Source organism: Barbus barbus (genome assembly GCF_936440315.1).
Source record: "Barbus barbus genome assembly, chromosome: 47".
In the NCBI taxonomy this organism is placed as follows: domain Eukaryota; kingdom Metazoa; phylum Chordata; class Actinopteri; order Cypriniformes; family Cyprinidae; genus Barbus; species Barbus barbus.
This window is the reverse complement of record NC_136725.1, coordinates 20,023,832-20,076,430: the sequence shown is the minus strand read 5'-3', so window position 1 is coordinate 20,076,430 and position 52,599 is coordinate 20,023,832. Positions and strand designations below refer to the sequence as shown.

Sequence of the window (52,599 nt, the reverse complement as noted above, 5' to 3'; positions counted from 1 at the left end):
ATCTCGAAAAAATTCCGCGCAAAATCCAGTTCAGTGTCGAACTGCGCGTACCCGTGAGAGCTAAAATAAGTGTCAGGCTTCGATTCAACTTTGCAAATGAGTATTCATTTGATAGATTATATGCACTGAACATTCGCAGTCCTGATCATCAAGCAGCTCTGTATTACGCGGAGTCGTGCGTAAAAGCGCATCTGTATCTCACTGCGCGGTCTGACAGAGCACTGATAATCTGACGGAGAAGGTGCTGATGGAGTTACTGGGTTATTAAGGGGTGTGAAAGTGACCAAATTACTCTGAACTGCCCAACTCCACTTATAAGAGCTTGCCTGAGCTTTCCACACGGGGGAGAGACAGCACCTTTACCTCCTCTAGAAAAAAGCCTGCACCATTGATTCGATTTAGCTATTGCCATATGCGAGATTACAAATCAAAATTAAGGTATAAGGCTGAAATTCATACCTTGCTGTTGAAAAGTTTAAGGTGGGTAAGATTTTTTTAATGTGTTCATCAATGCAGCTTTTGATGGATCAAAAACAGATGAATATTTAGAAATTTTACTACAACTTAAAATAATGTTTTCTATTTGAATATATTTTAAAATGAAATTGATTCCAGTATTTTCAGCATCATTACTCCAGTCTTCAGCATCACACGATCCTTCAGAAATCATTCTAATATACTGATTTGCAATATTGAATTCTCTGATGAACAAAGTTCACAAGAACACATTTATTTGAAATACAAATCTTTTGTAACATCATAAACATCTTTTCTCTGACTTTTGATCAATTCAAATTCTTCCTAAATTCAATCCTTGCTGAATAAAAGCATTTATTTCAAAACAATATATTATATTATACAATAATGTAATATTACCTAGAAAACTGTTTGTTTGTTTTCCACCATGTGTGTGGTTACGTTTAACATTGAATGTTGTTAATCAAATTTGGGATTTTTCTATTACAGTTTCCTATGACAAATACATTTTTTAGTACAAATATATTGTTTCTCAATAATATGAGCTCATAAAGATTCCACATATAGTAATAGTTTTTGAGAGAGAGTTCAAAGAGTTCACTCACCTCAGTCTCTATGATATTCTCAAAACCCATCATAGACTGGTTTGCTGGTCTTAGATGGTCTAGCCCAGAGGTCTTCAACCCTGCTCCTGGGGACCCACTGTCCTGGAAAGATTATTTCCAACCGGCTTCAGCACACCTGCCTGCAATTTTCAAGCAGTCTTGAGGATCTTGATTGGCCGCTTCAGGTGTGTTTGATTAGGGTTGTAGCTAAACTCTTCAGGATAGTGAGTCCCCAGGAACAGGGTTGAAGACCTCTGGTCTAGCCAGCTGGAAAAAGCCCAGTCCTCACTAAAACCAGCAGGCCAGCCTGAGGAGTCTGTGAGACCAGCTAAGACCAAAAGATCAGATGCGTTTTTCTTTCTTTCTTTTCTCCCAGCAAAGATATCCATAACAAAAAAAAAAAAAAAAAATTGGGATTAAAATCCATTTTGAAATATCACTACTTAGGGAATGAGAAAATCACATCTTTATTCACATTTATTATATTTATTCACACACACCTTACAGAGTTCAAATGGAATAATTCATAATTTTGCTCCACTTGCCATTAAAAAGTAGTTCATTTTAAAACTTTTATTGTTTAGCCAGTTCATCTTTACTTTAAAAATACTTTTAAAACATACAATTTTATTACTCCTCCAGTTTAAAAACAGTACAAAAGTCATGCTTATCACAAACAGTGCTCATTAGGTCCCAAAGAGGGTCATATATCATCGAACAGGTCGTCCGGATCAAGGTTCGCAGCAGCGCTTGCAGGTTTTGGTTTGACGTTTGACGTTTTGCTCGTCTCTGCTTTGGCCTCTTCGGTCGGCTTCTCTCTAAAATTACAAAGTGAAGGAACAACCGTCAGCAGAAGGTGAAGATTAAATACACAGCAGGAGCTAGTATAAGTCATGACACTGGAGTAAAGTCTGACTGCTGCCTGATTACAGTGACCCAGTCAAAGCCCATCCCACCACAGGCTCCTTGAAACGGGGTCAAGACTAAACGCTGCACAGTTCACCTGCTTCTGTCAAAAAAAGATCCTTTATAATCAGGCACATGCCATATGTTTTCAACATCTCACATTTATTGCATGCTAATAAAAGGTCACTTTCAAGGTGAATCTGACTCTGATGTACATCCTGCTGGAAATATGTGACATAAATGCCCTGAAGTCAGAACTAAGTTAGGCTGATGATATGAAGACAAAATGACTTTGGTTACTACAGTGTGACAAAGTTAGTATGTCAGCATTAAAACAAGAAAAGAAAGGTTAAACTGCAGTAATTCCCACAGGATCCTGTCTATAAAGCCTACAGAGAGCGTTTCAAAGCACTAGAAGAAAGCAGGTCACAGGGAAAATAAATGAGATTTATGGCTCCGTAAGCCTGTTAATTTCAGGATGTGCTGGGGATCATGTAGCCTTTTAAGAAAAGCTTGTCCGGTGGTGTACCAGAAAACACATGGACAACACGGCTGGAATGAAATACACACATTAGATAAAGTTATTTTATATTCAAAATAAAGTTTCTTTAAGCAAAGATCCATATTTTGATGCAAGTGGTTCTTGAGTTGAGCTCAATGACTCTCTGGTGATCCTTTTCACATTACAGGTTTGTCAGATCAACACTGTACAACCTGTAAAACATTCAGAAAGAACCAACAATCCAGGTCAGTTTCAGAGGAAAGGCTTGAACTGGTTTGTGGTGATAAATGATTTCATGAGGAAACATAGCTCACATGGAAAAGTTGGACTAATGCAGGTCTGGATGGTGACTGGCATCTGAGCTGAGAGCGTCACACCCAAAATACAACACCTTAATTATATATATTTATATTTTCTGTTATACACATCTTCATTCTGTTCAAATGTTTTCACGGCTCTTAATGCATGGTTTTTCCTTCTGGAGCATCAGTGAGTGTTTGAATCTTCTGTAATAGTTACATATGAGCCCCTCACTTGTCCTCAGTGTGAAAAGATGCATCTCAAAATCATACAGTCAATGTTGGAAAGGGTTCAAATACACAAAAATGCTGGAAAACCAAAGAATTTGTGGGACCTGAAGGATTTTTCTGAAGAACAGCAGGCAGTTTAACTGTTCAGGACAAACAAGGGTCTCATGAATAACGATCACTAAAAAAAACACAGCTGTGGATCATTCAGGTAACAACACAGTATTAAGAATCAAGTGTATGTAAACTTTTGAACGGGGTCATTTTTATAAATTCAACTATTATTTTCTCTTGTGGACTATATGTAAACATCTTATATGTATATATAAGACACACACACACACTTCTCTATAAATAATTAAATACATTTATTTAAAGGATAAATTCTAAGAAAAAGAATGAGTAAAAAGAATAAGAACCGAAAGCATTAAATAATGCACCAGAAATCATATTCAGAGTTTTTCGATTTTGTCTCAAGTAGACTAATATTTGTGGGCTTTAATAAGCCTCACTGTGGGGGAAATGGAGTTTCATTAAAAGTTAACAGCGTCCACGTAAAGCATTCACACTCTTAAAGAGCCTGTCTCTGGAAACAAGCTCTTCCTTATTAGAAACAGGTTTGCATCCAGCAGTGTCCCCTCATAATGCAGCTACAGGACTCAGGTGAATAAGACACGGTTTTAGCGGATCATGCTGAGGAGATTCCAGAAACCCTTTAAGATCTTGGTGAATAAGTAAGAGCTGCTCCATAAAATACCACCATAATAACAATCAGGAAAAATAAAAATGAAATATTCAACTGAACTATTCATCTGCCTTATTTGCTCAACGGGAAATTTTAAGGGGGAAACAAAGATTCATAACAATGAAATGTTACTGCCACATACAGAGGAGTCAAAAAGTCTAAAACACATGGAAAATATAAGATTTTCTTTGTGTAAATGTACAAAAAATTACAATACATTTACATTTATCAGACGCTTTTATCCAAAGCGACTTACATTGCATTCAAGTTACAGTTTTTACATTTTTATCAGCTCTTGCTTTCCCTGGGAATCGAACCCATGACCTTGGCGTTGCTAGCGCCATGCTCTACTATTTGAGCTACAGGAAAGCCTATAAGCCTATATTTATCAATAATATGATAAAACACTGAAGAAACATTTCAGATTGTGATCTATTTCAATATTACTAATCATAAATGAAATACAGAAGCAGATTGTGTTTCCAGGTTTATGATCCCAGCAGAATCGCATCTGAGGGCTCAACCTGCCACAAGTGCAGTTCAGGATTCAAATACCTGCTTCTGAGACGTGCAATTAAAAAAAGCTGTTTGGCAAAAAGGAAGAAAGTGTTAGGCGAGGTACACTGGGACTCTTTAAAAACACAGATGCCACATTCTGTTGCTTCAACTAAATCCATTTATTAGCATAATCATTGGTGTCTATGAAAAAGCATGCTTTACCGAGAATGAATCGCAGGCTGTTGATGTTCGAGTTTTGTTCCTTTTGTTCGTGTGAATGATTAAGAAATCATCCCTAGTTAGCTAGTTAAAGGAATAGTTCGCCCAAAAATGAAAATTTGTTGAAAATATACTCATCCTCAGGCTGTACAAGATGAGTTTGTTTCTTCATCATAACAGATTTACAGAAGTTTATCATTACATCAGTGTCTCAGCAATGGATGCTCTGCAGTGAATGGGTGCCGTCAGAATGAGAGTCCAAACAGCTGATAAAAACATCACAATAATCCACACCACTCCAGTCCAGTCCATCAATTATTGTCTTGTAAGGTGAAAATCTGTGTGTTTGTAAAAAACAAATCCATCATTAAGATGTTTTTAACTTCAAACCATTGCTTCCGGACAAAATATGAGTCCATGATCCATAATAACACTTCCTCAAGTGAAAAAGTCCATGCCCTGTTGTCCTCTCACATCAAAACATATTCGTTTAGAACTGTTTTTGCGGTTTTAAATGTTGACTGATTTGTGCATATTTCTCTCCTGATTCAGACGAGCTAACTTTTTCACAGGCCAAAGCAATATTATGAGTAGAAGACTCATATTTTATGTTTTGAAGTTAAAAATATTGTAAAGATGGATTTGTTTCTTACAAATTTGTTTCTTCAGAGGACGTTAATTGATTGACTGGAGTGGTGTGAATTACTGTAATGTTTTTATCAGATGTTTGGACTCTGACGGCACCCATTCGGATCCAATGGTGAGCAAGTGATGTAAAATTTCTCCAAATCTGTTCTGAAGAAGAAACAAACTCATTTACATCTTGGATGGCCTGAGGGTGAGTACACTTTCAGCAAATTTTCATTTCTGTATGAACTATTCCTTTAAAGTATGAAACTGCTCCTGTTTGCAAACAGATCACGATTCTTCTGTAGAAATACAAAGAACCAAGAAAAGTTTGTATTTGCAGTAACAGAGACCAAAGAGCTTTTATATGGTGTGTTGGTACCAAATAAACCCTGAGAGGCCTTAAGATTTTGATCTTTTTTTAATGTGTAAACACTAACATGGACTCAGCCGATTCACTCATTCTCATTTGACTCTCAAAAACCACATTTATTGAACCAAGTAACTCGAGCATCAGAAATGCGTCTTTGGTGCTTTCAGCAAGCCTTTAAAACACAAACACAAAGTGAAACAATGCTTAGTCAGCACAATTGGAGTGTAAACAGTGTATCTGCATTTCTGCACGTGTAAATATCGCGATCAAGGGGTTTCCCTGTGCGGATGCATCTGGAAGTCATTTTGACGCAACTAAACTCTACTGTAAGGGACAGCCTTGAGACAGAAAGAGTGTCTTTCCTACTGCACTCTGAGAGGAAATCCATAGGTATCTGCAGGGATAACAGATGAGCTGCCGCCTTATAAGCCGCTATATTTGCTGTCGTGATTCACTGGGAACAGGGCGGGAATTGTCTGCGGGTTGGGAAAAAAGGTATTACGTTTCTTTTAAATTATTACGGACATGACGAGAAGTTCTGGAAGTGGTTAAGAAAATGCAAAGGAGCCCAAAAAGGGAGATGTTACGTTACGGTACAGTACGGAGCCAAATATCAGACTACAGCCATATTGTGACATAAGAAGCTGATGTAGGTAAATGTATGCTCACATATTATAAAGTAAACCAATGGATGATTGTATTAGAACGATGCAAACAGATTGTAACACACTAAACAAGTCAAACTCGACTCAAACTCAACTTGCATCAAGCTGCCATATTTCGATCAATAAATCAGAACACATCCTGCATAACAAAAAAATTAATGAATTTGAAAAAATAAATAAAATAAACAACCAACAATGAAAAGTTGTCATTAGATTACTTTACCAAGGCTAACTATTTCTTAACAGAAGCATAACTCATAAAAACTGACAGAGCAATAAAAAAAATAATTATAAGAAATTATATTTTGCAAAAATAAAATGACTATTCTTTAGACCACTAAAGATTTTGCATTGTGACATTATTTTTTAAGAACTATGAATTGTATTATTTTATTACAGTATGTAAATTAAATTATTTAATTACTCACATGCACATGCATATTAATGAAAAACAGCCGTTTATGCAATTACAATGTTTTATATATTATAATAAATAAATTATATAAAGTACTGTACTAATTCTACACACACAAACAAAACAATTACATTATGATCTAAATTTCTCTTGTCCACAGCGTAATGTAAACGCACATAAATGAATTTAACAAAAACATTTGTTTAAAATACCAACATTTAAATATCTTTAAAACATGTTTAAAATTATAAAAAAGACAAAAATATATTATGCATAATAAATAATATATTGTATATGATATCAAATTATATTTTAATGAAAAAATATTCTTTAAATTGAAAGTATGCACCATTGCATTGCAGTACTTTTTTGTATTGAAAACATATTTTTCAGTTATTGCAAGTTTTTACAGTTATTTTTCAGTTATTTCAAGTATTTTCAGTTTTTTTTGTTTGTTTTTTTTTGGTGGGTTTGGGGCGAAATGTACTTATGGAAATGATGTCAATGCAAAAAAAAAAAAAAACATTAATATGCAAATTTAGATTTTTTCTTTTCCCCTTTTGATGAGAGGTAAATCTCGAGCAGGATATTTCTTTGGGAGACTCACGAAGACAGCAAACACACATGCTGAGGTCTGGATTAATGCAGTGTAACTGGCCTGATTGTTGTCTGTTGTGGTGCTCTGCCAGATCCATCTCTAGGCAGGTGCTGGGAGACTGTAGAACAGCACAGTTTCAGCCAGGGGCCAAATTAATCCACGTCTTTCTCTCGCTCTCGCTCTCTCTCTCTTCCTTCATCTCTCTCTTTCTGTCTTTCTTCTTCTTCTTCAAAAAAAAAAACTAACTTCTGATGCACCTCTGAATCCTCTAATAGAGTTTCGACTTCCTTCTCCTTGACCTGGAAGGAGACACTTCACAGTTAATTTACTTTGCAGTCTCAATGATTTACAAATTTCTTTTTTTTGTTTGTTTATCTATGCAATCTATAATCACAAGAATCTAACTTTCTCTTTCTCAGAAATGACTTTTCACAACATCACAAAACCTTCTCGCTTTCCAAGCCCTCCCTTCAATCATCTGCCTCCATGCTCCAATCAATTTACAACAGTCCCGCCCCACATTGACTTAAAAAAATGCATTGCACAAAGATTTTCAGATTCATCTGAATAAAAAAAGCACTCCAAATGAACTAAAGACGTGATTACGCTCCCCTGATCCGAACATGTGTCGAGAGTTGAGGACGTGCACCACAAGCGGTCCTGTAGCTGAATAAACAAATGATGTCTGCTGGGTGATTCTTTTCAGCCTTTAGAGGAGAAATGCTCTTAAAAATGGGCTTTATTAGAGCAGATGTCATGGCACAGAGTCTCACCATCTGTAGACAGCAGTGATTGTGCGGTTGTTTGTGAGAAAAAGAAAAAACGGTGGCACTGATACTTGTCTCTATCCAATGACTGTATTTTGGCTGCTGGGAAGCTGCTACTGGCAAATTTCTTGATACCCATACAGGGCCTTTAAACGGATAATAAAAAGCCATTTGCTTTTTGATTACTCTAGAGATGTTGGCAGAGCGATAGAGACATTGGCATGGAAGGTGCTAGAGGTCTGAACAATGACTGTTTTCATAATGTTCACTCGTTAGTGAATTTACTTTGATGTTTATTTGAAGTTTGGGGTCAGTAAGATTTATTTTTGTTAAAGAAATTAATACTTTTATTCAGTAAGGATTGTTCAAAAGTGACAGTAAAGACATTTATAATACTACAAATCTATTTCAAATAAATGCTGGTCTTTCAGAAAAAAAATCCTGAAAAAATCCTGAAAAAATAACAAATCACTGTTTTCATAAAAATATGAAGCATGACACTGAAGACTGGAGTAATTATGCTGAAAATTCAGCTTTGCATCGCAGAAATAAATTACATTTTAAAATATACTGAAATAGAAAACAGTCAAAAATATTAAACAATATTAGTTTTTGATTAAATAAATGCAGCCTTGGGGACTATGACATTAGCATTAACTTAAACCTGTATGAAAGTAGATAGTCTAGCTCAAAAAAGGGGAAAAAAGCACCATAAAAATAATGTGTAGTCGCATAAAGTAATATTTTGTGTTGTAAGTTTTGTGAAGCAATGCAAAAATTTATTAAATTAAACAAAAAGTATTGTTTTTCATTTTCCATTTATTTATTTGCCATTTTTGGAGCTTGACAGTCTCATTCCCTATCCTTTTAATTTTTTGGAAACCAGCATTAAGATTCTTCAAAACATCTGTTTTTGCATGAAGAGAGAAAGTCATACAGCTTTGGAATCACATGACAGCGAGTACAGGATGACTGAATTTGCGGGTGAACTGTTCCTTTAACTCCGTCTGCCACATAAAACAAAACTCATTCACAATACACCGCCACTAATTTGTGTCACGTTTTACAAGAGCGTTCCATCTCTCTCTGAGGCACAAAATTGTGCGTAATTAGCCGAGGCATTCAAAGCCACGCAGCTGTTAAAAACCTCATTCCAGGAACAGAATGAGAATCCTCCAGCTGGATTTCTCCACTCGTGTGATACGAAGTGGTGTATGTGATATTATTCTCTAAAGAAGTTACAGCCAGATCTCTATGCCATGGCAGTCTATTAAAGTTTGGAAAGTCTTACCACGGTGACAGACCCTGTAGAACGAGAGAAGAAGTCCAATACAAACTCTCAGTCTCCCTCAACACCTGACACGCAAACACACGCACAAACCATCTGGCGTAGAGGCACCATTCTGTCATAGACCACCGCGGCCTCGGCCCACCGGGGTCTGCGAACGTCACCGCTTTGAGTGTCTGCTGACACGGGACGCAGCCGCTGACACTGGGAGGCTAGAAACACTTTTAAACAGAATAAGTTTAAACATTTACTCTGCCTACAGAGTCACACAAACACTCTTGTTTTTACCAAGTTTTAAAAGACCCTCATTAAACGTTAATCTCTGCATAGCCCAGCATAACGTCAATACAATATGAAGCCAAAGCGTCTCTTTCTTAAATGTCTGCCAACTCGAGAAACTTTCATATAGTATATGTCTGCCAACCTAAAAAACACGGGCTCTGTTCCAATTGCTAGTGAGCTGCCTTTCTACCTACTGTCTACTTTGGCAGCTGCCTTCTAAGACAACATCCAAACTGAACTGATTTAAAAGGTGTAACGAGTTGGTTAACCAATCAATCGAGTCACACATACCACACTCCTCTTGTAAAGTGTGTAAGACATTCATCTAGTGCACAGTAGCCTAGACATCGGCATATTGTTAAGCAAACAACTCAGTACTGAAATAAGCACAAAAAATCCATTACATACACAAATATTGGGTGAAATTATTTTTCATCAGGCATTTATTTTATCAATATTTTACAGTAAAATATCTAATTATACTGATACATATTTATCACTGTTTTAATATATTTTCATAAAATACAGCTATATAAAAGTGATGCAGGAAACATTTTCTGATCAGTTAAACTGCATGAATTTTCCATGATTTTCCCAATCAATTTTAGATTTTGCCATCACAATCATTATTAGCAAAAGAAATACTCGACATAAAGCTTGACTATAGAAATAGTACGGATAGACAAACAGATAGACAGACAGACAGATAGATACGGACAGAAAGAAAGACGGACGGACGGACAGATAGATATAGAATGACAGAACGATGAAAAGAACAGAACAATAATCCGAATGACAGTGACAGACAGATACAGAAAGAAATATAGACAGACAGATAGACAGACAGACAGATGGATAGACAGATCGATAGATAGACAGACAGACAGACTAAAGAACTGTGGGAAACCCTGAAAGAATCACCTAGGAATAATAACAAATAATAACTTAAAAATAATAACTAAACGCCAAATAATCTCCAAAACAGTATGACTATTTTAAGATAAACACAACACGTTTTCTCAGGATCGGTGTCCCTCAGGTGCCATCAAGTCTGAAGTTGCTCAACGCAAATCTAAACCATTCATGGGATTTTTATTGTACAATTACAGAGGCAACTAACGTACCGAGAAGCACCCAGGGGGGCCTCCACTGGAAAAATACAAGGTGCTGGCAAACGACCAATGGATTCTGTACAACGGAAGAGGGTTCTGGGAAACCCGCTTCTGTCTGCTTGACTGGCTGCAGGCAAAAGCAGCATCCAAGGTTGCATGAAAAGGACACCAGAGAATAAGACAACTGGAATTATCACTGACATTTGTATGGCTGCAGTCGCAGGGGTTTATGGGTATCATATGCAATATTACTTAACAGGCCTCCAGGAGTTTGAGTTCGTGTTTGTGTAATTAGACAGAGGATTTGAGTAAATCTGAGGAAGTGAGTGGTGATACCTGGATCTCTGTCGCTGGTCCAGCGCTGCTCGTTTGGCTTGACTCTCCAGCTCTTGGAGATGTCGGTGGCGGCGTTTTCGACAGGGCGCCACATCTGTGATGTCATTTAAACTGTCGTCCATCGGGTTGCTTTCTGGCATCTCTGTTAGACAAAACATGGAAAAATTCAATTTCATCAACTGTTCGTATTTGTACTTATTTAGCTGAAGTTTTTGCCTTTTAGAGAAAATGTTCTTAACATTTAAGTGTTTAAATGTTCTTAACAGTATTTCACTATGCCATATTCATGAATTTTACTTATTTTTTCATCAGAAATGGTATAATTTATTGTAAATGTAAATATTTTTAATTAATTCAGCAGAACATGTTATAAAATATATAATTTCAATCCATAAACATAATATTTTAACATTATAATGTGCAGAAATAATGTGAATCAAACAGACCAAATATTAAACAAATGTTTTTTTGGGGGGAAAAGATTAAACATTTTAATTTACATCATCTCAGGCAGACCAATCCTGAATATAATATGACTGAATATTATTTATATATTAATATAAATATAATATTAAATGTATACAAATATTAATATTTCATTATCAATAATATTATTAATAATTTTAAAAAATCATAAGTATTACAATTTTTATTTAATACATGTACTTAAATAATAATAAATATTATTATTTAAATAAATTCCTTATTACTATTCTCCTTGTTAGCGCAATCTTAATTTTTTATTTTATTAACAGCATGTGCATTAAAAAACTTTGACTAAAAAACAAAACAATAATCATTAACTAAATTATTCTGCCAATAATTTAGATGAGATTAACACATTTAATTTAAGATGACACATTCAGCCAACCTGATCAGTTATTGCCATTTCTAAATATGAGCTCTATAGCCATCAGTTGCTAATTTCATGATTTCAGTCAAGATGAGTTATTATCTGTGAATGTTATTATTTGTGATTGTTTGCATATATAATGGTTCTGAACAGGATTAATGGAGGTTCTCACAGCCAGCGTTCAGGCAGCCGGCCAAGATGTGTCTCCGCTAACACAATCAACATCACAAACACATTAAAAGCATGTTGAGCATCAACATTAAATGATGTACATGCAGCACGACTGCAATAAAACCCAGCAGAAGTGCATCTGTCTCATGTGATATGCCATTGTAGCACAGTGGGACTGTTCAAGAACGCAAAGAATCCAATAGTACTTGTTCTTTAAAGTACTATTGCATTGCCAGACATGTTTCCATGATTGTTTCTGGCAGTTGTTCACGGTTTAATTTACATAGGACAGATATAGCTATGAAACTGGGTGGGTTTGACTCACGTTTGTTGATGCAACAAACATCCTAACCACATTCAAGGCTCTTTCAATTATGCTTCATGTACTGCACCCTTATGGTAAACTTTATAGTTAAGATTAAAAAGACTAAAGCTACAACTCCTACTCTTTAAATACAAAAACATAACCATGCACACACTCTGAAACATAAACCACTGAATCACAGTTTAAGGAAGGAAAGAAAAAGACAATAATTGAAGCCCTGAGGAACTATGCCAAAGTGACACACACCTAGCAACCATACATTACAAATCATACTGTTTACAGGGTCCCGTTACCTTGGAAGGGGGTTTCTAGCAATAGTGTTTTTCACTTTTACTCCACAGGGTTTACACAGGGGGAAAAACAGAGAAATTGAGCAACCCGCAGACTAAATCATGTGTGACTCCACCTCATTTCCCTTTCTGTGCCTCAAAACTCTGACTCAACAGCCTGACGGAGCCCCAAAATACGGCCTTTGAGTAGCCCGATGTCGAAATCGACCAAAAGCAGAAGGTGTTGCCAAGGAACAATTATTCTAGAAGATGACGTCATTAACAATAACGGACGACGCAGGGAAAATGTGAGGGTAAGAACTACCTGTAGGCCGTCTCAGTTCTGGCTCAAAGGTTTAATGTGCTGGACAACGCAGCGGTTCTCCGTAGGGGAAAAGACATTAGCGTGGTCATGCTTTGGACAAGAGAGCAAATACCTACAGGGATGTCAGCGCTCTCATTGACGCAATGAAATTACAAGTCTTCGCAGTTCTGTGCAGTTTATTTGTGATCTAATGGTAGAAATACTACAATATTTATTTATTTATTTATTTATTTAGTCATTTAGCAGACGCTTTTATCCAAAGCGACTTACAAATGAGGACATAAGAAGCAATCAAAACCAACAAAAGAGCAACAACGTGCAAGTGCTATTACAAGTCTTGGTTAGCCTAACGCAGTACAGATAATTATTATTATTATTGTTGTTATTTTTTAATAAAAAGACATAGATAAAATACAATTAGAATAGATAGTGCTAGAGTTAGAGGGTCAAGTAAAGATGTAATATAAGTATACAATATAAGTAATGTTATGTAATGCAGCATTGCTATTTTTACCAAACAGTTAATTAACCATGCAGTATTGCCTATTATGGATAATCCAGTGAATTAGGTTCTTTACAAATGAAAAATAAGTCATCTGATGGATGCAAACCAGGGTTGGAAATTAAAGGGGATTTGGGGACCCTCAAATTTAAGATAAAAATGCCCCTTCACAATTAAACTAAATAAATGCAAGTATCTGACATAAAGGACAACACAGAGAAGAACCCACGGTGATGCGGATGTCACAAACACTGGTGATTAGCTGGAAAGGTCTTTTTAAAGCATTATCCCAAACTTTCAACTCAGGAAGTCCCTAAGTGATACATAATGAACACCCAGGTTCAGTCATGTGACAATGTGTGCATGTTGTGTTGCCATGGCAACATTTCCAATACGGTGTTCTGTCTGGTTAGCACATTAATTTGGTTTTGTCTATGTATGTTTTTTTTTCTCTCTCAAAGCCGCGAGTCCAATTGACTGCAATGATATGACTGACAGACTGCAACGGTTTGAGTTAAAAACCTTCGTTTGTGTTCTACTGAAGAAACAAAGTCACCTCTTGGATGTCCTTGCGGTAAGCAGATAAACATCACATTTTCATTTTTGGGTGAACTATCCCTTTAAGAAAAATGGTAATGAGCTGTTCAATTATTTTAGTGTTATATATTTTCTGCTGCCCATTTCAAAGCATATTTTACCAAATCTACGTACACGTATAACATGTTGACCTCCAATGTGAGGTAGTTGTTTATTTTTATTCAGTTTGCACATTTTCGAGTTGTGAGAAAAAAAAAAAAAAAAAAAAAAAAAATTCTGGTTAAACCATATACCTGAAAAGGTAGAATTTTGATATGTTATAAAGAGTTGTTGTAAAACTTAATGGTCACAATTATGTGGTTTTGAAATATGTTGTGACAAAGCAAATAAAATACGAAAACTGTATTTCTTCTGAAACACGTTTTGGTTTTATCTTCCCAGAAAAGTAATCATTTGGATATATGTTGTGGAAAAGCAAATAAACTGAAAAAAATGCTATTTAGCAAAACAAAATATATATATATTATATATAGTGTGTCATATATGTAACATTACAGATCTTTCACAAGGAGGGGTTGTATTTCAAAAACAACTGCAGAAACATGTTATATGTGGTCCATTTGGTTTGTTGTATATGCCCCATAATTTTCCTATAAGGAGAAATTGGTCCGGGTTCTTATGGGTTAAATGAGGTAAAAAAATGCCCCTTGAAATCAGTTCTGGGAGCAAATATTGCCCCTTAATAGAAAACGTAATTCCTGATGCTCATGCAAACCAAAGATAAGGTCATTTATAAATGAATAAAACTGATAACAGCACTTCACATTGTATAACACAAGATAAACACAACAGACTTTCAATATTATGCTAACAACATCATAAAAGCCCATACAAATCGTAAATTGTGAAATATTTGATACACACAACTCTAAAAGTTGGATTCCACATTAATGCACCAATCAGAGATGTAGACCTATCGAATTATTCCATGTTTCTTTGTCGATTTCTATCATCGCATTGATACTGTCATTCTGTCTGGCCCTACGCCAAGATCTTGAGCTTTCACGCGCTTGCCAGAGTCACTGTAGATCAAATCAGCATCGTGCTGTCATTCATCAACCTGAACTTTCTGGGAAGAAATTCCACTAAATTCACTACACATTGCTAAACTATATTAAAATGTGAGTTTCGTTTGATGTTCCAGGCACAAATTCAGTTGCAGACTCATCTATTTTGCCTTCAAACTTTGTTAACTTTGCAAACATGTAACTGTGTCCAAAGAACACAATATTATGGAGCCCTGAGAAGAAATCAACTCAGCGAGCTGAAGAATGAGAATTTCCACCAATCCACACAAACTAAATCACAGACTTTGTTAAAAGTAGGCTGAGAAAGTTTCAGCAGTAATTTGCATTTAAAAAAAAAAAAGGTTTGAGGTACTTGCATCTGAAATTGTGGCTCTCTGGAAACTTTAAAGGAGAAAAATGACAACCTGAAAAAGACAATCCTAAATACAGCTTTATTTTATTTTTTTAGCAGATGCATTGGGAAAAAATTTGGAAGGACATAATGACAGAATTTTAATTTCTGGGTGAAGTTAGAAGAATAACCTTGTGTAAGAGGCTTTGGGTCAGTCTGTTTGGGTTCAGCCTCCCGTTCATCTTCTGTACTGCCTCCGTAATCACTCTCTTCTCCAGGACTCTTATCTGCCACAGTCTCCATCGCTCTGTGCTCTTCACTGTCTGCCCTTTTCCTTCCAAGAGAATACAGTAGGTACATGTTAATGAGGCATATGAGAAAACATACTGCAGACTCATTTCTAGAAACGACTGATTCACATGTAAGATGTGAAAAATGTAAGAGAATGCACAAACATTTGAAAGTTTCTATTTCATTTAAAAACAGTTTTCTGTCCTTTCATCCTCAGGTTGATGTTTTTTAATGTTTTGGGCCAGATTTTTTTTTTTAAATAAATCAGTATTTTTATTTCACCATGATGCATTAAATTGATTGAAAGTGACAGTAAAGGCAATTATAATGTTACAGAAGATCCATTTCAAATAATCATATTTCAATAAATGATTATTTTCAACATTGCTAATAACAAATATTTCATGAACAGTAAATCAGTATATTAGAATGATTTCTGAAGATCATGTGACACTGAAGACTGGAGTAATGATGATGAAAATACAGCTTTGATCACAGGAATAAATTACAGTTATTTTAAATTGCAATAATATTTCATAAAATACATGTTTTTACTGTATTTTTGATCAAATAATGCTGCCTCGGTGAGACTTTTTTCAAAAAATATTAAAATATGTTACAGATCATCAACTTTTAAATGATATTGTACATATAGATACACAGATATATTTGTTGGACTGTTTGAAATCAATCATTATTTTTGCAACTCATTCGGGTGTCATAAGTGGCACAGAAATAAGACTCTGTCTTAATCAAGGGCACAACATTGGTGGACTGAACTTTCTTGGGTTTGTACCTAAACAATTTAAGTTTTCCATCACGCCACAGTTGTCCACTAGAACGGAGCTTGTTGCTGTCCTTTTAAGCTTTGTTTTCCCACAAAAAAAGAAGTGCAGACAGGAAAATGTGCTCAACACAAAACTAAAAGTTATAATCATGAACATAACGTCATCATGGGATTACCTAACAGGAGAAGGGAAATGTTGAACTGAAAAATGCTTATGATCATGTGCGGTTGTATCATGATGAAATGTCGCACATATCTTTACCTCGGTCGATTCTTTTCAATAGATTCCTCCAGCTCTTTGACACTTTTCTGCAGGGCTCTGAGTTTGGCTTTCTTCTCGTTTAGGACAAGCACAAACCGACTGTACAGGTCTCTCTCCAACGTCTCCTTCCCCTGGATGTACCTCTCCATCCTGTGGAGAGGGTGAAGACCAATGAGACCCACCCAAACACTCACCCAGTCTCCCTGGACATCCGATTGGGTTGACAAAAAAAGATTTAGTTATGAGAGTGTTTGTATTACTTAGAAGCTTTTTTGGTATTATAAGTGGATAAACACTCAAGTGGAAAACCTTAAGAGCGTACTGAACTGAACACCTGTGGTAGTTGTTTGCATAATACACGCACACAAGCTAATAAAGAGCCGTCAGTGTTGAGTAGCATTACAAATTCCCCATAATTCTGGTTTTGGAAGATGTTAGAAAGTGTGGCGGCACAGTCTGACCGATGATGTCACTGCTGCTGTTTCTCAGAGAGGAAAGATTGAAGCATGTGGAGAACAAGAAAAGAAAGTAAAGAGGAGCTTCTTGTCAAGTTGGCTGGGATTCCTTTGTCATTCTCCTCCTGAATGCGTCATGTGCTCTAAATCAGCCATATACACAGCAAAAAAAAAAAAAAGAACTGCGTATGCATATCTTCAGTTCCCCCTTGAGTATCACAGCAAACACAAACTAAAAACATCTTGTGTATCTGGAGTTCCTTAGTAACCACTTAAAAAAACCCAGCCAAGATGCTCTTTCATTCTGAATCATGGGAGATGATGAGGAGGAGAGAGGCTAATCCAAGAGGAAGTTGTAATCTTAAACAGGTGAAAGGCTTGCGTAATCACGCTATTTTGTTTGAAATCAGTTTTGGCATTACACAAAAAAACCTTGTGCATGTTCCCAGGAACAAAGCAACAAATGAAAAGCATATTCCCCACATTTGTAGACTTTTGTTTTTTACGTTGTAGTTCACTTATAAGCATTTTCAAGCATCAAAATATGGTTTAGTTTGAAATATAATCCTATTGGCCAATACAGATAAAAATACAACATAATAATAATAACAATAATAATAATAATATTATTATATATACATATACATACACAGTTGGGCAAAAAAGTATTTAGTCAGCCATCAATTGTGCAAGTTCTCCCACTTAAAAAGATGAGAGCGGCCTGTAATTTTCATCATAGGTACACTTCAACTATGAGAGACAGAATGGGGGGAAAGAATCCAGGAAATCACATTGTAGGATTTTTCATGAATTAATTGGTAAATTCCTCGGTAAAATAAGTATTTGGTCACCTACAAACAAGCAAGATTTCTGGCTCTCACAGACCTGTAACTTCTTCTTTAAGAGGCTCCTCTGTCCTCCACTCGTACCTGTATTAATGGCACCTGTTTGAACTCGTTATCAGTATAAAAGACACCTGTCCACAACCTCAAACAGTCACATTTTTCTTTTATGCCAAAAATAATTAGGACATTAAGTAAAGATCATGTTCCATGAATATATTTGGTCAATTTCCTACCGTAAACATTAGTAATATGCCTTGCTAAAAACTTAATTTGGATAATTTTAAAGGTGATTTTCTCAATATTTAGATTTTTTTGCACCCTCAGATTCCAGATTTTCAAATAGTTGTATCTCAGCCAAATATTGTCCGATCCTAACAAACCATACATCAATGGGAAGATTATTTATTCAGCTTTTCAGATGATGTAGAAATCTCAATTTGGAAAAATTTACCCTTATGACTGGTTTTGTGGTCCATGGTCACAAATGAACATACTTTTAAACATAACTTTACATAACTTGAACTTTTCTGTTTTGCAAATCCTTTTTTGAATGATCTTAGGAAAATTCTACTATTTTGAGATACTGGTTTTTTACTTTTATATCATCATGATCATATATAATCATCAAAATTAAAACAAAAAAACTTTTGAAATGTTTTACTTCACATGTAATGAATCTAGAATATACGAAAGTTTACCTTTTTTTTTTTTTTCCACGATATTCAAATATTTTGGGATGCACCTGTGTATGTATATATATATATATATATATAACGCAGGCGATTCCTTTTTTTTGTTTCACGGGTTGGCCACCCCACTCATAACTGCTAATTCTGTCTCTTTTTTCTTGAAAAGAAGTGCATTTATTCAGTTGCAGAACGTCTGTCACGGTACGCCCCCAGGAATGGCGTGGAAAGACGAGGTCAGGGTCCAAATGCAGGTAAGGCTTTTAATAATATAAACAAACAAAGGCCAACACGGCACAACAAACACTTAAGCACGACAGATCACAAAATGGCAAGACAAGTAATGAACCCACACCAGAGTGGTGGGAGAGGGGAGACTAAATAGTCAGTGGCTAATGGGGAACAGCCGTGGGTGTACTGAGTGTGATGATGCGGCAGGTGTGTGTTATATGGGAGAGGAGTCCGGGAGAACGGGAGATGGCGGCCTCCTGTGGCGCCAGGGAGAAGTGCAGGACCCGGACTCGTGACACTACCCCTCCCTAAAGGAACGGCTTCCAGACGTTCCACCAAGCGCAAAAGTCTGGAGGGAGGTGGAACCAGGGGATGGTGAAACAGGGGGAGGGATGGCGGGCCAGGTCCATGTGAAGGCAGAGGGCCTGGAGACAGAGACCAAGCAGGAGACCGGGGCGGATTCGGAGGGTTGGACCAGGGAGACTCCAGCCGAACAGGAACCCCAGCGAACGGCCAGGGTGGGACCGGAGGGACAAACCAGGCGGGCACCGCCGCCTCGGGAGTGCTGTGAGCGGGTACCGCCGCTTCGGAAGCCTTGAGAGCGGGCATTGCCACCTCGGGAGCTTCGTGAGCGAACGCCGCGCTCTCAGGAGGAACGTGAGTGATCACAGCTGTCTCGGGAGCTTCGTGAGCGAACGCCGCGCTCTCAGGAGGAACGTGAGTGACCACAGCTGTCTCGGGAGCTTCGTGAGCGAACGCCGCGCTCTCAGGAGGAACGTGAGTGATCACAGCTGTCTCGGGAGCTTCGTGAGTGACCACAGCGGTCTCGGGAGCTTCGTGAGTGACCACAGCTGTCTCGGGAGCTTCGTGAGCGAACGCCGCGCTCTCAGGAGGAACGTGAGTGAGCACAGCTGTCTCGGGAGCTTCGTGAGTGAGCACAGCTGTCTCGGGAGCTTCGTGAGCGAACGCCGCGCTCTCAGGAGGAACGTGAGTGATCACAGCTGTCTCGGGAGCTTCGTGAGTGACCACAGCGGTCTCGGGAGCTTCGTGAGTGACCACAGCTGTCTCGGGAGCTTCGTGAGTGACCACAGCTGTCTCGGGAGCTTCGTGAGCGAACGCCGCGCTCTCAGGAGGAACGTGAGTGAGCACAGCTGTCTCGGGAGCTTCGTGAGTGAGCACAGCTGTCTCGGGAGCTTCGTGAGCGAACGCCGCGCTCTCAGGAGGAACGTAAGTGATCACAGCTGTCTCGGGAGGAACGTGAGTGAGCACAGCTGTCTCGGGAGGAACGTGAGTGATCACAGCTGTCTCGGGAGGAACGTGAGTGATCACAGCTGTCTCGGAAGCCTTGTGAGCGGGCACCGCCGCTAACTCCACCCTGAAGGTTGAGCCGCTCATCCATAGAACCAGGTTGATGTACTCCTCCAGCGACTCCTCAGGGTCCCAGAATGGCGTCAGGGACTTGAAGGGCTCGGCTAGGCCACCCCTGAAAAAGACCATAAGACAGGTCTTCTCCCTCTCCGATCGCCGAGCCAAATCGAAAAACTCCCTGGCGTACTCCTCCGTGCTCCGGACTCCCTGGCGAATGTTGAGGAGCCTCCCTGCTGGACCCATGTGTGGTGGGTTCATTCTGTCACGGTACGCCCCCAGGAATGGCGTGGAAAGACGAGGTCAGGGTCCAAATGCAGGTAAGGCTTTTAATAATATAAACAAACAAAGGCCAACACGGCACAACAAACACTTAAGCACGACAGATCACAAAATGGCAAGACAAGTAATGAACCCACACCAGAGTGGTGGGAGAGGGGAGACTAAATAGTCAGTGGCTAATGGGGAACAGCCGTGGGTGTACTGAGTGTGATGATGCGGCAGGTGTGTGTTATATGGGAGAGGAGTCCGGGAGAACGGGAGATGGCGGCCTCCTGTGGCGCCAGGGAGAAGTGCAGGACCCGGACTCGTGACAACGTCTTTATGAGCACATCAAACAGGAGACGTTTCAGACGTGGGCTTCAACTTCACTTCAGGCACGAGTCAAACGAGCATGGAAACTGTACTGTGCTCATAACGCCTGCTCTTCAATACACGCACAAAGGTGGCGGCGCCCACATAGCCTGTATCATTTCATATCAAATCGCGAAAGAAACTACGAGCATGCAATATCGTGATCAGTTAAGTCATGAAGTTACCAAAAAGTATGCCATAAAACTGTGCATGCATGTAATATGTTATATATGAATTACATGAAGATGTCTCTGAAATGGTTTTCAAAACTGTCCAGGAGCATCTCCTTCATCTAACACACTCGATTCAACTCGTCATCTCATTAGTAGAGACTGAAATGGTCTGACCTGAAATGGGTCAGAAAAGGTAGAGTTGAGAGAAAATACGATGCGTGTCAGATCCGTGTCACGTTTAGCAGCAGCAGCTCTTAAAGAAATAGCAGCCAAAATAACCTAATAACCAGCTGCTGTGATGTCTGGTCATCAAGAACAAAAGAAAAAAAGAGGAAATCAATAACTTTTATAGTTTTAAGGATTCATCTGTATTTAGTTGAGAATTTGGTGTTTGATAACTTTATTCAATTCCTGTATATTTCTGAGGGGCACAGGTAGATAAATATGACATTTATTATAATGGGTTTATGTGAAGATTGTTTTAAGTTCACTTAAATTAGTTAATAATAGTTCACTTAAGTTATTTTTAAAGTCTAATAAATGTTCAAATTATAGCTCTTAATTATAATGTAAAGTTGAATGACTACAGTCAATGTTTAAATATTAGCGTAAAACATTTTTATAGGGAAATCAGTATTAACTGGTATCAGTGATACCGGCCTTCAGTCAGAAAAATAAAGATGCCATTAAACAAATATTAAAAATATACTGTCTATGTTGTTTGTACATTAATTTGAAGATTGAATGTGAAATTATTGCAATACAAAAGTATATTTAAAAACTTTAATGTTAGGTGGGATAAATCGTAATTAATTTCAGAAAAATGTGTGATTAATTAGTAATTTTTTTTAAATCGATTGACAGCACTTACATATAGTTAGTTAGTTAGTCAGTTACATATGTATAGTTTTGGCCAAAATTCAGCAGAGAATTTAAAAAAGAACAGGCATGTTTTAAAGAAATGTATAATGAATGTTTTTTATTATGGATTTTAATTTTAAATTAAATTTTTAAAGCACGCAGCAGTTTCAAAATTTACATTGGAGGGATGACTGAGTAATGTAATGTTTTTACAACAAAACGTCTCTTAGTAATGATAACCACAAAGCTTAACTTGCTCATAAATCATAAACCGCGATTCTAAAAAAACCCATTAGAGGTTCCTGAAGGGACCCATGTTGAATTATCCTTCCAGGTTAGCTTACAAATTGATGTCTGCAAATTATTTTATTTATTCCAAACATCCGCTTCTACAGTTCTGTGGGAGTTGGGAAGTATTGATCTGGTGTGGACCTACTCTTTAGTGATGTGTTCCTGTTCTCTCCTCAGCTTCTGGTTCTCCTCAAGCAGGTGCTGGTTTTTGGCCTGTAGACATGCACTCTGCTCCAGACCATGAATAATGAGCTCCCTTATGACTTCAGTGGGCTCAGGCACCGCCTGCAGATCCACCACGCCGAGTCTGAACTGCCAAATAAAGAGAGAACAAGATTAATAATAGAAGACCTCACGCAACCTGGCACCTGAAGGAGACACCTGCCCATCAGCTATTAGCATTAGCATCCTGGCTGGAGACACAAGGGACATTGTCTGAGAATGAACTTCGCCCACAGACGGTGAGATTTATTTGTTGGTTTCTGAGTTTGCGGTTGTGGAGGAGGGATGTGGTGTAATGTATTGGAGCTCTATCACATCACTCCACCTCTGAGATTAAGATGTTCTCACTATTTTTGACCAAAGATACTTTTCCATCAAAAAATTATGTCAATCATTATTGAACAAAACTATTTAAAATCGTTTAGATTTAGAGGAATTTGGTAATGACTCATTCAGAGCGATGTGTGAAACTGTTTGACTGATTCACTGAATTCTTTTTTTTACTTTTGGCACATTCTCTAGAAAATACACGCGCACATGCACACACACACACACACACACACAAGTAATAATATAATATAATGTAATATAATATAATATATATACACACACACACGATATAATTACCAGTATATAATATATGCACTTTTATTTTCTGTAATTTAAAACAAAAATAAGTACAAACAGAAATTAATGTATTGTAAAAATAACGTATTATATAAATAGTATAAATAGATCAATTATTTTATATATACACATAATAATTATAAATTCATAAATTATATTTAATTATATACTAAACACATGAATTAATAAGTAAATAATAAAAAGATAAATAAGTTAGTAAATAAATAATACATAATTAAAAAATGAAATTACGAAAATAAAAAAATAAAACAACAAGACTTAATGAATAAAAATTATATTTTAAAAATAGATAAAAAATTATGTATATATTATGAAATATTATAAATACAGATCTATAATAATTAGCCATAATAAGCCTAATTTACAGAGACTGGAAACACATTCACAGCACAAAAAGACAATGGCTGAATTTAAAAGCACATAGCACAGTCCTAATCCAGCACAGACAGAACCTGGTTAAAGTAAAACGAGGGCAGTGCATGAATAGAATGCTTTTTTTATTTGCAAAAAAAACTTAAAACTGTTTTAAAAGTGAATACACACTTCAGGGTTTCACTGCCCAACTCCGTCTAGCACCTGGACAAACACACCAACATTTAGCCTGGACTCTTGTACTGATAAGACGAGCCAACCGCTGTGATGAGAGCCAACGGGCGACAGCGAGTCTCTGATCCTCAAATAGATGAACTCTGCCAGGACACACAAGGGACGGACGCCCGGCCTGTAGAGTGTGTGCCAGTCTGTGAATGATAAGGACGACTGCACTGAAGAGCGCTGAAGATAACAGACCTCACAGAGACCTGAGAACACAATGAAGTTCCTGCCGTCAGCCTACCGAGACTGTGTTAACTGAACACTTTTGTCCTATAAATGCTTCTTGACAGCTGTAAGCAAAAGACAGTGAGTGGAAACAAGCAAGCGAATCCTTATGACTTTGTTGTGAACGACTCTGGTAATTGCTTACATTAATGTATGCAGTAATGTAGCACTAAAAGAGAAGTTTAGCATGCTCTTTAGGGAACGGAGATGAAGCTGTCAAGCTCAAAAAAAAAGGAGGCTAAATAAGAAGCATAAAAGCATCGGAAAAGTAGTCCATTCCACCTGCGCACTATTTTCCAAGTCTCCTGAGATCAAACAATGCTGTGTGTGAAGAAACTAAAAATTACACTTCTATGTTGTAGCTACAACTCTCCTTTAATGTTTTGCTTTGTTTTATACTTAAATCTATCAATACTGCTTGAAGTCTTTTAGAATACAACACAGAATTAGTTCAAGTGAATAGTTTGGTGTTTTGAATCATTGAATCATGAAAATGAATCATTCAGTCATTGAAAAGAATCAACTCAACAAACAAATTCACTGAGAAATCAGACCTGATTTCAATCCCAAGAAACATTTCAGAACCGATAAAACAGACATTTACACGGTACTGGGAATAATAAAAAAAAGGTAAAATATAAATAACGAACAATGAAAGAGCCAGCTCTGATGCAACCATCACATTTACAAATCCTTAAACCAGAGATTCAACAAGGAACCTTTTCCAGCCAGAATGTGACGTACCATCGAGCAACACTCACTCGCACCGAGTCCTTTACATGATGAGCTCAGAGCTTCCATGTCCCAGAGTGCTTATTTAGACAGGTCTGTGTAGTGAACCTGGATGGAGCCCATTCATCCCACAGTGGGAAGCCAAATTACGGAGACAGACACAGATTGAATTGCTATTAAAACTCTTATGACGAAGACTAGTGGCTTTATGCTTAAAAAAACAAACAGTGGTTCACGAAATCATCATTTGAACTTGTCTAACTCGATGACACATGAGAAGGCAAGCCAAACATTAGAGCTGAAGTCAAGAGAGATACTTTTTTGGCCTAAATACAATCACATCTTTTAATAAAGATATTTTGATATATATATTACTGATTATTAAAAGATTATTTTTCCATTTCTTCAAAAGAAGCTTATTTCCTTGAGCCTTAAAGGTTCATCCAAGTTCACCCAAAACTGAAAATTTGCTTAATATTTACTCACCTCGGGCCACCCAAGATGTAGATGAGTTTGTTTCTTCATCAGAACAGATTTGGAGAATAAAAACATCACAATAATCCACAAATAATCCACACTACTTTAGTCGCTCAATTAACATCTGTGCAGATTTCTATTATGATTCAGACAAGACAAATTTTTCACTAGGAAAAGCAACACTGTGGATACATGACTTGTATTTTACCTGGAAGAAACGGTTTGATGTTAAATACATCTTAACAATGGATTTGTTTCTCAGAAACACGCAGCTTTTCTCTTCACAAGATGTTAACTGATGGACTGGATTGCTGTGAATTACTTGTGGATTATTGTGATGTTTTTATCAGCTGTTTGGACTCTCATTTTGACGGCACCCATTCACTGCAGAGGATACATTGGTGATCAAGTGATGCAATGCTGAAATTCTCCAAATCTGTTCTAATAAAGACACAAACGCATCTAGGTCTTGGATGGCCTGAGGACGAGTACTGCAAAAGTAAATTATGACAGTTTTTGAAACATTGACTAATGGACTTTGGGGGAGAAAAAGCTGAAAAAAGAAGATGCAAAGCAGAACACAGCCTCTTTAAATGAGGAATACTGATGGATTGGATGACGGACATGAGGTGAACACACCAAACACGACCATAATCCAGCGGAGTTAAGGAAACGAAACGTTCCCCCAAAAGAGTGACTAAGAATGACCTCTCGACAGAGCCAGCATTGTTTCTGTGCATGGCTGGCTCGTCTGGAAAGTATTAGACAGTTTCATCTCTGCAATCAGTCAAGTGGCCAGCAGAACCCAGAGCAGATGCCATCATATCCCCGCGAGGATGCTGGGAACCGATCTCCGTTTGTCCCTGTGGGAACGGTCGTTTTCTAGGTGCCACAAATGCACTGAACCACACACACAGAGTGCCAGACCTCCCAAAGTTTCCTAGGACTTCTTCATAAAAGTCACGTGACTATGAAAACGTGCTTCACACCTAAACTACTATTATGAGCAAAAACAGCTTTGCAAAAACAGAAGAACAAAACAGATTTCTGAAAGACGAAATAGCAGGTAATTTCATATTAGATATCTATTTAATGCACAATAGCATATATATATATATATATATATATATAAATCATATATAAATTCAATTTAATATTGTCTTTTATGTCTGTCATCTGTTGCAAATGTAATATGTATGTGTGTGTATATACACACACACACACAGTGGTGTGAGAAAGTGTTGGCCCCCTTCCTGTTTTTTTTTTTTTGCATGTTTGTCATACTTTAATGTTTCAGATCTTCAAACTAATTTAAATATTAATCAAAGATAACACAACATGCAGTTTTTGAATGAAGTTTTTTTTATTATGAAGGGAAAACAAAATCCAAACCCACACGGCCCTGTGTGAAAAAGTGTTTGCCCCCTAAACCTAATAACTGGTTGGGCCACTCTTAGCAGCAACAACTGCAATCAAGCGTTTGTGATAACATGTAATGAGTCTGTTACAGCGCTGTGGAGGAATTTTGGCCCACTCTTCTTGGCAGAATTGTTGTAATTCAGTCACATTGGAGGGTTTTTGAGCATGAACCGCCTTTTTAAGGTCATGCCACAGCATCTCAATAGGATTCAGGTCAGGACTTTGACTAGGCCACTCCAAAGTCTTAATTTTGTTTTTCTTCAGCCAGTCAGAGGTGGATTTGCTGGTGTGTTTTGGATCATTGTCCTGCTGCAGAACCCAAGTTCGCTTCAGCTTGAGGTCACGAACAGATGGCTGGACATTGTCCTTCAGGATTTTTTGGTAGACAGCTGAATTCATGGTTCCATTTATCACAGCAAGTCTTCCAGGTCCTGAAGCAGCAAAACAGCCCCAGACCATCACACTACCACCACCATATTTTACTGTTGGTATGATGTTCTTTTTCTGAAATGCGGTGTTACTTTTACGCCAGATGTAATGGGACACACACCTTTCAAAAAGTTCAACTTTTGTCTCGTCAGTCCACAGAGTATTTTCCCAAAAGTCTTGGGGATCATCAAGATGTTTTCTGGCAAAACTGAGACGAGCCTTTATGTTCTTTTTGCTCAGCAGCGGTTTTTGTCTTGGATCTCTGCCATGCAGGCCATTTTTGCCCAGTCTCTTTCTTATGGTGGAGTCATGAACACTGACCTTAACTGAGGCAAGTGAGGCCTGCAGTTCTTTAGATGTTGTTGTGGGGTCTTTTGTGACCTCTTGGACGAGTCGTCGCTGTGCTCTTGGGGTAATTTTGGTTGGCCGGCCACTCCTGGGAAGGTTCATCACTGTTCCATGTTTTCTCCATTTGTGGATAATGGCTCTCACTGTGGTTCGCTGGAGTCCCAAAGCTTTACAAATGGCTTTATAACCTTTTCCAGACTGATAGATCTCAATTACTTTCTCATTTGTTCCTGAATTTCTTTGGATCTCAACATGATGTGTAGCTTTTGAGGATCTTTTGGTCTACTTCACTTTGTTAGGCAGGTCCTATTTACGTGATTTCTTGATTGCGAACAGGTGTAGCAGTAATCAGGCCTGGGTGTGGCTAGAGAAACTGAACTCAGGTGTGATAAACCACAGTTATGTTTTAACAGGGGGGGGGACATACACTTTTTCACACAGGGCCATGTTGGTTTGGATTTTGTTTCCCTTCATAAAAAAAAACCCTTCATTTAAAAACTGCATGTTGTGTTTACTTGTGTTATCTTTGATTAATATTTAAATTTGTTTAATGATCTGAAACATTAAAGTGTGACAAACATAAAATAAAAAAATCAGGAAGGGGGCCAACACTTTCACACCACTGTATGTGTGTGTGTGTGTGTGTATATATGTGTACATATATATATGTATATATGCGCAGACTCGGGCTCCAAACGAAGCTCTACTGCGCAGACTCGGGCTCCAAATGACGTAATTTACTCACATTGGCAGCGGCCATACTGAGATGTATTCGCTTCACTTTTCCATAATGGAATGAAGTGGAGACACGTCGTCCATCTTTTTTTACAGTCTATGATTAATATGGAGCGGTGATTAAACTGACCTGGAGCTACCTGTGCAGTTAAACGAATTTAATCAACACCTGCCAGCCAATCAGAATAGAGTATTCAGACAGCCCATGGAATAAATATATATACAGTGAGGTCAATAAGTATTTGATCACCCTGTGATTTTGCAAGTTCTCTTACTTAGAAATCATGGAGGGGTCTACAATTTTCAGCATAGGTGCATTTCCACTGTGAGAGACAGAATCTAAAAATAAAAATCCGGAAATCACATTGTATGATGTTTTTAACAATTTATTTGTGAATTACTGTGTCAAATAAGTATTTGATCACTTGAGTCAAAAAAATTTAATATTTGGTACAGAAGCCTTTGTTAACAATTACAGAGGTCAAACGGTTCCTGTAGTTCTTCACCAGGTTTGCACACACTGCAGGAGGGATTTTGGCCCACTCCTCCATACAGATCTTCTCTAGATCTGTCAGGTTTCGGGGCTGTCGCATCTGACCACAGGACTTTCTCCCATGACTCCTCTGGATCATCCAGATGGTTCCTGGCAAACTTCAGACGGGCCTGGACATGGGCTGACTTAAGCAGGGGAACTTTCCGTGCGATGCAAGATTTTAAACCATGACGTCTTAGTGTATTACTGATAGTAGCCTTGGAAACGATGGTCCCAGCTCTCTTCACGGCATTGACCAGCTCGTCCCGTGTAGTTCTGGGCTGATTCTTCACCATTCTTAGCATCATTGATACCCCACGAGGAGAGATCTTCCGTGGGGCCCCAGTCCGAGGGACATTGACAGTCATCATTAGCCTCTTCCATTTTCTGACAATTGCTCCAACAGTTGTTCTTTTTTCACCAAGCTGCTTGGCAATTGCCCCGTAGCCCTTTCCAGCTTTGTGAAGGTCTACAATTTTGTCTCTTGTGTCTTTTGACAGTTCTTTGGTTTTGCTCATGTTGCTACTTAGGCCCCGTCCACACGAAGACGGGTTTCTCTGTATACGCATACATTTTTTACCGTATAGGCGTTTCGTCCACACGAAACCGGCGTTTTCGAATAGTGAAACCGATCATTTTTGAAACCGGGTCCCAGGGTGGATAAATTTGAAAACGCCGGTTTCATGTTTTCGTGTGGACGGCGAATCCGTATATTTTCTGAAACGATGACGTCATCAGCCCACGTCTCGCCCCTAATCAGACACCGCTACGTCACATAACAGCGACAACAACAACAACAATGTCAGACTACGTGCCTGTGTTCGTGCTGCAGAACCTACTGAGCTCATTAGTTTTATTAAAGCAAAATCTTCTGCTTTGTGTGTTAGTTTATATTCAGCGCGCAAGGTTTACGCACATGGTCCAAGTCTTCTTCTCTGTTTTTGTGTGTATCTCTGTGGCAGAATTACAGCGCCACATATTGGTCTGGCATGTGTACTACATCGTTTTTAGTCGGTTTCAGTGATTCCGTGTGGACGCAGATATTTCCTGAGACGACTCCGTGTTTACGGAATTTGAGGCAAAAAAAAAAGATCGGATACGGAGAAACCCGTCTTCGTGTGGACGTAGCCTTAGACTTTGGCTGATTTTTGGGGTGCACAGGTGTCTTTATGACAGCTAACGACCTCAAACAGTTGCTACTAATTTAGAATCATGAGCAGAGTGTAGCTGGACTATTTAAAAGCAAAATAACAGGTCTTTGAGGGTCAGAAATCTGGCGGATAAGCAAGTGATCAAATACTTATTTGACAGTAATTCACAAATAAATTGTTAAAAACATCATTTTTATTTTTAGATTCTGTCTCTCACAGTGGAAATGCACCTATGCTGAAAATTGTAGACCCCTCCATGATTTCTAAGTAAGAGAACTTTACTTATTGACCTCACTGTATATACGTGTAATATATATATATATATATATATATATATATATATATATATATATATATATATATATATATATATATATATATATATACACACACACATATACGCACACATTTATAAACATAACTAACTTATAAAACATAACATGTATACAACAATGTTTCTAAGTCTCAGCAGTGTCACCCTGAAGGGAACGGTTTACTTGTTGATGGCTCAGTTTAAGCACATCCACATGTGTTGGATAGGAGTTTGTGTAGCCCAGCTCTGGGATGCAGAGCATCAGTGTCAAGCTAGTTTACAGCTGTGATCTTCCACACGCTGCCAGAAACGCTTCCACATGTGTCACAAAAAGACTCTCTTCAGCGCCAACACATGAGAAGTGCTAAACAATTAACAGCAAAAGGAACAAGAGAAAGAAAAGCAAGGTTTTTTTCTCAAGATCCCCCTGAACGTGGGTCTGATAGTAATTACAGGATTTACAAATACATGGGGGCACTGAGACCCATACCATGGCAACGTTTTAAATCCCTCCCTGCTGTTTGTTTGCTGGATTATTTGAGTAAACCAGATCATATCATTTTGGATTTGGCACTTGCGTCTGCATGAGAAAGCACGAGAAACTACGAAAATCAAATACTTGGAGGTACAGATGGTAAGCATTTAAGCGCGGGCTGTTTAATTTAAACCAATCAGATCCTTATTTCCTCACCAACCTCACCTCATGCCACCTCCGTGTGCCCTATCACGCCACAACGTGAGCTACAGACCAATAACGTTGTCCAACAAATGTGGTCCTGGCAGTGGGCATGGGAACTAATGTCCTTTTATCTAAGCATCTGAATCACTGCACATCTGTTTTTCACCAAAAAAGGCAATAACTTTCTTCAACACTAATAAAGTGAAGTGACATACTGCCAAGTATGGTGACCCATACTCGGAATTCGTGCTCTGCATTTAACCCATCCATCGTGCACACACACAGCAGTGAACACACACACACCGTGAACACACACCCGGAGCAGTGGGCAGCATTTATGCTGCGGCGCCCGGGGAGCAGTTGGGGGTTCAGTGTCTTGCTCAAGGGTCTCACCTCAGTCGTGGTATTGAGGGTGGAGAGAGCGCTGGACATTCACTCCCCCCACCTACAATCCCTGCCGGCCCGAGACTCGAACCCCCAACCTTTGGATTACGAGTCCGACTCGCGTAGTAAACAGAAATAAACAGAATTCTTTATAAATTATAAAAAAAAAATAAAAAAATCAACAAACTCACATATACATACATATATATATATATACACACACACACACACACACACACATACATACTCCTTACAAAGGCTAAATATATTATATAGTACTAGTTATATAGCTATAATGTATATAATGTTTATATAAAATAATTTATATAGCTATATGTATATAATAAATGATGTAACTATATGTATATTTATATATACTTTTATACATATTTAATCGACAAATGCACTGTTTAGTAATAACATTCTTTATCACTAATAAACAATGTTTCATAAATTATTCAAAATATATATAGCTAAATATATTACATATTAGTAATTCTATCACCATAATATTAATTAATATAATTTAGTTTGTATTCATTTTTATAATTTTAAATAAATGTTTATTATACACACACACACACAGAGGCTAATTTAAAATTATTTAAAAATGTAAATATAAATTATTTAAAATTCTGTATAAAAATAAAATGTCGTATTTACGTAATTTCAAAAAATTTTATATACAATTTTAGATATTTATATAATATATACACTCAACATTTATACATTTTTAATATTTTTTTATAATGTAAATATGAGTGGTCATACAGTATGTTAACGAACTTATGATCGTCACCACAACAAACCAAACAATTTTTGCAGCTTTTTTTTATTTTTCTAAAAGGTCTGAGCGTAGCTTTGCATTATGATTGTTAAAGTCAATATATTATACTGAACTATTTAAAAGGAGTCACAGAAATCCTACTTTTCATGACTTTGACCTTTTAATGACTCAGTATTGACATTTACCATTGTGTTTCTCCAAAATTACTAATGAAATTTGTAATATCCTTTTGAGATTGCAGGAATACCACTGTGTCATCACATGCAACCTCAGCTGTTCAAGAAAATGCATGTTTGTGCTTTGACATTGACAGCCCACCTGTAAGGAACATGAGTGAGGAATAATACAAGCTTTAGGAAACAGAAGTCAGGGTGTCCCTAAGTATTTAGAGGGATATTGTAATAAAAGTGCCGTCTTCAAACGCTTGTGCCAGAGCTGTCCTGGCAGGCCAAACACCTGCTTTCCCAAACCTCAACCTGACCATTTGCGCATGAGTCTTTAAGGGTCTTCTGTCAGCTGTTGAACTGAAGAACGCAGCAGCTGTGTCTTACCAGCACCACTGGAAGCTTGAAGAAAACCACAAACAAATAACAGTCTGTCATTACTTAGAAAGTAACTTCCCTTCAGGAGGTATAGCTTTTAAAAAGTAGAAAATAACCACAATGAATCTGTGGTTATGGAGGAGTGAATCGTGTCTAAAGTACGAAAGAGGTTTAAAGGAATGTACTCATCCTCACTTCCTCAGACAATCCAAGATGAGTTTGTTTCTTCATCACTGAAACAGATTTGGGGAAATTTAGCATTGCATCACTTGCTCACCAATGGATGCTCTGCAGTGAATGGGTGCCGTCAGAATGAGAGTCCAAACAGCTGATAAAAACATCACAATAATCCACACCACTCCAGTCCATCAGTTAATGTCTTGCGAAGCCAAAAGCTGTGTGTTTGTAAGAAACAAATCCATCATTAAGGCATTTTAAATGATACCAACACATAATACGAGTCCTCTATCAATAATACTGGTTTCTCCAGTGAAAAAGCAAAGTCCCTTTCAAGGAAAGTCCGTTTACTCGGCCACCATATTTGCAACGCCTCCGGACAACTCAAACAAGACCAAGTCCTATCTAAATGAATGGGGGAACCCTGAAATCTCAAAAACGGCTCGCTGAACTCGCGATTAAATTACATATTTCAAATCAGCAACAAAATCTGAAATGAACTGCCCCATGAATGTTGTTTCTTATGCTCAAATAGCGTCTAAAAAGCTTATTTTTCAGTCTAGACCAGCCAATGCACGTGCAGCTCCAACGCGCTTGCTATGTATCTGCCATATTGCGCGTTGCACTTTCTCCCATTCATAAGTATAGGAGTGAACAGTCTTTGTATTTCTATAGTCTTTGGAAAAAGTCATCATGTCTGAATCAGAAGGGAAATATGTACAGGTCAAGCACCATTTACAAGCAAAAATAGTCCAATACTGTTCTAAACAAATATGTGGGTGGATTTTGATGTAAGAGGACAACAGGGGATGGACTTTTTCCACTGGAGAAAGCAATTATTATGGATCATAGACTTGCATTTTGAAACAAAGGTTTAAAATTTAAAACACCTTAATGATCCTTCCTTACAAACCTGTAGCTTTTCACAAGACATTAATTGATGGACTGGAGTGGTGTGGATTTCTTGTGGATTATTATGGTGTTTTTATCAGCTGTTTGGACTCTCATTCTGACGGCACCCATTCACTGCAGAGCATCCATTTATGAGTATATGCTGTAATGCTATATTTCTCCAAATCTTTTTCTGATGAAGAAACAAACCTATCTACATCTTGGAGTAAATTTTCAGTAAAATGTACTTTTTGGGTGAACTATTCCTTTAATATTTAGCATTAGGGGCTTGTTCGGTTTAGAAAGTGTGACTAAAAATAAAATTTGGTTAATGACTTTTAAATGTGTCATTGTAGGTCTTATGTAATATTGAACAAAATACTCATCTCTCAGCAGTCCATTAATTACCTCATATATTTACTAAATCCTAGCACCGGCACAATAACACACAAGCGCTGGTCCAGATTTTAAAGCATATGGAGCCAAGGAGGCAAGTGTAGAAACGTTAAATGTCCAAAACAGCTTTACTCAAGAGCATAATAATGGATAAACTACAGCGTGGGAGCTCAGACATGTCTGTGGGACGCTACAGGAGCCCTAAACACACTCAAAAGTCAAGAAAAGGACAATAGGATTCAGAAAAAAAAAGCTTTCTGTAAGCCTAGAAGTCATAGCGGTAGTTCAATGCACTTAAACCCAGAAAACACTACTGTCCAAAAGTTTGGTGTCTGGTGTCTAAATATATTTTAGAATAGTACTTATTCCTGTGATGCAAAGCTGAATTTTCAGCATCATTACTCCAGTCTTCAGTGTCACATGATCCTTCAGAAATCATTCAAATATGCCAAACATTTGAACGGTACTATACATTATACTTTTTTGAGCTTCTTGTAACCATAATAATATCATCATGATTGCGGGTTATATTGTGCAATATTCATTCCCCTTACACACAAGACCAGTGTAACAGTAAGCCACAAAATGTCAGCAAGCAACCTAATAAACATAATGAAGAATCATTTATGCAAAATTACGCATTTGGCCAAATGGTGGAGGTGGTGTCATGGCATGGGCATGCATGGCTGTCTCTGGAACAGGCCCTCTCAACTTTACTGATGACTTAATGTATGATGACAGTAGCAGAATGAATTTGGAAGGGTACAAAACCATCTTGCCTACCAATATTCAAGAAAATGCCACCAGATTCTTTGGGAAGTGCTTCATATTGCATCAGGACAATGACCCAAAACACCCTGCCAGTTCAGTCAAGGAATTTATAAGAGCAAAGAAATGGAAAGTCTTATATTTCCCAAGTCAATCTCCAGATTTAAATCTGATTGAACATGAATTTCTCCAGCTGAAGAGGAGAGTAAAGGCAGAAACAAGCAACAATTGGGATTGGCTGCATTAAAGGCTGGGAAAAGTATTTCAAAGGATGAGAGCAAGAGTCTGGTGATGTCTATGGGTCACAGACTCACTGCTGTGATTGTGTGCAAGTGATCTGCAACTAAATAATAGCTTTTAATCTTCTATATCTGCCTTACGTTCAACTGTCCCAATACTTATATGCTCACATCAATGAGTGGGATGAACTCTAAAAGTGCTGTTCTTTTTATTTGGTAAAACATGTATGTGTTGAAACAGCAAATAATAAAATGTGACATTCTGTAGTTTTGTCTCATATTCATCTTTTAATCATATTTGCAAATGACTCCACAGCCAACAGAGCAATTTTGTCTTTACTGTTCCAATACTTATGGAGGGTACTGTATATCAGATTCATGAATGAATGAAAAAATGGGCCACAAGTTTGTTCTGAGAGGGACCACAGAGAACATTTCCAAAACCATTTCAAGATGAAACCTTCAAAATCCAGGAAACATTTGCAATTTAAACTGTATTTGTATTTTTTCAATACAGTCAATTTCATTATAATTTGAATCAATATAATAATTTATTAAATGTATTAAAATGTTTATTAAATATTTAATTTTAAAACTTTTACATCCACATTTGCCAGCGGTTTTTATCCAGCTGCTAAATTGGCATCAATTTAACACGGGTCTGAAATGGAGAAGAGACGTTCAGAGGGAAGGAATCCTCTCTTGAGACCCGTTTTAGACAAAGCAAATCTTATGTCAGCTTCATCTTTCTCTAGGCTTCAGTAATTATGCCACATTATTTCACTACAAACAGACCATTTCCGCAACATTCACACCACGCAGATGGAAACGATGGATGAATTTAACATTAACACATGCAGTACAGTAAGAAACATACTACGTAATCTAGGTCTTGACGTTAGAGTTCACCGAAGACTTCCCAGACACTGGAGTTCCTCCGCACCCTTGAGCTTGGCACGAGATCAAACGTGGGGAACCTCCTTTAAAGCTCGACATAAAGAGCGGTAATTCTCTGGGAATGGTTAAGTGTTGAGAGCGATTTCAGCCAATCACAGGTTCAGTAGAGCCTCAAGCAAGCAGAGATCGCACACTCTTTCTCTCATCCATGAAACAGATGTGTTCTCATAGAGGAACAAGTGCAGGAGAGGGACATGGGAATGAATGAGCGAACCAACGACAACACAAAGAGTGAACGAATGAAAAACTGACAGATATAATTATAACAGAAAGAATTAACAGATGTGTTCACATAGAGGAACGAAAACAATGATGGAGGGAAATGAATGAATGAATGAAAAATGAACGAACGGCCGAACGAACAAGAAAACGAATGAATAAAGTGAATAAACACTTGATTCATTTCAACAATTAAAAAAAAAAATCAGTCAATCGATCAATCAAATCAAACTATCTATCTATCATTCTATCTTTGTCTATCCATCCGTCTATCCATCTATCTATCCATCTATCCATCTATCCATCTATCTATCTATCTATCTATCTATCTATCTATCCATCAGTGTTGGGTGTAACTAGTAACTGAATTACTTAACATCAAAATTTAACGTCTAACCTTAAAATGCATGCTTTTTATGCACCCTTCTCACTTTAAACACTTTGGTGAGTTAATAAGAATATTGGTAACACTTAGTGTCCAATTCTCACTATTAACTAGTTGGTAATTAGTATGAATATTACTAGATATTGGCTGTATATTATTACTTAAAAGGCACATATTAATGTCTTATTCTGCAAGACCTTACTCTAAATCCTTAATCCTACCCAATTCTTAAATTTAACAACTACTTTACTAAGTATTAATAAGCAGTATTTAGGACTATACTGAGGCAAAAGTCATAGTTTTAATAGTTAGTTAATAGTGAGAATTGGACCCTAATCTAAAGTGCGACCAGAACAATTATGTAGTTATCTATTATTTATTTGAAAGAATTAAAAGAACAGTTTCATGTCTATCGTTGTATCATTTACTTGTCGAGGTTGATATAGGATTTAGACAGTTATTAGTAATAAGTAATTAAATACTTTGGAGAGAGTCATTTTTACAGTAATCTAATTACACTGTTGAAGATGTAATTAGTAACTAGTAATTAATTACTTTTTTAGAGTAATGTATCCAACACTGCTATCCATCCATCCATCCATCCATATATTTATCTGTCCAGAGAAAAAGAATCCAGGATAAACTTTTGATGTGAACTTTCAAATTTAAACAAAGTTGTTCAGTTAAGTCACTTACATGATCACGGTCAGATAATCATTCTTACAATTTGACATAAACTACGTAACGTTGCAGTTTCTCAAAACTCCAGTTTAACTTTAGCATCTGGCACCTGGTGAGTGTTAATTTTGTACCCTGACTGCATACTATGTGAGGGCGTCTCAATCAGCGAGACTATTCCATCACGCTGTGCTGTGCAGGTCACAGGCGTGCCACTCACCGAGATGTCATTCTGCACCTTCTCATAAGACAGCTGTAGCAGGGGGCGGCCGGGTCTCTCAGGTGTCAGGTGGAAGCTGTATTCCCCCTCCGCTGCCGGTCCCTCTCCGGTCAGAGCCAGGTGCAGGTCACCAACATACCTCTCCAGCTCCATCTCGATCTCCTGGGCTTCACGGGACACATCCTCCTCTGAAACTAACAAATGAAACTGTGGTTTGAAGCGTGGCAGTTTTGAACGCTCTTCATGTAATTTAAATAGGATCATTTGATGTCCTAGTACCTTCACCACTCCATGCAGAGACGCCATCGGACAGAAGTATAACAAAGCCAGATCCAAGATCCGCAGCCCACTCTAGCTTAAGAAAAAACGTGCGATGAGGCTCAGAGGCAATGGAGATCTGACGTACGCTAGTGCTGCGACACCTGCAGAAAAAAATTATCATAACATCACACACAGCTAAAACACAAAGAAAATGACCACACAATATGCTGCATTCTATTAAATAATTCAACAACTTCAAAAGTATCTGCATTAATAATTATAAATATACATTGTGAAAAACAGATGGTAAATTTCAACTATTTGCCACAAACAAACATATACATACATACATACATATATATATATATATATATATTTGATTTTTTTTTTTTTTTAATTACATATGAAGAGTTCATTTGCAAAAACTGATAACTCCCTCAATCAATCTCAATCAAACTGCAGTTGGGTTATTTTAATCAGGTTAAAAAAATAACAAAAAAATACAGCTAACTAAAACAATAAAAGACAAAAACATGATAACAATAAAAAACATGAATTAAAAAAAAAAAAAATTGGAGTTATCTGTTTTTGCAATTAAACTTCATATATATGTAATTATGTATATTATTTTAATTAACTACAATATTATATATTTATATAATATATATATTTATATTATTTTAATTAACTATATTATTATATATTTTAATTAAATAAAATTGTATTTATATAATTATTTTATAATAAGAAAATTAAATTATAATCATATATTACATGTAATTTTTAATATTTATGAATTATTTAATAAACACATTTATTTACTATATGAATTATTCAATTATATTAAGATATTAAAAACTAAAACACTAAAAAACTAATACACACAAACACAAATAACTGTGTATATATTTTTAATAAACTAATTATATATTTAATTTAAATAGCATTTTATATGTTTTATATACACACACACACACACACACACACATACATATATATATATACACATACATATATATATATATATATATATACATATGGATTTAAAATAATGGTAAAATGTGTGCAATGAGTGGAGATTACTGTACTCCTGATAGATTAAAAAAAATTATCAAGAAAAGGTCAGAGAACATGTAGAGGTTTGTGGACGTTTCCTCAAACTCCACAGCAGGCTATAACGGATGGATGCAGACCTCACAGGAATCCAGTGAGTGATGTGTGAGAAACGGATGACCTCTCAGGTCAGAGCTGACAATGTGCAGCGACATTGTCTTGACATGACTTTTGTGCAAACCATGGCATAAACGTACAGCGGGGTCGCGGTATCCAAAGACTGACACGATACACACTCTAAGGGAACAGGACGGCCATTCATTAGCTACAGTAACATCTGCACAGAGGTGATTCTTCACCCTCGGTAATGACAGATGCTGCAAAGCCTACAGGAATATGAGAAGGCAGCTTTGACAAATAACACAAAGAATTCTCTTAAGATGTGGCTGAGAAGCCAAGAAGGGGTCAGGGTGGAAAGTTCGGATGCGGCACACTCCTCAAGATGTTCAATATTTATCCACAGCCTGTTTTATACAAACTAAACCAGATTTAAGTGCCACAGTCCCTTTCAGAACGTGGCTGCGTAACACGGCTGCTATCTTTCCAGCAGCGTCTGGCTGGCCTGGGTAACAGCGGACGAGAGAAAGCTGTTCTTCTAAAAAGGTGGTCAAGTATACAAAGGGGGTCCCAAGTCACTTTCCATAAATGGGATTTGTGAATGAGACGAGATAAGGAATTTGGGATGGGGAATAGGGATAACACGAGAAGAAAAGAGAACAAAACAAATCTGCTTGGGTTGCTGAAGGAAGAATCGTATTTTAATTGTAATTTCTGATTCTCCTGATTTATTAAGTGTAATCATCTGCGATATTTACCTGCTAGTAAAAATTTTGAACATTTAAAATGTATATGTTTTCTATTTTAAAAATGTAACATGTAGGTTCTCCAGTCTTCAGTGTCACATGATCTTTCAGAAATCATTCTAATATTCTGCTGTGCAAGAAATATTTCTTATCAATGTTGAAAACAGTTGTGCTGCTTAATATTTTTGTGGAAACTGATTAATTTTATTCAAATCTTGAGGAATAGAAAGTTTAAAAGAACAGTATCTGTTTAAAATGCCTGTAAGCCTGTGCTATTTTAAACTGTACAAAACTTGACAGAAGGGATTTATAATCAGGAAGGCCTGGGACATACTAACACTACCAGTCATGACAGATTATTGGTTGCTTAATAATATATGTGAGAGCTTCTGAACAACACTGACTGAGGTGTAATTAAGGCAGATTCCACTCTAAAGAGCTCCATCGATGGTCCACAAAGGGTCTCGACCATCTCAACAAAACCCTCGTCTAAACAAGACGACATTCTACAAAACTGACAATCTCTTTCAGGAAGGTTATGAAATATGTACAAATAACCCTGAAAAAAAACAAAAAAAAAAAAGTTTTACAGTCTCTTCTTTCCTGCACAGTGGTGCAAACAAAATTAGGTTCTTCAGTGATGAGAATCACAGTTTATTTATAAAGCACAATTAAAAACGACTAGAGTTGCTGTACAATGCTCTAGAAAGACTTATAAAAACATGTATACAAACCAAGCAAACGACATCACAAATCATAGGCTACAGAGAAGAGATACGTTTTTAACTTTGATTTAAAAATATGTAATGTTGGTGCAGTTCTAATATGGATCAGTAACGTGTCCCAAAGTTTAGGTGCGGCTATGGCAAAAGCTCGATCACCCCTAGATTTTAATTTTGACTTTGGAACGGTTAACAAACTCTGGTTGGCAGACCTAAGAGTTCTTACCAGATGGTGTTCACGCAACAAGTCAGAAAGGTAGGGGGAGCGAGGCCATTTAAACATTGAAAAACAAGCAGAAGCAGTTTAAAATCAATTCTAAAGCTGGGAGCCAATGTAAAGACATTAACACAGGAGTGATTTGCGAACACCGGTTAAAAGATGTGTGCAGCCGCGTTTTGGACCATTTGTAATCTGGATATTGAAGAATTGTTTATTATTTATTGTTTATTATTCCCCTGATACAGGGAATTACAATAATCAATTCTAGAAGAAATAAAAGCATGAATTACGGTTTCAAAGTGCTTAAAAGAAAGGAAGGTCTTCACTTTAGCCAACGCTCTTAGTTGGTGAAAACTTGATTTGACGACTAAATTTATTTGATTTGATCAAATTTAAGTGCACTGTCGAATAAGACACCCAAGTTTTTTACACATGATTTAACTGAAGAAGATAAAACACCAGAATTTAAATGAGAGATGTTTGGAACTTCAGAAGAGCCAAACACAATGATCTTTCATTTAGATTTAAAATATTCAAAGACATCGGAAAGATAGGCACAGAGGGAGTCTAAGCTATTTTTGTGCTTCAGGGGCAAAGTTGAGTATCGTCTGCACAGCAATGATAATACAAGCCATGCTTTTCAAAAATAGAGGCTAAAGGAAGCATATTTAATGAAAACAATAAAGGGGACAATATAGAGCCTTGGGGGACCCCACAAGTCAGGGGGACCGCCCCTTAAATAACATCGTCCTATATTGATAAGATACAACTGGAACCAACTTAATGCAGTAAAGAATCTAAAGAACTGTGTGGGTTATATTTCAAACAAATATTTGGAAATTTTATTTTGCATATTTTTTTATTTTGTCCCATAGAAAGTATTATTTTCTACTACCATGACAAATGTTTTACATTTAAATAAAATATATTTGTTTGCATTACATTCATGTTTTTTTTTTCCAAATTACAGTGCTTTAATTTCTATGAAAATATCGTCAAAATGCTAAATATAATTTCTTACATTTCTTTTAATTTTGAGTATAAATACAACCCAAACCTTGACTGCAGGTTCCATGAGACAAAAATACTACTTTTTTTCTGCATTTGATATTTTGTATATATTTTCTTTCATCTTGTTTGCATCTGAGCAACATTCTCTCCATATATCCAACCTTGATTAGAGATATTCATAATCCATCAAAAGCTAAAGATTTATGGCTTGCTGATTTGAGCACCATCTCCTATTCCCCAAAGTCATCAGAGGTTGGAAGCAAAACACAATGAATCCATTCTGCAAGTCTATTTTTAAGGGAAGAGTCACATAATTTCTAGTTTTTAGAGGGGGAAAAAAATGCTAATCCTCAACGAAGAGAGATTGCTGAAACAAACGGCTTGAGTTTTGTACATCCATACACACAATTTTAGAGCGACAGAATCATCAAAGAGCATCACTGGCTAGGAAGTAGACAGTTCTGCAACAAAAGCCTCAGTGTGATCAGTAGAATGACATCATAAGCTATCATATTTGTGTTGAAAAAAGGAATTGACAGTCCTGCTCTATGCCCTTTTACATGTGATAATATGTTTCTATATATAAAAAAAATACATGTTTATTACAGCTTTAATATTTTTTTCATACATTAAAAGGTGTCCTGTTTTTTTTCTGAGCTAAAACTAATGGCTATCATAAATTTTTATCATGATTTACAGAAAAACAATTCATTTAGTTTAACAATAGTTTCTAAATCATAAAATCTTGCCTATTTACAAGAATCAAAGGATGACATTATAAGACTCTATTTGGATCACAGTGCAGCACCAAAATACGAATTGTCATTTTAATTATTAATTCCCATTAATTCATTCCTATCCTTCAAACCGGTAGGTTTCAGCCATTTGCCAGCGAGAATTTTGTAATCATTTAAAATATAATAAAAATTTGTATGATCACTTATTCTTTTATATACTGTAATAAATAAAGGTCAGATAAGAGTGTTGTTTCATTTTTGCATAATCTGTTAAACTGATTGACGTTTGAACATTATTTCACCCATATTTTGACATTTTATCTTCACAAGTTATTTGAAACATTAAAGTAGAAACTTTTAATACGCATTCTGTGTATATAAAATCACTTTTGTAATTTTAATTTGATGTGGTCACTGGTCTTATGTTTTGCATTGAAGATTATTCTTAACATCTTCATTTTTATATAATATTATTTATTATTAATATGATCATTTTCTTGTAACAATAATACTAATTACGGTTACCATGGTGCTTTATGTAGAATCAAAACAAACATAATACCATGTTGACATCAAAACCGTCTTCAATGCTGCTCCTATATATGACAAATAGGATTTTTAACTCTCCTGTTTCCTTATTTCTTGATTTATTGATATATTTTAGGCGCATCATTTTATAAACAACGTAAGAGTATTAGTTTGTGTTTGGAAACTAATAAGCATTTCAGCAGAGAGCACAAACAACATCATATTCATCACAAACAAGCGCGTTTCCCTCATATCATGATCACAGCGCGCTCTACACAAGCAAAATCTCACCTCATTCCGAAAGGAAAAGGATGTAGTATGTTAAATTAATTTTAATTCAAACTAACACACTTCTGCAGATTTCATTTCCCTCGCATCCGGCTTTCTAGGCTGCCGTACAGGTGACGTCATTTCCGTTCCAGCACCGGAAGTGTGAGTTGGCCGGTCGGGGGATATCAAGATGGTAAGAATAAAAGTGTTATTTTGGAAAAGTTACTACGAGTTAAGTAGAAACGAGCAGTCAGACTGAATTCGCCGGGATGTCGTCGCGTTCTGTCAGTTGTAGCGCTATATCCGTCCACGGTGCAGTGAAAACGAAAGCGATATCAGGAATATAAACAACAGACAGCTATCATTCTTCAGTAACGTTACTGAGAACAGGGCCTTAAACTCATCAAACTGCAACATAATACGTCTTTTATGGCGATTAGATGTTATTTATGCAACCACATAATTACATTCTAAAAGTTATTGTGAAAAAGTTCAAACTGGAGTAATGATGCTGAAAATTCAGTTTTGCCATCACATGAATAAATTACATTTTAAAATATATTCAAATATAAAATAGTTATTCTAACAATTTAGAATAATGCCATTTTTATGGTATTTTTGATCAAATAACAAACAAATGCTGCCTTGGGGAGCATTTAACTTTTTATCAAATGCACAAAAAATAAGTCATTTCTAAATATTATTTATTGACAGTTAAGGTAAAAGTGATGTTTTGCCATCACAGGAATAAATTATATTTTAAAATACATCAAAACAGAAAACTGTTATTTCAAATTGTACTAATATGGATTTGTAATCAAATAAATAAATAACAAATGAATTCTGCCCTGGGGAGCATTTAATGTATTTCAAAAAACTGCACACAAACAAATAAATATTATCTCGGGCGATTAAATACTTTTAATGCAGTCTCCGTAAATAAATAATAACAAAAATAGAAACTGCTAAGATTAAAGATATGAAGATTGTCACAAATGGACTTGTATTTTATTAATTTTTAAAGCTTTATGAATTCTTATTTCTAATGTCTGAGTTAAATCAGTTAATTGATCAGTTTGGACAGCTGCCTTTAAAATCAAAACATCTTAAAATACAGAAGTAGTTGTAAATCACGCACAAGAAGTCATAACATAGACACAGAAAACACTCACATTTTTCTGTGTACTGCTATACATATCACTAGATCACTGTAGATTTTTACATTTATTTTAAATATAAAAACTACTTTAAATTACCAAGTACTCCGCAACACTAAGCTTAAAACGAATACATACTAGGTTGTTATGCCAAAACTAATGTCATGGTTTTGCTCAAACACATTACTCTTTCTATAGTCAGTTTAACAAAGTATCAACTAAACTAAACCATTTATATCTAAACAAGTTTAAACTTTTTAAATGTGCATTAATTATTCCATTTTTGGTTACAGTGTTTCATAACTTTAGTTGTTTATTAATAAGTGATTAATTATTAATTTCTTCTTTTTTTCTCTTGCAGTCTGCCATATTTAATTTCCAGAGTCTGTTGACGGTGATCTTACTGCTCATCTGCACCTGCGCATATATACGAGCTCTCGCTCCCAGCCTGCTGGATAAGAACAAAACAGGGTATGTTTACTGCCATTAGTGTTGTTTTTGACGGCCTGTTTTAATTTTAGTTTTAGTCTAGTCTTTGTGTGAAGCTGTCATTTTAGTTTTTATTAGTTTTAGTCACGTTCATACTCTCTAGTTTTAGTCGACGAAAACTGATGACATTTTAGTCTAGTTTGCGTCAATGAAAATTGTATTTTAGTGTCTTTTTAGTAATACAATTCTATTTAACCCAGTCAATATAGTAAAAGTACCTAGTAGTATAGACGAAACCAAAGAATACATCCATTCCAGACACGGAAGACGCTCTGATTTGAATTTACAACATTTATTTTACCAACCAAACATGTTAGAAGTACACACACATCTCCCAAAGACGAACCCTGGCTGGCGGCCATCGGTCCCTTTCTCTGTGTCAGACTTAACTTTGTTATCGTCTTCTAAATAATGGAGCGAGTGGGGCTTGAGGAAGTGACGTCGCCTGCGTCTGCGCAGTGTGACCTGAAGTGAGACACCGGAAACAGAAATACTGCATAATAATAACGTGACTAAACGAGACGAAATAACGTTATAACATTTCGTTTCGTCTCGTTTTAGTCAACGAAAATGAAGAGACATTTTAGCATAGTTTTTATTTTGTAAACCACATTTAGTCTCGTTTTTATCCATCAGCAATATTGCATTATACATTTAGTTATCGTCATCGTCACATGACCAGCATTTTTGTCTCGTCTCGTTTTCGTCACGTGATTGACGACGATATTTAGTCATCATTTTCGTTGACGAAAGCAGCCACATATTTATATAGTAAACATTCAGATCATTCAAAAATGAAATTTTACTGAACATTACTCAGGCCATCCAAGACAGAGATGAGTTTGTTTCTTCATCAGATTTGGAGAAATTCAGCATTACATCACTTGCTCAGCAATGGATGCTCTGCAGTGAATGGGTGCCGTCAGAATGAGAGTCCAAACAGCTGATAAAAACATCACAAGTAATCCACACCACTCCAGTCCATCAGTTAACATCTTGTGAAGCAAAAAGTTGCATGTTTATAAGAAACAAATCCATCACTTAAGATGTTTTTAACTTCAAACTGTCCTGTAGCCAGTATTGCTATTGCTTCCTCCAGTGAAAAAGTCGCCTCATCTGAATCAGGAGAGAAATATGCACAAATCAAGCATCGTTTACAAGCAAAAACAGTTCTAAACAAATATGTTGGTTCATTTTTATGTGAGAGGACAACAGAGGATGGGCTTTTTCACTGGATTACTTGTGGATTATTGTGATGTTTTTATCAGATGTTTGGACTCTCATTCTGACGGCACCCATTCACTGCAGAGCATCCATTGGTGAGCAAGTGATGTAATGCTACATTTCCCATCTACATCTTGGAGTACATTTTCAGCAAATTTTCATTTCTGGTTGAACTATTCCTTGAAGCACCAAAAGACTGGTGGTTTAAAGGTTAAAGATGTTGTCCAAACAGGCCTGGATTTGTTTTATGGTTTTATACAAACACTTCAAAAGAAAAATCTTTTGTTAATTCCCAGAAACAATCAGTAAAATGTTGCCAAGATATTTTTCTCATGGCCAAAGAGTTAACAAAAAATAAACTCCTATTTTATTTTATTTACATTCTTAATTAATTTGATCTATGTTGAGTGTCATTGGTCAGTGTTTGTTTTGGGGATACGTCTGTGAAATAAAGTGACCGTCGAACTCGAGCAACAAGATGTTCGCCACATGTTTGGACTTCACATGACAGGAGCAGGAAATGAAGGAGATAATTCCCATCCAGCGATCTGATCTCAGCAAACACATGCATTAGCCAAGACAAATTAGCCGGAGTTACTACATATTAAAGTAATAGTTTTTCCACACCCCCTCAAACGGTGTACAACCGAGCCTTGTTTGTTACCAGTAACTGTGAAGTACTTCCAAGATGTCCATTTTGGTGTTTATAGTGAACTACTTTAATGTAGCATGGGCAGAAACTTGCAGCTTTGCCTGTGTGTCACAAAGTAAATGATCGTGTGAAAGGACATCAAATATTAAGTTGTGGATTGTTGCAAATGCTGCGAAACCTAAAGAGCGTTTACTGGAGAAATGTGTTAAAGCTTTGTTTGACGTGGGGAAACAGAGGCTGGGATTTGTTCCCGGGGGTCTGCGCAGGCTGTTGACAGTGCATGTTCTCGCTGACCTGTTTGTTGTTTCTGTTCAGGCCAGATGCCTGTCTGCTCGTAGATCTCCACTCTGTCAGGCGTCTGTTGTGACATTACAGGCCTTGTGAAGCTCGTCAGTCATCTGTAGTTCTGCCCTCTGTAATCTTCTACTTCACGCTTCCTAGACAAGCAGTCGGCAGACACGAGACTGCGGCCCGCTGCTTTGTCTTCTGCTCGTATAGTCTTATTTTAAGCCATGACATCAAAGCTCAATTCTAAATCAGCATTTAAAAGATATACACAATTACAGTCTTTATCTTCCTGGAAAACAAATATATGTACACTATCATTAAAAAGTAAAGAAGTGAATACTTTTATTCAGCAAGGACTCATTACATTGGTCAAATGTGTCAGTAGCAGGGCTTGACATTAACTTTTTTGCTCACCGACTACTGTGGCTAGTGGTTTTCCAAAAAGTTACGGACTGCAGCTTCAATTTTTCCCTAACCGTATTAAATGCATGCATCATCTTTCATGTAAAATTCTTACATTTTATTAATAATTTCACTTAATTTAATAAGACACTATAGGGCTGTTACCAATCCAAAGAAATCAGTATTAACAAAAACGGTCTTTCTACTGCAGAAGAAACAGAGGCAGTCGAAGTGGCATTTAGATGCATTTAAACAGACAGTTTAATGAAGCTGAAACATGGCATGAATGCATTTACACTGCAAAATTATAACAGCATAAATAAGGTTATGAGCTTGGTGTTTTAAATCAGGGTTTTTTTTATATCCAAATATGAAATGTTGGAAAAAATGCAAAGCAAAGGCAGGCCACTTTTAAATATAAAAGTAAACCACCAGCAAGTCAAACGATTTGTTCAGACAGCTGATTCATTCAAGAATAACACAAGTGCCTGTCTTTGTGAATGGACCACTGAATCCTTGACTCGAGTGAGTAGTTCAAAAACACGAATCCTTCAGTAACGAAACACCGCTGTGTTGCTCAGAGATGCGCGACTTTTCTGCTGTGATCTTTGTTTGGAACTATTTTCATGAACCAAATCGAGCAAAAACATGTGTATATTAACTACTCGTTTGAACTCTTGTATAAAATCAATGTCTTTGCAATCATGGTTTTCAGTGAAAACTGCACTCTCTTGGTCGTGACACATAAACAACCTTTTTACCGCAGTATGTTTCTTCTGTGTGCAGTTGCGTTCATGTGTTTTGATTTCTCCACGAGATTGTTTCTCATTCAGACAGGCTGCGTAGCCTCAACTGGTGCAACCTGGTCAGTATGGCTACATTATCCATTATCAATCGCCGTTTGTACCAAAAGTAATAAAATCACAATCATTCTTGCTGAAATTTCTGTGCTTCCCTAATTAGGTGTTTTAATCAAATTAGTTGTCTGGTAAGGCAAGAAAAATTCTCTTTCACTTGCTCCTTCAAAAAATCCACTTGTCCCAGACAAGCTTTAAAGGGACAGTTCACCCGAAAACTAAACTTCTGTAGTTCCAAACCTGCATGAATGTGTTTGTTCTGCTGAACGCAAAGGAAGATATTCTGAAGAATGTGGGAAACAGAGCAGTTCTGGGGCACCATTGACTTCCATTGTATTTGTTATTTTCCTATGGAAGTCAATGGTGCCCCAAAACAGCCTGATTACAAACTTTCATCAAAATATCTTCCTTTATGTTCAGCAAAACAAAGAAATTCATACAGGTTTGGAAATACTTGAGGATGAGTAAGCCCGCTGAAGTGGGTAGCAGGAGTGTTACCCGCCACTGACGGAATCCACCCGCATTTGGCAGGTTGGCGGGTGTTAATGTCAAGCCCTGGTCAGTAGAGACATTTATAATGTCACAAAAGATTTCTATCGTAAATATAATGGGAAGAATGTATCATGGTTTCCACAAAAAGATTAAGCAGCACAACTGTTTTCAACATTGATAATAATTAGAAATGTTTCTTGAGCAGCAAATCAGCATATTAGCATGATTTCTGAAGGATCTTTTGACTAAAGACTGGAGGAATGATGCTGAAAATTCAGCTTTGCATCACAGAAATAAATTACGTTTTAAAATATCTTTAAATAGAAAACAAGTTATTTTGAATTGTAATAATATTTCACAATATTATTGTTTTTGATCAAATAAATTCAGCATTGGTGAGCAGAAGAGACTTCTTTCAAAAACATCAAATCTTACAGATTCTTTTTCTTTCTTTCTTTCTTTTTCTTATTTTACAGAGATGATACAGTAACTATGATTGTTGTGAATTATGGTTACTTTATGGAATTTAAAAAAACAATCTAAAAAAAAAGGTCCAAAATTTGAGTAGAATCAGTCATATTTTTCATAATAATAAGCATTTTGTCTTAAACATGGGCAAAAGTTTATTTATTTGCATACAAGGAATGTTTTAATAATTTTGTTAAATATAAAATACTTTTTGCAAAAGTGCAGTTGATCACATTAAAACAATATAAAATTAATTTAAAACCTGAAACAATTTAAGTTCCCAGAGCTGCTCTTTTTATGATTTCAGTCCATATTTTAATTGTTTTAAATTATATCTGCTCAAGCATTAACTGTATTCATTCCCTTTCCTTTTGCCCTCAGATTCCTTGGAATATTCTGGAAATGTGCAAGAATAGGTGAGTAATGCCATAAAAGCTATCATGTCATGTATGGGTTTTTTTTTCTATATGATTTATTTTTTTGTTATTTTTTTTCCTTTACGTTACCTTTTAGGTGAGCGCAAAAGCCCTTACGTGGCGTGTTGCTGTATCATCATGGCCTTCACCATTTTATTTTCGGAGTAGCAGCGGACGCATGTGAGGATTTGGAGCAGGCAGAGAGGATTTCCAAGAACAGCTACAAGATTCTACAGCAGGGAACAAGATGTGTAATTGGGCGACATTCAGACTCTCTCAGGCAGAACTGACTTCTGGTAATGCATGTGGAGTGCTCTCCAAATACAGCTTGAGCGTTTCTCAGCCTCCCGGACCTATTGTTGTAAATACAAATAATTGTTGGTCTCCATAGTAATGCTCCAGGTGTCACTGACTCATGCACGCAAACCTGATCAGATGTAACGTGTTTGTTGTCGGAGCCAAAATGCTTGTCAATGACAGTTTTAATGTGGGACATTGAGGATAAATTTGATGCACATGGACGTGCTTGATATCATGCTTGTTTTATTGTTCAATTGAATCTGTTGACTTTACATGGTTTGCATTAAAAGATCAATTTATTACAGAAATCTTCATTTATTTTTGTGACATGTCTGTATAATAGAATATTAGCTAATCACAGTACAAAAATTTTGGACATTGTTGATAGCTGATATGATGATTGATATTATAAATCATTACAGTTACATTATATGTTTATATTTAAAGTAAAATCAGGCATCAAAATGATTATTGTGGAGAAAATATTTTCACAAATTGGCATAGTAAATATATTTGAGTTGGAAAAACATGTTTGATATCTGCTCCCAATGTAAGACAAATCAAATCAACAATGATAATTAGAAAAATATTCATATTAGCGGAAATCTGTATATTGTGCAGCCCTGAATATGAATTCAGTTTTTAAATATTATTGTAATGTTTCTTTTTAGGTAATTTAATTTAAGTGCAGTGCCAAAAATAATCTGTATATTATGCTTCCCTAAATAATAATTTCATGTTTTTAAATATTATTATAATAATATTATTAGTGTTTTATTATTTATTTAAAAAATATAAGCAAGTACATTACCAAAAACTGCATGTACTTATAAATTAAATTGTAAATTAAAATGCATTCAAAAACATTATATCAGAGCTAAATTTCATCTTTTAGTAATACAGGAAACCCACAAAAAGAAATCAAAATGTAAAAAAATTGTCCATTGTGCTAAATGTCAAAAGTATATCCCAAAAATAATCCCTCCAGGCTCCATTATTTAAACTTTATCCCATAAAACACTAAAACTACAATGTCAAGTCATTAAAAAAAGTGAGCGGATATCAACGCGGTATGAATTTTTTGTGGGTCATTTGCACGTGTTCACAAATCTGTCAGTTCACACAGGAGGTACTGAAGATGTTATTGGGATGATTGTTTTCTCTGGAAGCATTTGAGATCATAAATCTGTAAAACCTCAACCGTGCATGACAGCAAAGAGCGATCAATGCGAGCAAAGGAAGTAAATCACTCATCAAAGTGTGCGGATTTAGTCTATTAGCCATTGTAAAAACTTTTACTTCAAGAGAGACCGCAAAATAATAGTCATTTTGTGACGTGAAGTTCTCCAACACCCTCAAGATCTTTGCAGCTCCTCTGATGTCTTTGGATCTTAGCATGAGGTAAATTTTTCAAGCAAAAATGTTGAGGTAATACTGGACAAAGCAATATTTTGATTGTTAGACCTGGTAAAACTCTCATCTTTGCCAGAAGAACAAACCTTCGATAATAAGATTCCTCATCTGCACTCTTAAAAATAAAAGTTCCAAAATAACTTTTTTTTTTTTTTGGAACAATGCCATATAGAAGAACCATTTTTGAATAGAAAGTTTCCATGAATGTTAAAGGTTCTTCATGGAACCATCAGTGCCAATAAAGAGCCTTTATTTTTAAAAGTTTAGGATTCCCATACAACACCATGTCGACACTATGAGCTCCATCTGTTAAAAGTCATGTCTCTGGCTCGTATCTTGGAACTTTGACCTTTGGTATCCTCCTCACACCGAGCAGGAAAGACTTTTATCTGCTCTTAACAAGCACTAAATATTTATGTATCCAGTCAAATGACTTCAAGGGTCTGCCCTGAGGAGCTCAACCCATATTCCTGCAGCATGCGTCAGTGCAGAAGCCCCTCTGGACGGGATTCAGAGGCAGCGCGCACCAGCGGGGAAGAGACTTTAACTCTGCGCTCCTGTTTAAAAGCAGACTTCACAGCTACAGGTGGCTTTCTTCTAAGGCCACTCATATGTACAATAGACGTCAGTTGATGTTAAAAGCGAATGCTGGAGGTTGTTAAAGCAGCAGGGAAGTGTTTCAGATCTTTAACAGTAGTAGCTGCTCTTTAGAAGCTCATAGAGACTGATTCAGTGTTGCAGGCATCTATCTATCTATCTATCTATCTATCTATCTATCTATCTATCTATCTATCTATCTATCTATCTATCTATCTATCTATCTATCTATCTATCTATCTATCTATCTATCTATCTATCTATCTATCTGTCTGTCTGTCTGTCTATCTATCTATCTATCTATCTATCTATCTATCTATCTATCTATCATCCATCTATCCATCCTTCTGTCTATCTATCAGCACTGTATCCATCCATCCATCCATCTATCTATCCATCTGTATATCCTACTGTCTATCTATCCAGCACTGTATCCATCTATCTGTCTGTCTATCTATCATCCATCCATCCTTCTGTCTGTCTATCCAGCACTGTATCCATCCATCCATCCATCCATCTGTCTGTCTATCCATCATCCATCCATCCTTCTGTCTGTCTATCCAGCACTGTATCCATCCATCCATCCATCCATGTGTCTGTCTATCCATCATCCATCCATCCTTCTGTCTGTCTATCCAGCACTGTATCCATCCATCCATCCATCCATGTGTCTGTCTATCCATCATCCATCCATCCTTCTGTCTGTCTATCCAGCACTGTATCCATCCATCCATCTATCTGTCTGTCTATCTATCATCCATCCATTCTGTCTGTCTATCCTACTATCTATCCAGCACTGTATGCATCCA

The 52,599-nt window shown here is 36.7% G+C and overlaps 2 protein-coding genes across 4 annotated transcripts; one reads left to right on the top strand and one right to left on the bottom strand.

The window, feature by feature from the left end:
• Positions 1-717: 717 nt before the first annotated feature.
• Positions 718-43,199, bottom strand: LOC306866094 (DNA repair protein XRCC4-like). Of its 3 annotated transcripts, XM_079411103.1 has the most exons (9): positions 43,057-43,174; positions 37,650-37,792; positions 37,371-37,564; positions 22,369-22,535; positions 16,684-16,833; positions 15,535-15,677; positions 10,943-11,084; positions 10,619-10,733; positions 1,531-1,900 (listed from the first exon to the last, which is right to left on the bottom strand). In XM_079411103.1, exons 1-9 carry the CDS (start codon positions 43,059-43,061, stop codon positions 1,814-1,816), a joined length of 1,146 nt encoding a protein of 381 aa, XP_079267229.1. In that variant the 5' UTR covers positions 43,062-43,174; the 3' UTR covers positions 1,531-1,813. The 3 variants fall into 3 exon arrangements, with proteins under 3 accessions (XP_079267230.1, XP_079267231.1, XP_079267229.1); XM_079411104.1 differs by lacking the exon at positions 10,619-10,733 and having other exon boundaries at positions 718-1,900; positions 43,057-43,199; XM_079411105.1 differs by lacking the exons at positions 10,619-10,733; positions 16,684-16,833 and having other exon boundaries at positions 1,528-1,900; positions 43,057-43,171.
• On the top strand, positions 43,185-50,083 carry LOC306866096 (protein kish-A). The gene is made up of 4 exons (XM_079411108.1): positions 43,185-43,228; positions 44,554-44,663; positions 49,446-49,480; positions 49,578-50,083. The coding sequence occupies exons 1-4, from the start codon at positions 43,226-43,228 to the stop codon at positions 49,646-49,648; spliced, it is 219 nt and encodes a 72-aa protein (XP_079267234.1). The 5' UTR covers positions 43,185-43,225; the 3' UTR covers positions 49,649-50,083.
• Positions 50,084-52,599: the final 2,516 nt, after the last annotated feature.

Coding starts and splice junctions, on each gene's coding strand:
- LOC306866094 (XM_079411103.1), bottom strand. Junction 37,565..37,649: donor CTCTGCATGGAGTGGTGAAG/GTACTAGGACAT, acceptor TTCATTTGTTAG/TTTCAGAGGAGGATGTGTCC. Junction 11,085..15,534: donor CCCAAAGCCTCTTACACAAG/GTTATTCTTCTA, acceptor TTTGTCTAACAG/AGATGCCAGAAAGCAACCCG.
- LOC306866096 (XM_079411108.1), top strand. Junction 44,664..49,445: donor CTGGATAAGAACAAAACAGG/GTATGTTTACTG, acceptor TTTTGCCCTCAG/ATTCCTTGGAATATTCTGGA. Junction 49,481..49,577: donor CTGGAAATGTGCAAGAATAG/GTGAGTAATGCC, acceptor GTTACCTTTTAG/GTGAGCGCAAAAGCCCTTAC.